Below are 72,089 nucleotides of genomic sequence, written 5' to 3' on the forward strand. Positions count from 1 at the left end.
TTTGGAAAATGAACCGCGCGTCGCAGGTTGCAGCCACCCGCAGGAGCGGATTTCCGCAGCATACAGATGGCGGACTCACTCAGGCCTTCCCAACTCGTGATTGGCATCAGGAGTGGGGCGAGACTGGAGGTCTCGGCGCAGAAGCAGGAAGAACCGTCGGACGCCAGCCCCAAACTCCACGGGCCTCCATTCCTTCCGTGCTGGCGGCTGCAGAGCCTTGCCTTGCGGCCCGATCCCAGCACCACGGCTCCTGGCAGGCCCTGCAGCAAGCTGGACACTGCTTCACTTCGAGAAGGATCGCTGGAAAGCTCCACCCTCGGGAGAACACCTCTCAACCCCAGCACACGTGGTCTGTGGGCCCTTTGGAGCATGACTGAAAAGCAGGCTTCCAGGTGCAAGACAAACGAGCCCCTGATGTTGAGAAAAATCGGTGAGCGAGATGCACAGTTGAGGAACTACTAGGAATCCACGTGGTTGTAAGGGAAGCCATGCTAAATCATTCCTGTTACCAGGGAAAGGGGGTGGGGCTGGGGCGGGGATCCCAAGAATCTAGGATCCAAAGCAATTAATGCCCAAACACACAAGATAATAGTTATCAAGGAACATGATGCTTTGTGAAAAGGCGGTTAAAAGTACACAATCATATCATGAAGACCCGGGGTCTGCTGGGTGCCTTTGAGCCCGCCCCGACTCCCCGGGGGCCCATGGGACAGGGCCCCTTGGCTGTGATCTTTGCAGCCCGTAATGCAGTAAAGATAAACGGCTGGGAGCTGCTGTCACCTGTACACAGCAGAAGGAACCACGGCCTGCTCGTGAGTCAGCCTCACAATCGCTGTTCCCCTTGAGCCCATCGTTGGGGCCACTGTGTCAGTGCATCCACTGAGGGTCTGCCTCGTTTCCCTGGCCTTCCACTCCACCACGCATGCAGTCCTTCTCAAGGCCGAGACTGCTCCCTTCTGACAATACGTCCAATGTATGTGAGGCGAAGTCTCACCGTCCTCGATTCCAAGGACCATTCATTCTGACTACACTTCTTCTGAGACAGATTTGTGGGTCCTTCTGGCATGCTATGATTCTCCCCCAACACCATGATTCAAACGTATCCATTTTCTCTGGTCTTCCTTATTCATTGTCCAAGTGTTCCGTGTTATTCTGGGTAGACTAGAGAAACAAATTCATGGATATTCATATGTGTATAAGAAAGAGCTTTATAGATGAAGGGGGAGGAGGAGAGAGTGGAGCACATCCTGGCCCACCAGGCCTTGAGGACGATATTCCCGATTAGAGCAGCCAGTCTACAGACAGGACCACATGGCCAGCCCCACTATGAGACATGACGCCCCTCACTGACCATGGCCCTGTGGGGGACAGCACCGGAGACACAGTGTGGGAATTGTGCCTAATCCAATCCTGTCACACAGAGGCAAAGCACTTGGGGAGTGCAGCGGAACAGCAAGGTAATGGAGCGGCAAGGTCCCCAGGGAATGCTGAAGGTGGACTTTGGGGCCAGGGCATGGTGCCCCAACAGACTGGACTGGAAAACACTCCTAAAGACCAACACATGATCCTTGAACTAACTACAAGCTTTTCTTTCTTGTTGTGTTTTGCTTTGTTCTTTGTCAGTGGTTTGTTGTTTTGTCAGATATTGTTGCTTGCTTTTGCTCTGCTTGTTTTTGTGCATGTTATTATCTCCCCAGGTCTGTCTAAATAAGATAGGCTGAATGAACACCTTGGAGGAGAAAACAATGGGACCAACATGGGCTAAGGGGAGGTGGGGGGAAAGGAAGTGGTGTTAACAAACCCAGGGACAAGGGAAACAACAAGGGATCCAAATTGGTGGTGAGGTGGGTATGACAGGCCTGGTAGGGCATGATCAAGGGTAATGTAACCAAGAGGAATTGCTGAAACCCAGGTGGGGACTGAGCATGATAGTGGGACGGGAGGAAAGTCAAGGGAAATAGAGGAAAGAGCTGGGAGGCAAAGGACATTTATAGAGGTCTAGATAAAGATATGTACATATGCAAATATATTTATATATGAGGATGGGGAAATAGATCTATATACCTATATTTATAGGTTTAGTATTAAGGTAGCAGAAGGACATTGAGCCTCCATCAAGTACTCCCTCAATGCAAGAATACTTTCTTCTATTAAATTGGCATTCTATGATGCTCACCCTCCTGACACAACCGCTGAAGACAAAGTGGGTGAATAAGCAAATGTGGTGAAGAAAGCTGATGGTGCCCGGCTATAAAAAGATATAATGCCTGGGGTCTTAAAAGCTTGAGGGTAAACAAGCAGCCATCTAGCTCAGAAGCAACAAAGCCCACATGGAAGAACACACCAGCCTGTGTGATCATGAAGGGATCAGTTATCAGGCATCAAAGAACAAAAAAATCTTATCATTGAGTGTACACCTCCATGATATGATCGCTGAAGACAAATTGGTGCATAAGCAAATGTGGTGAAGAAAGCTGATGGTGCCCGCCTATCAAAAGATATAGTGTCTGGGGTCTTAAAGGCTTGAAGGTAAATAAGCGGTCATCTAGCTCAGAAGCAACAAAGCCCACAAGGAAGAAGCACACCAGCCTGTGTGATCACAAGGTGTCAAAAGGATCAGGTATCAGGCATCATCAGAACAAAAAAAATCATATCAAAGTGAATGAGGTGAGGAGTGGAGAGTGGAGACCCAAAGCCCATTTGTAGGCCACTGGACATCCCCTTACAGAAGAGTCTCAGGGAGGAGACAAGCCAGTCAGAGTGCAATGTAGCAACGATGAAACATACAACTTTCCTCTAGCTCCTAAATGCTTCTTCCCCCTCTCCCCGACTATTATGGTCCCAATTCTAACTTGCAAGTCTGGCTAGTCCAGAGGATGTACACTGGTACAGATAGGAACTGGAAACACAGGGAATCCAGGGTGGATGATCCCTTCAGAACCAGTGGTGTGAGTGGCGATACTGGGAGGGTAGAGGGAGAGTGGGTTAGAAAGAGGGAACCGATTACAAGGATCTACATGTCACCTCCTCCCTGGGGGATGAACAACAGAGAAGTAGGTGAAGGGAGACATCTGACAGGGTAATATATGACAAAATAATAATTTATAAATTATCAAGGGTTCATGAGGGAGAGGGAAAAATGAGGAGCTGATGCTTAAGTGGAGCTTAAGTGGAGAGCAAATGTTTTGAGAATGATGAGGGCAATGAATGTACAGATGTGCTTTACACAATTGATATATGTATGGATTGTGATAAGAGTTGTATGAGCCCCTAATAAAATGATTAAAAAAGAAAGAAAGAAAGATCTTTATATACAGGAGCAGTTGAATATTGAGAAAACATCCCAGCCCAGTCCAGACCAAGTCCATAAGTCTGATATTAGCCCATATGTCCCATACCAATCTATTAAGTCCACTTCAGACTCATTAAACATATGCAGTGATGCTGAATACAGGAAGATCAGAGGCTAGTGGGTGGAAAGTCTTATGGATCCAGTGGTGGTGTAAGCATCTCAGCACTGGCAGGGTCTCCATGTAGCTTTTCTTGATGGAGAGGCCTGATTCCATCAGCCTCACCCATGTGTCTTCTCCACAAGGCTACCTTTCAGAGAGTGAGCATGTGTCCTGCCTCCAGCAAGCTATTTATCTTTTAGCACCTCCAAATGAGATCATCAAGCTACTACCTGACTGACAGGCTAGACTCCACCCCTTCACTCTGAATCCTGAGATTGACACCAGATTCTGTAACTACCACACACGGGTCACCTTGGTCCTCAAAAGGACATTGTGAACACTTTAAAGAGGTCTTTGGCCGCAGATTTTCCCAATGCATTAATGTTGTACAAATGCAGATTTATTCCCCATCCCCATTAACCAATAGCTTAGAAAAGGTTGGATATTGTTATGAAATTAGTTTATCTATAAACTACCTCTGACTCTACAGTTTTACAGTTGGAAATTATTTACAAAAATAAATTTTGAAAACCTACCTTTTTTAATTTAGTATTTTATATTTCTAAATATTCCATCATTCCTAAAACATAGGTGGTTTTTGTTTTTGTTTAAAATTAAACATCCATACATTGACATTGATGTGGATTCCACAAGATCACTGGAAACTCAAGATACGTTCTTCCTTATAGAGAAAATGCACTCTCCACAAGCAAAGCCATCATTAGGATGTGCTTCTCTGGACCATCCGCTGAGATGTATTTTTCTCTCCAGCCAGTGTCTGCAGAGGACTGATGGTAATTTATGGTTCACATTCAAAATGTTTCTCACTATTTGCACGGTTCTGGGATAGTGGCAATCACTACTGAACCAAAAACCTAACCCCATTGAGTCAACACCAACTCATGGAAACCCTGAAGGACAGGGTAGAACTGCCCCAGTGAGTTTCTGAGACTTGAACTCTTTCTAGGCTTAGAAAGCCCTGTCTTTCTGGCTGGTGGTTTCAAACTGCTGACCTTGCAGTTAGTTAGCATCCCTACACAAAACCACCACAACACAATGGCTCCTCTGACAATGGCTACCCCCCAAAAAAGAAAAAAAAGTTTCACCAATTGCCAGGAGTCCCATGATGCCTGGGGTAAGTCTTCTTGAAGACTCAGCCTTGCTAACTTGATGGCAAGTAGCATTTTCTTTTTTCTTTCTTTGGTTCGTTCTTTCTTTCCATCTGTCTTTTTTGCACTAGAAAGTAAATAATCCCAAGGAAAAAGGTGAGACTTTCAGTGTTTGGTCTGATGACTTCACAAGGCTGAAGAAACGTGTGAAGGGACTTTCTGATGATCCAGCTGAAAGTCCCCAGTGAGGTACGGAGCTCCTGAGTGTCCCTGCCAACAGAGAAACCAGGGAAGAAATGACATTCTTCCCGAATTGCTCTAGGAGCAGGTAGGGGGACTGGCTTCACACGTTACCAACACTGTTAACCAGGCAGGCCAGTCGGTCAGGTGAGCAATGCCGCACAGAAAAAGCTACATTGTGCCCAGTGGGGTGTGTCCTGCTGTGTGGGAACTGAAGCACTTACCTGGCTCTTTGTTATCAACGCCAACAGGAAAGAAGCCAAACAAAATCAGTACACATTTCAGTACTCCACACTTCACTGCTAAAAACATTTCTGACACTTGATATGAATGTCATAGTCAAGATTCCAAAAGGACCACATTTCTCACCTACGAGGGCGGGATGAGTTTATCCACCCTCCAGTCGTACACTTGTTTGGGTGAGGAAAAGAATGGAATGCTGTGAGCAGGAAGTGCAAAAAGAAAACTCTGGGTATGATTGTTTGGGCCAGGTCTGATCTGTGTGTTTGGGCTGGGCTGGGACTGGACCATGCAGCCCCTTCCCCCAGCCTTTCAAAAGGACAATGGCCTGCTGGACTTTGTAGCCCCTGATTCCAGCATTCCAAGGAGCTTACCTCTCGGTCAGGGTCCACACAGCCCCATCCCCCAGCCTCTCAAGGCCAGAGCTGGACTGTGCAGCCTCTTCCCCCACATTCCAAGAAGCTGGTCTGGGAAGGACTCAGACCGCTGCAGCTGCAGCACCAGGAAGCCTTCCTGCCTTCCTGCTCCTTACTGGGACAAGCACCAGCAGCTCTCTCCACCTCATTTGTATATTTCCCTGGCCCAAATTCTACAAATATCCCACTGCCCCACCGACTGGCGTGATTTCCCTGACCTAACTCGGGTCTCGGAACCCGCCTGGGAGCTCAAGATGCTTCTGTCCCTTTCTCTGCTCTCCCTGCCCTTCTGGGTGTTCTTTCCCTGCCTCGATAAAATCTTTCTCAACTTCACAGTCCTGACTCAATTCTATCTCCGTTCTATGCCTCCGTGTTCACCTGTCAACTATCAAGGTGGCTCCCTCATGTTTCCCAACTATTTTACATTCCTTTTGCCTTTGAGTGGCCTCTAAACTGAATGTGAGACAAAGAAGCTGCCCCTAAAGACTGGACAAGTTCAAGGTCTAGTTGGGCCTCTGCCGTCTGCTAGTTGTATGGTCTTTCAAAGGTGAAAGTTCCTGAGGCTTCTTTTTCCAGTTCATTTTCTAAATCTCTTGCTTGCCATAATAAGCCTAACAAAACAGGGGGGGGGAGTTAGGGCTTCATTGTGTGTGTGTATAAAGGGGGATGGCGGGCAGTGAAGAAGGCTCTTAAAGTTTTGTTTGTTTGCTTGCTTTAATAGTTTTCTTTGAAAGGGTCTTTTTAAAGAAAATCACTTATCCATGTTCAAAAAGAACTTCGGAAAGTAACTGAAAGATAAGACAATGAAATATAGACTGTTATCACCAGAAGCTAAAATATCCAAATGGAGGAAAATGTTTAATTCAGTCCATTAACTGGATATTTTTGCTACAATGAGATAAAACAAACAAACAAACAATGGTAGGTTCTTGGTAGGGTTTTGTGGTGGAGGTGGTGGTATTAGTATTATTTTTTTAACTCAAAAGATTTGTATCCCCTTTTAAAGAGGGGATTGGACTAAAAAGCTGCTATATAGTCCCTTTCAGCACAAAGAACTATCCCAAACCCATTTATGGGGCAATGGCGGCAACAAGTCAAGTGTGCCAGGTGGTCAGGAGCAAAGACAATTCCAATACTAACAAACAACCGGAGCACGGAGCTTGTGAGCTGCCCAGGCGCCCCAGACCATCCTGTGGGAGCAGAGACCATGTGGTCATTGGTCTCTCGTAGCAAAATGGCCCTTGATGCAAACAGACAGAAACAAATTAGCAGATTTCCACATGTGGGCTGCAGTCATTTGCATAATTTCGACATATCCAAGAACCAGAATTTGATGTTGAAACTAGTTATCCTATCTGCCTGAGGCTTTTGTTTCTAGAGAGTACGGTACGGTGCGGAGTAAGAAATGTCATTACCACCCCCCACCCCCCACCCCCCCACACAAAGGGGAGTTCCACACAAACTTGCCAGCCATGCGTGAAAGGCATCTAGGGAGATGACCTGATGTCCGTCCGTTTCATCTGCCTGCACAGTGACACATTTTTAAATCAGTCAAGGAATAAAATGACTAAGCATAATGCCAAAAAGACTTAGGAGGGACGACGTTTGTTAACTATGATAGCAAGATAAACTAGAGTTTAGAATTGGATGATTGAACCCAGCCACAATGATGTGCTAAGTCAAGTCACCTCCTCGCCCCACCCCCACCTCCACTCCCCACCCCCCTGCTTAGAAACAAAGAAAGAGGCAATGTTTTCTGGACTGAGACCCGAAAACAGCCCCCCTTAACATTTGGGCTCCTCGTTTCCCTGCCCTTCTTGGTGGCTTTAGGTCCTCGGGCGCCACTAAGCGGTCTTCCCAAGCACTGCTTCTGTGCACCGAAGCCGAACTCCACCAGCTGGTGTGACAAGTAGCAGAATGACGTCGCTGATCTCTCCCTGAGCCTTACAGCCTGCCTGCAGCTTTCATTCCATTCATAAGAAGCCCAGAACACAGGGAGCGGGTGGAGGGGGGCGCAGTAGTGTTAGTCCGGGTAGACTAGAGAAACAATTCCAGGGAGACTCATGTGTATGAGACAGTTTTTTCCCCAATCATTTTATTGGGGCTCATACAACTCTTATCACAATCCATACATCCATCCATTGTGTCAAGCACAGTTGTACATTTGTTGCCCTCTTCATTCTTAAGACATTTGCTCTCCACTTAAGCCCTTAGTATCAGCACCTCATTTTCCCCCTCCTTCCCCATTCCCCCTCCCTCATGAACCCTTGATAATTAATAAATTATTATTATTTTGTCATGTCTTACAATGTCTGACATCTCCCTTCACCCACTTTTCTGTTGTCCCTCCCCCAGAGAGGAGGTTATATGTAGATCCTTATAATCAGTTCCCCCTTTCCACCTCATCTTCCCTCTACCCTCCTACCGGAGTGCCACTCTCAGCACTGATCCTGAAAGGATCATCTGTCCTGGATTCCCTGTATTTCCAGTTACTATCTGTACCAGTGTACATCCTCTGGTCTAGCCAGATTTGTAAGGTAGAATTGGGATCATGATAGTTGGCGGCGGGGGGGAGTAAGCATTTAAGAATTAGAAGAAAGTTGTATGTTTTATTATTGCTATGCTGCATGCTGACTGGCTCATCTCCTCCCTGAGACCCTTCTGTAAGGGGGTGTCCTATTACCAACAGATTGGCTTTGGGTCTCCACTCTGCATTCCCCCTCATTTACAATGATATGATATTTTTGTTCTTTGATGTCATACCTGATCCCTTCGACACCTCGTGGTCACACAGGCTGGTGTGCTTCTTCCATGTGGGCTTTGTTGCTTCTCAGCTAGATGGCTGGTTGTTTACCTGTAAGCCTTAAAGATAGCCAGGCACCATCAGCTTTCTTCACCATATTTGTTTATGCACACATTTGTCTTCAGTGATCGTGTCAGAAAGGTGTGCATAATGGAATGCCAATTTAATAGAACAAGAGCAAATGAATATTGAGAAAGCATCCCAGCCCAGTGCAGATCAAATTCATAAGTCCGATATTAGCCCATATCCCCGATACAATCTATAAAGTCCTCCTGAGACTCATGAAACACACGCAATGAGGCTGAATGCAGGAAGGTCATGGGCCAGTGGATGGGAAATCATGTGGATCCAGTGTTGGTATAAGCATCTCAGCATTGGCAGACATGGCTCCTTCACCTCCAGGACTCTGGTGTAGCTCCATGTGTCTTGTCAGCTAGAATGTCTGGCAGGAAGTGAGCGAGTGTCCCACCTCCAGCAAGCTATTTAGTACCTCCAAATGAGTTCATCAAGCTGCGACCTGATTGACAGGCTAAACTCCACCCCTTCACTCTTAAGTCTCAAATTGACAACAGATTATGTAACTACCACAGGGGTAATATCCGTTTCACACAGGAGAAAAGAGAGAAGTTTCTTTGAGCTGAGCTGGGATGTGAACACTTACCCTGAGTCTCTGGCACAAGTCATCGTTACTGTGATTAAAGTAGCCCACATGCTTGCCACTGCATTTGCATACATTCTTCTGAACTGCTCAAGCTTACAAATAGCCAAGCCACACAGGCTGGAGTCGAGAGAGGGTGACTTGATTCCAACTAGTGAGTAGAAGTTCCCGCTCACCTTTCATTACACCTTGGACTTCAACGTGAAGTCCAACAGTTCCATCAATGTTGGGCTGTGACATCACCTTGCTCCCTTTTCCTGCCACTTCATCAACATCGCCAAAGCACAGAGTATAACATCCGCTTTCGCCCAGACACCATCACTGATCTCATGTTCACCACTGTCCTCATCTCCAAGGTCAACTGGCTGGGGCAGTTCTTCTGCACACCTTCCCCCGCTTCCCAGGCAGGCCATCCTGAGCGTCTGTCGGCCTTCACTCCAGCTGAAAGCAGATGAGGGCTCAGTAGTTTCTCTCAACGCTTGAGTCACTGATAGCAATTTGCAATAAAAATATGCTTTGCTTATTTGAAAAAAATATGCCATAATTTATATCCCCTTTAAAATAAATGTAAATGTCAAAAAAGTCCCTGATTTTGAAACTACTTTAAGGGCCAAACTATATTGCAGGTAATTCACAGACAGCATGATCAATGCACATAATTTTATAAAGTATGTTACACAGAGTCTACATTAAAATGATGTGTTAGTATAATAACTTCGTGCTGGAGAAGAATGTTCACAATGCTGATTCAGGATCATGAGACTGTCTTAAAGGGCAGTGCCACTTAGGTCGCAGTAACACAGGCATCAAAATTTATTGATGTAGCTCAGAAAAACATATATATATATATATATATATATATATATATATATATATATATATATATATATATATATATATATATATATATATATATATGCGCCATTGTCCTTGCCTGCCTCTGTGCCTTTAACTAAATGCTAGCGCTGCCCGTGAAGACCCGGCGTTAGTGGTCACTGGACAGGCAACATGAGCTCGAAACCCCTGTCTGTGTGGGTGCCTCGTGTGGCACTGGAAGAAAAAGACGTTTCCATCGGGGAAGAATCCTCACTTCAGGGTGTGTGCGAGTCACAGTATGGTCCTGTTAACCACGCTGGTCCCTCGGGAACAAAGATGAGACATTGGTCTGCTCACGGGAAGGTCAGCAGTGGGAAACCAGCCCCTCCCAGGGAGAGAGCAGAGGCTTTCTGCTCCCTCTCAGAAACCCGCCAGGACAGTTCTCGCTGGTCGATGGGGTTCCCTTGGGTTGGAAGCAACTTGATGGCAGGAAGTTTGGTTTGGGGATTTTTTCCCTTAGGAACAATGAGCCTGGAAGGACACATATTTACTGATGCAAACCACCCCCCACCGCTCACATAAAATATTGCTCTAATCAGTAAGCTAGCCTTTCTACTTTTTTCTGTTTACTAGCTTGCTATCACAAGGTGTGGTAGAGTTCTGCTCAAGGCATGCGAATACGGGAGACAATATTGCAGGCAGGTAGAGATGAGAGGAGCCTGCCCTGCCCGTCCGTAGCCCATCAATCCCTACGTGCATCTGAAGCCAACCATTTGATGAGTGGGAACAGAACATTTTCCTACTTCACTTTACTCACTTGTTTTGTTGAAAAATGGGTAATAAAAGATGGCTGACGCCCTCTAGTGGTGGCTTGCTCCTAGCCCCCAAACTTACTGAAATCAAAAGGCATGAGGAAACTTAGACTGAGGTTGTTCTGTGTTTTGGCTCCTTGTCGTTTTGTTTATTTACTTGCTTCCTGTCTGTGCTCTGTATGGTTTTATCTATAGCTTCTAGGATAGGTAGATCTATAAAGACAGTAACGGGATTGATCATTGCCTGGGAGCATGGCAGGGCAAGATGGGGGAAACGGGGAGCTAACCACCCTGAGCATATGCAGAAAATGCGCTGAAACCGGTTGTAGTGATGATCGCAAAATCGTCTTAATATGATCAAGTGATTACATCGTATGACAAGTGAAGTAGTTGCCAATAAAAGGATTTTTTTTAATGTAGGCCTTTTCAGAAGAACCCCTGGGGGCAGGTGGGTCGTGTGTTAGGCGGCTAACCCACCAGGGGCGCTGCAGGCTCTCTATCCCACCCACAGTACAGCCTCCCAACCCACGGGGGCAGTCTGCGCTGTCCTGCAGGGTGACGGTGAGTGGAACTGGACTCCAGGGCAGCGAGATCGGAGGACAGTTGTCCACACGCTGCTGTGTCCGGCTGGGAATGTACGAGCGCGGGGGCTCGCCAGGTGACCCTGCAGAGGTGCAGTCTGCGTGACACCGCGGAAGAGTCCAATGCGTTGGGCTCATGACCTCGAACCCACAAGAAAGCCAGTCTTGATTAATTGTTTGTGTGGCTACCTTACTGCCTAAATACCAACTCCTTTATCACTCTAAGTACTAGAGTCAAGGTTAAATCGGTGTCTAGTATTTGTCATTAAGTCGCTCCCAACTCAAAACCCTATAGGATCGAGTAGAACTGGCCCAGGGGCTCCCGGGCTGTTTCCTCTGTACAGGAGAGCATTACCAGGTCTTTTCTCCAGTGTCATGATGGGTGGACTTGAACTGCCAACCCTTCCGTTTCAGTTAGCTGCTGAGGAGGCCCACAGGGCACCTAAATTTCTATTTCCAACTACGTGTTAGTGAGAGTTACCGGAGAAAGATGGAACTCTCTTCTCCAGTGAACAGTAATAGTCTGGGAAACCCTACCCGGTCCTGTAGGGTTGCTATGTGTGTTAGTCTGGACGGACTGGAGAAACAAATCCAGGGAGACGCATATGTGTATAGGAAAGAGCTTTAGATACAAGAGCAATTGGACATTGAGAAAACATCCCAGCCCAGTCCACATCAAGTCCACAAGTCCTATATTAGCCCATATGTCCGATATCAATCCATAAAGTCCTCTCCAGACTCATAAAACACATGCAATGACACCAAATGCAGGAAGATCACAGGCCAGTGGGTGGGAAGTCTTGTGGATCCAGTGGCATTGTAAGCATGTCAGTGCTGACAGGGGTCTCCACTGTCATCAGCCTGTCTCCATGTGGCATGTCAACAAGAATGTCTCACAGAGCCTGAATGTGTGTCCTGCCTCCAACGAGCTATTCATTGCCTTAGCACCTCCAAATGAGGTCATCGAGCTGCAACCTGATTGACAGACCAAACTCCACCCCATCAGTGGTAAGTCTCGAATTGACAATAGATTATATAATTACCACATTAGGAGTCAGTATGAACTCGAAAGCAGTGAGTTTGTTTGGGGTTTGGTTCATGAGATTGGGCCCTGGTAGTGTGGTGGTTGAGCATCAGCATTCAGCTGTTAACACAAAGATCTGTGTTCAAACTCACCAGCCACTGTGTAGGAGAACGATGGGGAAGTCTGCTTCCAAAAAGCAGACTGTCCTTGGAAAGGTTAAGAGTTATCTCTCCTTCAGGGTCACTGAGTCCAAATCCATCCTACTGATAACATGGTTTTGTTTGTTTAGTTACTCAGAACTAATTTTAGAAAGTCAAATAGTTATACAAAACAAGAAAAAACTTTCCTATAACAATGTACTAGAAAAGCATGTTCTAATTTAGTTCCATTTAGAAAAATCTAGAACCTCAACTTATTTTGGTATCCACTTAGTAAGCATAATAGTAATGAATGTTTCTAGCATAGTGGCATACCCATTAAGCTGTTAACCACAAGGTCAGCAGTTCAAAACAACCAGCTGCTCCTTAGAAAAAATATGAGGCTTTCTACTCCTATAAAGAGTTACAGGTGCAGTCTGTGATATACTCGGAATCAACTCAGTGGCAGTGCTTTTTAGTGAGTTTGAGAGCTCCTAATCTTTCTATCAGGAGGATCTTGGCGCAAAGCGGAGGATACCAGAAAGATATTGACTGTGCCAAGGCATTCAACTGTGTGGATCATAATAAACTATAGATAACCTTTACAAGAATGGACATTCCAGAACACTTCATTGTGCTCAGGAGGAACTTGTACCTGGATCAAGAGACAGTTGTGCAAACAGAGCAAGGGACTACTGCATGGTTTAAAACAAGCAAAAGTGTGCTTCAAGGTTGCATCCTCTCACCATATTGTTCAATCTGCATACTGAGCAAATAATGCGAGAAGCTGGATAATTTGAAGCAATGCGGTATGAGCATTGGAGGAAGGCTTCTCAACAGCCTACGATATGCTGGTGACACAACCTTGCTTGCTGAACTTGAGGAAGACTTGAAGCACTTGCTGATGCAGATCAAGGATTGTAGCCTTCAATGTGGACTATGACTCAATGCAAAGATGACCAAAATCTCTACAACTGGACCAATGGAGAAAAGATTGAAGTCATAAGGATTTCGTCTTGCTTGGCTCCACAATCGATGCTCACAGACGCAGCAATGAAGAGGTCAAACGTTGTACTGCACTGGGTAATTCAGCGCTCAAGACCTCTTTAGAGTATTGAAAAGCAAGGATGTTACTTAGAGGACTAAGCTGTGCCTGACCGAAGCCACGGTATTCTCCATTGCCTCATCTGCATGTTGGACATGGAATAAGGAAGACCACAGAGAACAGATGCATTTGAATGGTGGTGCTGGAGAACATTGTAAGTACCATGGACTGCTAGAAGGACAAACTGATTGGTCTTGAAAGAAGCAGAGCCAGCGTGCTCCTAGGAGGCAAGGATGGCGAGGCTTTGTCTTACATACTTTGGACATATTGTGAGAAGAGACCCGTCCCTGGAGAAGGACATGCTGCTTGATCGAGTGGAGGAGCAGAGATAAAGAGGAAAGCCCTCAAGGAGCTGGGCTGGCACAGTGGCCGTGACCATGGGCTCAATGATAGGACAATTGTGCGGATGAGGAGGACTGAACAGGGTGTCGCTCTGTTGTGCACAGGGTAGTAACTGACGCCATGGCACCAAGCAACAACAACAACATTTCTATAATAAGACACAGTTACACCACACACATGTCATCCGCCCAGCTCCTGCTCTGGGGTTATCTGCTTTTAGAGATTCACTCCTCCTTCTAATCAGAAGAGAGCAAGGATGGGAAATGCCTGGCCCTCAGGCCAGATAAGGCCCGTGAAATCATCAGCCAGATAACATCACACGCCTCACCAGGAAAAGCAATTCTATCCATCACCTTAAGGGTCAGTTAATTAAATATGTGACCAAATATAGCAGGCTCACTTTTATGTTGATAATTTGTATGGCCCATGAATGATGCTCTAAATATTCAACTGGTCCTTGGCAGAAAAAAAAAGGCTCCTCCCACCCCGTACTAGAAGAAGATAAGATAGTTCATGGGGAATGCGACATGCAGCGTCTCCACTCGGAAGACCCTGTCTAATGTAACTTGGGTCTTGAGGTTTGTGAATTCTGGCAGGACTTCAACCTTGTGTACACCTCCAGTTTTCCAGCTCCAGTTTTCATCACTTCCCAAACTTATTTGGCCTACTGCACCCTTTTGAGAGAAAAAAAATCACTCAATACCCGCTGGACAATTAAACACTTTGGCCCATAATCCAGGACAAAATGTAGGAATCTGCATTTTCAGCTCCCCCTGGATCATTCCAGCATCCCCCCCAGGGAGAAGAATCACCCACTTTGGGAAATACTGCTTTAGAGTGTTTGTTGGTAAATATTTAATTCTCTATTGTGTTTTCATAACTATCGGGATAGTGTCAAGCTCTGGTCTCTGATATTTCATCTGAAAAACAAATAAAACAGATTTGTGCCCATTCTCAGAGCTTGGGGCTTCCTGTCCCAGGCAAAGCAGAAAACCCAGGAACCAAAGAAGCTCATTCCAACATTCACAACTCTGCTTAGTCATTCCCACTCAATCGCTCCTCCACAAAAGCCCCAGGCCCTGGGCTATCAAAGCCATAAAGAGGACAAGGCACTGCCTCTACATATAAGGGAGTCTCCCGTATTCTGCTTAGTTGAGTGAAGGGAAGGGAGCCGACCCAGGAAGACCGTGTGATCAGTGCCATGGGGTAGGTCACCACCAGGGAACAGGGCTCTAGAAGAGTGACCAGCAAAGGGTGTCGGAGGAACATGACTGTGGAAGACAAGGGGAAATAATTTACCACTGGTGATGACACCCCAGGTGTCAAATTGGCTCATTCATTGGTCATAGACTCCTCGCCCATAAGTTACCACCACTATGTTCTTTGTCTCAAAATAACAGGAGTCAACAAAACGACTCTCTGCAATGCCTGCCCTTCTAATCAGTTTCATTCTGGATTTTAAAAATCACCAACGTTCAGGTAGAAGCTAGTTCAAACAACATCCAAAGGTTGTCCAGATGGCAGAGAGATTTACAGAACCCACCACTCACATCGCTATGTGTGTGTACAAAATAACAGTTCTAGCAGACGGGAGGCTAGGGTTCATTGTGTGCCCACTCCTGCTGCTTGTTAAGTGTCCACTCGATCCTGCTAAACCACCCCCCAAATTCCAAACTCTGCCATCCAGTCAATTCTGACTCAGCAACCCCATAGGACAGGGTAGAGGTGCCCCCTGGGCGCGTCGGAGACAGGAATGCTGACAAGAGTAGCTGCCCTTTTAGTTGGCAGTCCAGCACACAGCCCAGGAACACACAAATACTCCTGAGAGTCAGGGTGGTGGAAGGCAAAGAACACATGCATGCAAATGAAACACTGGCCCTAACTGATATGTTACTTATCTAAAACCAAATCAACATGCCATAGCCTCACACGTTTTCACAAATCTATTTCTTTAATTAAAATTTCCATAAAATGTTTTCTCGTTGAAGGAGCCCTGGTGGTGCCCTGGGTCACGCATTGGGCTGCCCGTCACACTGCCAACGGGTTGAACACACCCTGGCACCCCTGGGAGAATGATGAGGCTTTCAGCTCCCCTGACAACTAACAGTCCCAGGAAACAAAAGGAGCTGTTTCTCCCTGTCCTATCGGGGCCCTGGGAGTCAGAATTGACTTCCACTAGGAGTCAAAATTGACTTGATGGTAGTGAATTTGGAGTTTTGTATCTAGTCTTGGAAAACCACGGGTAACAACTCTGCTCTGTCCTATAAGATCGCTATAAGTCGCAGTCGACTACAGGGCAATGAATCTGGTTTGGGTTTATTTCCTAGTGGATGCTTGTTTACCTTGGACAGGGGACTAGGCTGGGGTGTCATGGTTACAAGAAAGATGGGGCATTCTGCGCCTGTAAAGACTTACCGCTGTGGCAGCTACAGCAGTTCGGCTTTTCAGTTAGCAAACAAACACCCTAAGAGTTTGTCCCACTGCATCTAGGTACACATGTGTTTGATATAGTTGATGTTTGGATTGGCTTAAGAGCTATAAGAGTCCCCAATTAAATGATTAGAAACAAACAAACAAAAGAGTTTTCACCCCACCCCCCACCCCCGCCCCAGGGGAGGATGTTAAAGACGGAGTTCCCAGAGAGTCTCCCAACACTGAAAGATTCAACAGGGCATGTAGTCTTCAACCCAAGGTCCAATCACAGGAAGCTTGGCTGAAAACCACACTTAGGGGTCAGGAAATGAGGCAAAATGCAGGTCTACTCCCAGGTCACCGGAAGAGACCTTGACACAGTATCATTAACAAATTTAGCATCCAATAACAGAAAAGTAGGTGGAGGGAGACATCAGCCAGTGTAAGACATGAAAAAATAATAATTTATAAATTATCAAGGGTTCATGAGGGAGGGAGGGGGGAAATGAGCAGCTAATACCAAAGGCTCAAGTAGAAAGAAAATGTTTTGAAAATGATGATGGCAATAAATGTAAAAATGTGCTTGACACAATGGATGGATGGATGGATTGGGATAAGAGTTGTACAAGCCCCCAATAAAATTATTTTAAAATTTTAGCATCCAAAACAAAAAGAACTCCCACCTCGACCCTGAGGCTATAGGGCCAACAGGGACACTTCTGCGCCAGGATTTTCGTTTCTCCAAGTCCTAGTTTTTAATGTGATCATGATAGGGGAGAGGAACAGCATGAGGGGAGCTAAGCTCATGGGAAAATCCCATCATCTTTTCCTTCGCTTTTTGCCCTCATATTTTGAAGCGCACTCATATTTGCTTCCCCACTGGCTCTGCCTGCTCCAGAACCAGTTTTAAGTCAAGATATGAACCATTTACATTCCGAGTGGCTTTCCATGCAATTTCCCGTTGGGTGGTTGTTTTTTCTTATGAAAAAAGAGCCCTGGTAGCGCTGCCGGGAGGGTGTTGGTTTGCTAACTTCAAGGCCAGCAGTTCAAACCCACCTCCTTGGGAGACGTCTGTTCCCATGAAGCCGTCTGTTCCAATGAAGACGGCGAGCTTCAGAAACCCTCTAAAACGATGGTTCTCTACCTGTGGGTTGCGACCCCTTTGGGGGGTCAAACGACCCTTTCACAGGGGTTGCCTATGATCATAGGAAAACATATATTTATGTTAGTCTTAGGAATCGAGACGCTGTTCCTCTATGGTCTCCAGGCAGGCCCGCCCACATGCATATACGCCCACATATTGTTACCCATGCTATACTGTGCTTCAAGACAAAATTTCATTTATTTGTTATTAGGAATAAATATTTCACAGTATATAATTACCTATTATTGTAGTGATTCATCACTATCCTTTAATTATGTTCAATTTGTAACAATGAAAAGACATCCTGCACATCTGATGATTCACACAGTAGCAAAATTACAGTTATGAAATAGCAACTCAGGAGAAAGGACCAGGTGACCTGCTCCGGTTCTCCGCGGTTCTGGCGGATTGCTCCATTGACCACTATGAGTTAGGATCCCTTTGCCAGCAGACAACAGCAGCAGCGACCACTAAAGGATCCGGCATCCAGTTCACTTGTCCACATTCACAGGACGTCAAACTGGAATTTGAATCCATGCCGTCTGACCCCAACGTGTGTTCTTAAATTCTGTGCAACCCACCTTCGACCTTTGCCTCCTCTGCTCTGCACCAGCCTCGTTGGGGAAAGGACATTTTAGCATTACTCAAATGCACATTACACAGTGATAGCCGTAAGCTGTCCCCATTGGCTCTCTTTCCCTGTCATTCATTATCTCCACAGCCTTCAAAGGATCACCGGTATGGCCAAGTGAGCAGCCTCCCAGGCCCACTCTGCCCCAAGCCTGCATGCTCCTTATTATTTCCTCTGGACTGTCCAGCACCCCACCCACAGTGCACCCCCAGTCCCTTCTCACGCGGCGCTCCTCTCCAAACCCACAACAATCACCAGCATGTGTGACGTTTCCTGAAACTACTGCACTGAGGACACACCTCTGGCAACACCCCACCAGTCAAAATGATTGATTGACATATATGTCTGATTACTCCCCCAAGAGCCCAGGGGACTGCTGGGCACAAGGCGGCCACTCGAAAGCCCCAGCCGCTCTGAGGAAGAATGAGGAGGCCTTCTGCTCCTGGTGAGTTACACCAACCAACCAAACCAAACTCTACCGTCGAGTCTGTGCCGACTCATAAACCATCTGTAGAACAGGATAGAACTGTCTCCTGTGAGTTCCTGAGACTAAAACTCTTAACAGGGGTAGCAAACCTGTCTTTCTCCCGAGAATGGACTGGTGGTTTCAAATTGCCAACTTGGCGATCAAACAAGTAACCATCACCCTGTCCTACAAGGTCGCTGTGAGTTGATATAGACTTTCTGGCAGTGAATTTGGTTGGAGTTTTGCTACCACTACCCGGGGAGCTTTTGAAGAAACTAGCTGTGACTTACTCATTTTTAAATTCTTAGTTCTTATGCCAAACTGATTAAATAGGTACTTTTGATAAATGTCTTAAATCATTGTTGTTGTGATGGGTTGCCAAAGAGTCCTTTGGTTTATGGGAAGCCCGGTGAGCAGAGCAGCACGGGGCTGTTGGGCTCTCGGGATTGTCTGTGCCCTTTCAGAAGCAGATCGCCAGGCACCCCTGTCTTCATAGGCACCCCTGGGTGCATACAAACCACCCACCTTGCAGCTAGTAGCTCAGCAGTTAATCGTTGTACCATCCACATCACTAGCTGTATCAGACTAAGAAGAAAAGGTTAGATTTGCCGATTCTAACAATGTGCAGAGCCCCTCAAAGCCATTTTCTTAGATAATTTTTAAAACAATCCTAGGAGATCCCCTCACCCACTCCCTACCCAAATTATTATTAGGCCAGAAATGACCGCAGGTTACAGGTTTTCCCCGGCACACCCCACAATCAGTGGTGGCAGACGCTCCAGCCAACACCATCATTCGCAAGAAGGAACTTCCGGGACCATCCAGTTTTCCTGGCTAGAGTCACCCATTCCACGGGTACTTTCTGGAGTTCTTCAAACTCCCAATGTCCCAGCCCTTCCCAAACCAATGGCTCTGGAAGTGGGACCTAGGTCACAGATCTGGTGACGCTCCACAAGCAACTCCGTTGTGCAGCCAATGCTGAGAAGCCCCGCTCCTTCCAACCCACGCACTACCCGGCAGAACTGCAGTTAATTTGTCTCGTGAACCTCTGGATGCACCACCTGCCAGGGCTTGGTCATCTCAGCACCTCTCCGATGGCAAGCACCACCTGCCTCTCTGCCTTGAACAGTGGAAAGAACCTGGCCCTAGGAGCACATGGCCAACTGCACCCTGGTGCAGGTTCCCCCGCTGACCATGTGGGCACATGGACAATTCTCCTGCCTGCTTCTCACATTTGTTGTTTCAGCCACATTTTTGTGTGGCTCAAAGGACCCTAGGTACAAAAAGGACTTTTGGAACTGGAAAGAACCATATGTCTTCTAAAGCTATGAAGACTTGCCAATTTAATTGCTTCTACAGAGGATAAAATAATATATAACAAAATATAATATACCTACTTCTCACTTACCAACTAGCTCATTCTCTGACATTTCACATGTATGACTATAGTTTAAAAATCTTCAATCTGATTAATTTGCATAGAGACCGTGTATATTTGGCAGTAATGAAAAACAAGGTGTAAGGTGTGAGGTGAGAATTGCACTCACCTGGCCATGAAGGCTGTGTATCAACTTGGCTGGGCCATGATTCTCAGCATCTAGGCAATTATGGGATGATTTGGCAATTATATAGTGATGTAGTCATCCTCCATTTTGTGATCAGCATCCATTTGCACATAATAACAATTTTCACCTAACTACTTGGTCTTTGGGATCTAACCTTGTTGATAAGTGAAGTGTGGTTGTAATATAAATGGACCATTACAGTCAATTCCCCCTTTCCTCACATTTTCAGCTTTCCATATACACTAAAAGCAGACAAATAAATACCAGAAGAGTGCTCACACAGAATTGTAGACTAGATACACGAGAGCACACAGAGTACATATTAGAAATAAGTTTTAAAAACAACTCACTCTTTTACAAGAAACCAAAATCATATACAGAAAATAAGAGTATATCTCATGACAATTTGTTCCCAGAAACTATTTTTCAAATGCTTTCCAGTAAACAAGGGCCAGTACTTCCTGTCAGAAACTCCTTTCTATTAACCTTTGATGTTCTGTGTGACTTAAAATTAAACTTATGTTTGTTTGTTTAATTCTTTTGAAGTTAACATTATTTGGAGAAGTCAATAAAATTTCAAGGCATTTTTAACCGATTACAAGGAACTATATATAACCTCCTCCCTGGGGGACGGACAACAGAAAAGTGGGTGAAGGGAGAAGTCAGACAGTACAAGATATGACAAAATAATAATTTGTAAATTATCAAGGGTTCATGAGGGAGGGGGAAGTGTGGAGGGAGGGGTAAAAATGAGAAGCTGATGCCAGGGCCTTAAGTGGAGAGCAAATGTTTTGAGAATGATGAGGGCAATGAATGTACAAATATGCTTTACACAATTGGTGTATGTATGGATTGTGATAAGAGTTGTATGAGCCCCTAATAAAGTGATTTTTTAAAAAAAACCTCTCTTAAAGGAGGAAAAATGTGCATCGTGTACTTTTGCGGCAGTTACAGACTAATTCCGAAATTCAACAGCTCCTATATAGTGACATACAAGTTTAGCAAAACAATTGCTTTAGTCTATAAAGAGGAATAAAAATAAGAATGAGATGTATCATTTGAAATCTTCAAATCACTACATCTAAGAGATACGAGAGGGCTTCAAATAGTTCCTCGGAAAATAGAATGAAAAAATCATGGAATTTTTCACAGACATTTTGGAGTTCCCTTGTATATATCCTTGCTGCTAATTTAAGTTGGATTTTAAAATGCATTCCCTCTGGGGTGATTTTAGCTTGTTTTCCTCATCAGCCTGTATTTCTTCCTATTCTCCAATACCTTCTGGCAATCAGAAGGCTTGTCAATCTTCATGAATCTCTTAGAAGAGGACGTTAGAGACTTGGCAATATCTGAGAGTTTAAAAGATGCTTTGGTATTGAAATCCCACGATGACAACTTTGACAACCCTAACAATCCAAGCAGAGCAAGTGCCGCATAGAATCACCTGCATCCCCTACGAAAGGGCTCTCTCCTGGGTCAGCATTTCAGGCTGCTGGTCTCTCTACAAAAGCACCACAGTCTAAAGCAAAACGCCCACTCCGACAACGTTCAACCACGTGCTCAGTTAGTGGACCAGCTGCTGTCCTGTTGATTCCAACTCTTGGTGAGCCTGCATGTGTGTCACGTGAGAACATCTCCGTGAGATTTTCAGTGACTGACTTTCCAGCATTAGATGGCCAGGCCTTTCTTCCAAGGCACCCTTAGCTGAGCCCCTTCACCACTTACACTTCCCAAGGACCCCACTATATCTGCGGAGTCCCGGGATGGCTCAAATAACTAACGCACTTGATTGCTACCCAGACGTTTGAAAGGTCCACCTATGAGCATCTCAGAAGAAAAGATCGACTTCTGAAAACTCAGCCACTGAAAACCCTGTGGGGCATGGCTCTGCTCTGCCATGCTTGGGGCCCCCATAAACCGGGGATAACTTCCAGCAACTGGCATGGTATGTGTTAGACATTTATACTAAGAATGCCCCTTTCATAGGAAGAGCATGCAATTATTGCACCCTACCCAGTCCTTTTCCACTCGGCATTTATTCTTAGATAGGTTTTATTTAGACTCATTTTTCTATTCACAACTATGCCTTTGAGTCAGACCTAGAGAGAACACTAACTTTCTCTGTATTGTTTAAGTATCACAAAGATGTCACTGCCACCGCGGGCCCACACTCACTTGGTGAAGCGGGTAGAGAATGAACTTCAAACTTCGATTTCTGGAAAGGGACTCTCTTCCTACATAGCAAACACCAGCCCAAGAAGAAAGGCATGAAAACACCAGCCAGACAGGACTTCTGTCTTCCCCTTGTCGTTCCTCTATTGTTCCCATCCAGCCTATTAATTAATTTTGCTCCCTTTTCTTTTTTCCCTCCTTTATAAATTAATCGAGCTTTCTAAAATTATTTTAGGGCCAGTTTTATATTATAGAATATCTGAGCAAACAAGCACCAAGAATTTCCTTATCCACCCTCCACTCCCGCCAAACGCAGTTCCCCTTGCGTTGCCAGGATACATTTGTCAAATCTGGAGAACCAAAATTAATTAACCAAATTACATTGTTTACAGCAGGAGTCACTCTTTGTATTGAAAGTTATAAAGGTTTTGACAAATACCTTTTCTAAATATCAGTCTCACTAAGCAATAGTACTTATTCCAAATCTATGATAAGTATACTTTAGACCAAATTATTTTATGTGATTTTTGAAGACAGGACTTTCCAACTGAAAGTATTCTCTCTAATGAACACTTAGAGGAAGCCTATTTTACCATATTAGAAGCCCTAAAAATGTTGTTTAATTTTAAATCTTAAAATATTTTACAAAGTATAGTCAGTATAGCTCATATTTATTTATGAAGGATCATTTTATTGGGAGGGTCTTACAGCTCTTATAACAATCCACACATCAATTGTACCAAGCAGAGTTGTTCATATGTGCCATCATCATTTCCTAACCATTTACATTCTATTTGAGCCCTTGGTATCAGCTCCTCTTTTTACCCTCCCTGCCCGCCTCCCACCCTCCTGACCCTTGATAAATTATAAATTATTATTCATTTCATATCTTACACAGACCACTGTCTGCCTTCACCCTAGCTATCTTCCCCCTTGCTCTTCCTACCTTTCCCCTACTCCCCATCTTCCTCCTACCCCCCTGGTATTGCTACTCCCATTTCTGTTCCTTCGGGACTTATCTGACCTGGATTCTTTGTGTCCTGAGCTCTTATCTGTACCTGTGTACCTGCTCCACCCTAGTCCTCAGTGAAAGGCAGGATTGGGGTCATGATAGTGGGGGAGGCGGGGGTGGGGTGGGGTAAGGAAGTCTCAGGGAAATAGAGGAATGTTGTGTGTTTCATTGGTGCTATACTGTGCCCTGGTTGACTCATCCCTTCCCTGTGACCCTTCTGTGAGGTGATGTCCCATTGTCTACAGATGGGTTTTGAGTCTTTGCTCCTACCCGCCTCATACTCAGCAATAGTTTTTTGTTTGCTTGTTTTGGGTCTTCTGATGCGTTTTACCTGATCCCCTCAACACCTCATGATCGCACAGGCTGGTGTGCTTCTTCTGTGTGGGCTTGTTGCTTCTCTGCTAGATTGCTGCTTGCTTAACTTCAAGCCTTTAAGACCCCACATATATATTTTCATAGCTGAACACCTTCCTCTTTCTTCACATTTGCTTATGCACCCATTGTCTTCTGTGATTGTACCACTTCCTCAATGTATTGCCATGTAAATTTAATTTCCTATGCCAATGCCTCTATTTTTATGAATTAATATATTTATATAAGTGCACAAATATGTTTTACCTCTATCCATAACTCTGCTTCATAGATCTTTCCTCTGTTTCCTTTTACCTTCCTCCTTTCCCACCATCACACTCCCCTCATTCTGTCTCTTAGTAATCCCTCTCAGCTAGATTGTTGTTGCTCCAACACCCCCAAGATCTCTATGCCCTCCTCATTATTGATTTTAACTCCCTAGTTGTTCCCCTCTCTATGGCATTGTTTGCTCACCGCTCTCTTCCCCTGCCTCCTTCTCTCCTAAGTCCCTCCCGAACATTCACTCCTGTTGCTTTCTCCTCAGGCTTGCTTCCCATGCCTATCTTATATAGGTAGGCAAACCAACAAAAATGTAGACAATACAAAAACTGAATAAAAATAGGGAAAAAAGAAATAGAAAAATGCATATAAAGAAAAATAATAATAACTAGCCAAAAAAAAACCCAAAAGCATAGCTACTTCCAGGTCTGTCCACCGATCTTTGTGATTATCTCCCTCACTGGTCCTGGGAGGTTCTGTGAACTGTCCCTCCTAGACTGAAGTCAATTTTGGGGGCTCCTCAAGGGCTTTGTGGCTTGGCTTGACTCCTGTTGCTGATCTGTTATGTTCCCTTCTGGTTCACCCACTGCGGGGGTTCAGACTGGACTCAATTCCTGCCATGTGTCCCCAGTATGCTCCAACGAGGGGTCATCGGGTCTGGAGCTATTGGCCATACAGTTCTCTCTGTGCCTTAGCAGCTCCATGCAGGGATGTCATCCTTAGGGCTTGGTGTACAGATATGGGGTCTAGAGCCTCACTCTCTCTTTTTCCTTCTTGGTTTGCTTTGTGGGTGCATGGCAGGTCAGCCTCTCTCCCCAACCTGCAGGTTTAGGGCTGTCCTTGTGGCACATACTTCTAGGGAGGGGGTCCATTTGACTCTTATTAGTGCCGGCCCTGTAGTCCACTCTTCACGCATTGCTCCGTGTAGTTACGTTGCCCTCAAGGTTTGGTGCGCCCTGGATAGCTTGTTTTTAAAGCAATGGAAATCTAAAACCTAAGAATGTTGAGGGTATATACATGCTTGGTTATAAGTACTGAAACCCAAATTCTAACTCATCAGTTAGTGCAAATGATGGCAGGTCTAATTTTTAAAAACACTTAAGTCAAAGCATCATTTCAAATCTAAAAATGTAACTTTTAATTGCTATTGTTCTATTGACATTTCAGTTCTCCACGCACCTCCACATCCATTACAATTGTGAGTAAAGGTATGGAAGGAGCTTCAATAAAAACGATTCAACCTTACGTAGTGTGTGAAAGTGTTGTACTTTTAAATATGGGTTCAATATCGTGGCTTCAGCCAAGTGTCTGAAAAGCTGGTTCCATTATGAATGTCCAAACCACTTCCCCTCAGTAAGTGCTTCTTCTTTTTTAAATATTTAAATCATTTTATTGGGGACTTGTACAACTCTTGTCACAATCCACACATATATCCATTGTGTCAAGCACTTTTGTACATTTGTTTCCCTCGTCATTCTCAAAACATTTGCTTTCTACTTGAGCCCTTGCTATCAGCTCCTCATTTTCCCTTCCTCCCGTTCCCCCTCCCCCATAAACCCTTGGTAAATTATAAATTATTATTATTTTGTGATATCTTACACCATCTGATTTCTCCCTTCACCCACTTCTCCACTGTCAGTTCCCCAGGGATGAGGTTATATGTAGATCCTTGTAATCGGTTCCCCCTTTCCATCCCACACTGACTCCACCCTCCCAGTATCACCACTCACACGACTGGTCCTGAAGGGTTCATCCGTCCTGGATTCCCTGTGTTTCCAATTCCTATCCGTACCAGTGTACATCCTCTGGTCCAGCCGGATTTGCTTCTTAAACATTTTCTGCTCTAAAACCTGGAACGTTGAACCATGAGCTCTGGGTTCATTTTTACCCCTAATAAATTGGGCTGAAGTGAGTCACTTGAGAAGTCCACCGTTGCTGCGAAGTCAAACCAAGGAAAGGCCTCAAGTCAGCCTACCCTTGACCAAGACTTCCGGGGTTTCTGGAGGTGCACTTCTCAAACACGGTTGTGCATACATGTCACCCAGGAGTCCCGTCTAGCTCAGATCTTGATTCTGTATGTCTAGGATGCGTCTAGAATTTGGCCTATTAACAAGCTCCCAGGTGATGCCAAGTGGCTGGCCCCAGGAACCATTTTGAGTAAAAGATTGCTGAAAGCTATGGGCTAGGCTATATACCAGGCAACCTCTCCCAACCAGGCCTCCTTGCCTGAACCACCCCAGTTCTGGCAGCTGCTCCTCTATTATCTTCCTGACGCTGTTGACCTACATAAACAACCTGCCCCAGGGTTCTGAGACTCAGCACCTGCCCAGGCACTCACTTCACAGCCTTCTCAGATCCATTCCAAAGTAGCCTCCAGGGAAGCAGGCGGAGAAGTCTTACCTCAATAGAGATAGGGCCCGCCTAAATGTGGAGTTGTTTTTGAACACAGTATTCAACATTCAGTACCCATCTCATTGACCTTGCCTCGATGAAGGACTCCTCCCTGGTTGCTATGTACGTGGGAAAAGACAAGGATGAATTATGGCCAATGAATCACAGCCTCGCTTTGAAAAGCGGTCCTACAGGGAGGCAGATTGCTCACCATGCGGGGTACGGTGGCCCCAGGGCTTCTCACATGTAGGACTTCGAAGGCCATATTGGCAATGATAATAACTGATACAGGTGTGATAGGAGTGTGGGGTGGGAGTAGGTTGGTAGGGAAGGAGGGGAGTTCGGGAATAATTTGTGATGGTGGGAGCAGGGCAGGAGCACTGGAGCGGATGGTGACTGCACAGCTCATTCTGGGTGCGATTCAGCCATGGAGGGAGGGATGCTCTCGGATGGATGTGGTGGTGATTGTACAGTTCCCTCTTGAGATGATTAAATTATTGAACTATTCAATTATACTATATGTAAATTGTGTGTCAACACAATTATTTGAAAAAGAATTTCAAAAACCATATTCACAAAACCTCAATTGAAAATAACAACATGAAGGTAAATCAGTGTGTCTGGCTTCATACAAGCCACGCTTTATTTTCTCACACGTGCGCACACACGCACATTTATGGATATGGATTAAACTTGCCGCAAGCAAGCACTCAGGACCCAGGCAGAGGGGATGTGCCAACAGAACGGAGGTAAGAGATCACATTTAACCTTAAACCAGGGTCCACTGACAATCCAGGACTTGACAGGATTGATGTATTTGCTCCAGGATAAAACTGGACACTTGATGTCAGCCTTTCGATTCACCTCAAGCATCAGCGCAGTTTCTGCTGGCAACCCCCGTGTCTGTCTGCACCGGACAGACAAGAGCCCTGGCCCATGTAACGGGGTCTCTCCTGCTGGGCTGAGAGGGGGCTTCTTATCTCATTGAGGTCTTCCCTTCAGACGCACTAAGAGGACACGGGAAGATTTTGAAAGAGCATCATCATTAAGGAAAACCATCCAGGTCATGACACAAGATGTGTGGAATTAGTTGTGCTGGGTTACTGGCTCTCTTCCTTGGGGTTATTCTGATGTAGACATGAAATAACTGATGGTCCTAGTTCGACCTCACAAATCCTGTTAGACTGGCCTATGAACACTGGTACAGTTAAGAGCTTTCGACACAAGGAATCCAGGATAGGTGAACCACTCAGAAGCAGTAATGGGAATAATGATTCCATGAGGGTAGGGGAAGGGGAGGAGAGGATGGGGGATTAATAATAGAACTGTGGGTGAAGGGATACATCAGATGGTGAGGTAGTTAGTTTATTGTGCCAACCTGGCCTATAAATACATTTGGGGTTAATTGAAGGCCCGAGGGATAAATGGCTCAGTGAGCCTCGTCTTTCTAGTTCTTGGGTCTCTTGCTTTCTGATGGTTGGACCAGGGTGCAGCTGCCTTAACCAGTTCCCTGCTTTAGCTGGCAAGGCTCACTTCCTGCAAGACATCCCAGACCACATGGACCTACCCCGATGCAGGCCTAAGTTCTGGAGCAGCCGTGTGGAGACCCCTGTCAGCGCTGAGATGCTCATACACTCACTGACTTGGCTTTCCTCCTGCAATTGGCATCATTGTGTCTGTTTTGTGAGATGGAGAAGGACTTTGTGGATTGGTGTCAGACATATGGGTTAATGGGTTAATGTTGGACTTGTGGGCTTGGGCAGCACTGGGTTGGGATGTTTTCTTGATACACACTTAACCTTTATATAAAACTCTCTCTTATATATGAGTTTCTGTGAATTTGTCTCTCTAAAGACTAACACAGATGGTATAAGATATGAAATAATAATAAAAATATAACTTATTAAGTGTTCATGAGGGTAGTAGGTTGAGGGAGGGAGGGAATAAAAATGAGCTGATATCAAGGGACTCATGTATAAAGATAATGTTTTGAAAATGATGATCGCAGCATCATTATTAGTTCATTTGATGTAATTGATATATGGATTGTTACAATATCTGTAAGAGCCCCCAATAAAATAATCAATAAAAAGAAATAACTGATGGTATTACCTTTTCTGTTTTGACAATTATTTGCAAAACCCAATGCCAGGAAAGGTGTCCAGGCCCAGGGATCGTGTTTATTTTGTTTCTGGGTGGGAAATAAGTACAGTAAGTAGCTTACATATGTCATGTGTAAGCATTGTTGTTTTCTCAGATAAAGCAAAGTTAAACAGTAGAGGGAACGTTTTACTCGTATAAATGTCGTCGGCATGCCTAGTTTTGGAAATTCAAAAGGTGCAAGCTCCCCAGCAACATTTGCAAATGGTTATTGTATCTGAATTAAGATGAGTGCTGGGCCACGCTTCCTCCTCTGAGTTTTCGGCAGTAAAAGAGAGCATTGCGCATGTATCAGTGTAGTAATCCACTGTGCATGTTGGTCTAACCAGGGAGGAAATCACGGCTCCTGGAAGCCACTGCCTCTCGCTTCTGCACAACCAGCTGCCCCGTTAACCATGTGCTTAAACATCCCAGCGAACCGATTCCCCGGCGAATTAGTGAGTTTGCAAGTCTGGAGTGAAAATTAGTTTGACTTTGATGCTCAAGATTTTAAATACACTCCAGCAGGGCATTTAAGATTTTAGCAGGTCTTTTTCACATGGGACAGCCAATAGTCATGCTTCTGTGCATTTTCCTTCTCTGTCCTTTCCTCCCAGTCGTCCTGCACACTGACCCTCAGGTCCTGCTCTCGAGCCAGCAGCACGAGGGATCTAGGTGAACCGCAGCAAGAGAACACACGAGGTTAGCTCTGGAGCTGAGTTCAAGAGGATGTCTCCTCTGTGGAAGAGTCTCCTAGCTCTCCGGATGTGGGATGTGGAGACAACCAAGGGGAATTGGCTCAGGGGTCAAAAACAAGCTCTTTATGAGAGTCACTCATGACGCAGGCCAGCGCCTCACCTGGGAGCTGTAACTCCCATTGAAGAGACATCTGCTGGCACCAGGAGACTCAACCAAGCCGAGTCTCATTACCCAAGATGCCGCTGCATGCTGGGCATCAGCGCTCCAGGCTATTGTGGAAGGAGGGATTGGCTTGGAAATAAAAATAAGAAGAAAAAAAAATCAACACCTGATTTCAGATAGATTTAAAATGAAACTGCTTCCCTGAGGTCATCTGATTCCACCAGGTCATCTGGTTCTAGGGAGAAAGATGCAGCAGTCCACTCTAATAAAGATTTAAAGTCTCAGAAACCCAAGGGGAGCGATTCTACCCTGTCCTGTTACAGAGTAGCTTGGAGTCAGAATCAACTCAATAGCAGGAGTTGTTTGTTTGTTTGGGTGTTTGTTTTTTTTAAGAAGAGCCTCTAATTGACCACATCGACGTTTTTCAAAGGCATTCCCTAAAAAAGCTTCTCTCACTCCCATCGAGTTGAAGTCAACTAAAAGTGACACTAAAGGACAAAGCAGAACTTCCCCTGTGAGTTTCTTGTCCTGTGGACAATTGACCTGAGCCTCCAGGCCCATCCTAGGCCTCACTGTCTCCAAACGCCCTCCACAGGGGTCACCTGCCCTGGCCAGACCCTGCCCCAAGCCAAGAAGTCCTGCCTCTGAACTCTGTCCCAGGGGAAATTTATCCAGTAACTACGGTGTTCCAAAACACTCACTGCCAAGCCAACTCACAGCCATGGAATCAATGTTGACTCATAGCGATCCTAAAGGACATGGCAGAATGGCCCTATGAATGCCCAAGGCTAGAGAAAGCCCCGTCTTCCTCCTGAGGAGCTGTTGGTAGTTTCAAACTGCTGACCTGGTAGGTAACAGCCCACTGCTTAACCATATGCCACCAGGGTTCCGGGGACCATCCAAAGCCTGATCACAATCCACAGCTTTCTATTTTACTTCTGTCTTCATCCTGTGGCTGCACGGTCAAGTCCAGTGGGTCGCTCATTCGATCTCCCCCCTTCCCCAGGGAGAAACCATAAAAGCAGAACTGTGCACATAAGCTCATGGTATCACATGCAGACAAAACACACTCCTCTTCCAAATGTTAGACATTTCCAACTGTTTGACTACATTTTACATTGAAAAAAAAGAAAAGAAAATGAACGAGCAACTTGCAATTTGCAAATCCCAAAGTCTTGCTTTTACTTTTCACCAAAGAAATGAATCAAATTCAGAGGATGAACGTACTCATTTGTCTTTCGCATATGTAATTGCAATTCATAATTAAAGACAGACACCACATACACACACACACATTACTTACCAGATGAACATTCAGTGCTGCTCGGAGAGGGGCTATCTTCTCCTAAATATCACATTGCTCAGAGATACGCAATGAATACGAAGGAAGACTACCTCTGTCAAAAATCATTCATATTTTAAAAATCATTTCAAAGTCAACTAATTCCTTCTTTTAATCACTTCTTGAGTTCAAAAGCAGTCTGGCATATATATATATATATATATATATATATATATATGCCTGGGGTGAGGTCCGGGTAGGATGTCAGGGGCCAAACCCAATCCAGGGATACATATGGTAGCCAACTAAAAATGGGGGGGGGGGGAGACATGGGTAGTGGGGAAACAGGACACTAACCCACCCAAGGGGAGGGTGTTGTTTTATATATCCACAGGAGAGGGAGAGAAGGACCAGCCCCAGTGTGCCAAGACATGAATGTAACCTACCGGCATGAAGCAGGGAATCAATAGAGAGGTCTGAGGGGCCGGTCCCCAATCCTAACTATGTGAACACCCTCCCTTCCCCCAGTAGAATTCACTTCAGAGGACAGCACTAAAGCTAGAGCTCAGGGAGAGGGGCGAGTCTGATCAGAGCACACAGGAGCAAACAAAGAGGGAAGGAGAGATTGTAGAACACATCCTGGCCCACCAAGGCCAAAGGCAACATTCCTGCTCAGAGCAGCCAGTGCACAGAGAGGACCATAGGGCTGGCCCCATCACAAGATATAACATCCCTCACTGACCCATAGCACTTCTGAGGGACAACACTGGAGGCACAGTGCAGGAATTGTGCCCGATCTGACCCCACCACTCCAGGCAAAATGCTAAGGGCATGCAACAGAGCAGCAAAGCAATGAAGTCCTCAGAGAATACCAAAAATTGACTTTGGGGCCAGGGCATGCCACCCCATCAGACTTGACTGGAAAACACTCTGAAAGGTGAACAAACAGACCTGGAACCATTGATAGGCTTTTCTTCTTCTTCTTTTTTTTTTTTTGGTTGTTGTTGTTTTGATGTTTTGTTTTCTTTTGTTGTTTTACTTTGCTCTGTCTTGTTTTTGTACTTATTTTTGTCTCTGCATGTCTATCTAGATAAGATAGGCAGGATAAACAATCTGGGAGAGAAAAGAAATGGGACCAATGCTTCAGGGGGACACAGGAGAGAGAGGGGCAGGGGAAAGGAAAGAGGGTGTCAACAAATCCAGGGACAAGGGAACACCTAGTGATCTAAAATCGACGCTGAGGAGGCAGGGTGTAGGGTGACTGGTGGGGCTTGATCAAGGACAATGTAGCCAAGAGGAATTACTGAAAATCTAATGAAGGCTGAACATGATAGTGGGACAAGAGGAAAGTAAAAGGAAATAGAGGAGTCGTATGAGCCCCCAATAATATGATTTTTAAAAGAAATATAGTAAAGAACTAGGAAGCAAAGGACATTATAGAGGTCTACATACAGCCATGTACATATGTAAATATATTTTATATAATGATAGAGAATTAGATCTATGTGCATATACTTATATCTTAAATATTAAGGCAGCAGGTGGACATTGGGTCTGTACTCAAGTCCTCCCTCAATCCAAGAACACTTTGTTCTAATAACCTGGCATTCTGTGATGCTCACCTTCCCAACATAATCAATAAAGACAAAATGGGTGCATAAGCAAATGTGGTGAAGAAAGCTGATAGTTCCAAGCTATCAAAAGATATAGTGTTTGGGCTCTTAAGGCTTTAAGACAAACAAGCAGCCATCTAGCTGAGAAGCAACAAAGCTCATATGGAAGAAGCACACCAGCCTGTAAGATCATAAGGTGTCAATGGGATCAGGGATCAGGCATCAACGACCGAGAACAAAAAAATCATATCAATGTGAATGAGAGGGAGCATGGAGTGGAGATCCAGAGAATGTACCTGGTATAGATAAGAGCTTGCAACACAGGAAATCCAGACAGATCAACCCCTCAGGACCAATAATGAGAGTAGCTATATCAGGAGGGTAGAGGGAAGGTGGGGGGAGAAAGGAGAACTGATTAAAACAATCAATATATAATATCCCCTCCAAGGGGGATGGACAACAGAAAAGGGAGTGAAAGGAGACAGTGGACAGTGCAAGATATGAAAATAATAATTTATAATTTACCAAGGGTTCATGAGAGGGATGGAGGAAGGGAGGGAGGGGAAGGGAGGGGGACAAAATGAGGCAATGATACCAAGGGCTCAAGTAGAAAGAAAATATTTTGTGGGGGGAGCGGGGAGGGAGGGAGAGGGGAAAAAGGAAAATGAGGAGCTGATTTCAGGAACCCAAGTGGAAAGCGAATTCTGAGAATGATGAGGGCAATGAATGTACAAGTGTGCTTTACCCAATTGATGTATGTGTGGATTGTGATAAGAGTTGTATGAGCCCCAATAAAATGATTTTTTAAAAAGAAAATATTTTGAAATTGATGATGGCAACATATGTACAAAAGTGCATGACACAATGGGTGTATGTATGCATTGTGATAAGAGGTGTAAGAGCCCCCAATAAAATGATTTTTTTTCGGGGAGAGCGTGAACGTAGTCCCCCACTACCACAAATTATGCAGTCAAGTTTCCCACATTTGGGGAAATCGCAGGGGTCAGCACATCCGGAGTGCAATGGATAAGCCTCGCCCTGGGAACACCACCTCGTGATCATGGTATCTCAGCCCTGGTGATATGATGGCTATGTCCTCGGTTGCTAACTGAAAGGCTGGTGATTCAAGCCCACTGGTGTCTCTGGGGAGAAAAGACCCAGTGATCTGCTCCCATACAGACTTAGTCTGAGCCCATCTATACACAGGTGAGCACCCTCTCACACAAGGGTGCAGCATAGCACTGACGGAACACATATCATTCCTCTAGTTCCTGTAGACTTTTCCCCCGCCCCACCATGACCCCAGTTCTACCTTACAAACCTGGTTGGACCAGAGCATGTACACTGGTACAGATGAGAGCTTTTGACACACGGAATTCAGGACAGATAAGACTCTCAGTAACAGTAGTGGGAGTAATGATTTCGTGAGGGTAGGGGGACGGTGAGGGTGAGGATGAATGGGGAGAAAAGGGGAAACCATCACAAGGTTGGATATATACCCCACCCCCAGGGGAACAAATAACAGAAATGTTGGTGAAGGGATACAACAGACAATGTAAGATACAGAATAACACAAATAATACATAATTGACCAAGGATTCACGAGGGTGGGAGGGTGGGGTAGCAAGGGAGGCAAAAAAAGGGAGCCGATACTCAAGGGCTCAAGGAGAAAGAAAATGTCTTGGAAATGTTGATGGCAACATATATACAAGTGTGCTTAATAGAGTTGAATGATGGATTGTCATAAGATTTATATGAGCCCCCCAATAAAATGATTAATAAAATGAAAAATTAGAAAAAGATATGCTGAGCATATTCTTCCTTTTTGATTTTCTAATTCTAGGTCTTTGCACATTTCATTATAACATTTCACTTTGTCCTCCGGAGCTTCATTTAGAAACTTTCTGTTCAGTCCTTCTATTCGCCATTTCTTTGCTTTAGCGACTCTGAGATCAAGAACAAGTTCAGAGTCTCTTCTAACACTCACTTTGATCTTTTCTTTCACTCGTTTCCTTTTAATGGCCTTTTGCTTTCTTTGTGGAAGCACTTCCGTTCTGTAGTTGTTAATGTTCAGTGCATCAAATCTTTTTGAGAAATGCTCTGAATTCAGGTGGGATATAATCAAGGTCGTGTTTGGGCTTTCGTGAACTTGTTTGCATTTCCTTCAACTTCAGCCTGAACCTACATATAAGCCATTGATGGTCTGTTTCACAGTCAGCCCCTGGCCTGACTTTAGCTGTTGATGTTGAGCTTCTCCACTGCCTCATTGCATTTGGTTTCTGTGTATTCCATCTGGAGAAGGCCACGTGTTTAGTCACTGGTTGTGTTGTTGAAATAAAGGTGTTTGCAATGGAGCAGTTGATGGTCTTGAAGCATTCTGTCACATCTCCAGCTTATTTTCTATCACCAAGGCCATATTTTCCACTACTGTTCCTTTCTCTTTCTTTCCAACCTTTGCATTCCAATTGCCAATAATCATCAATGCATTTTGATTGTATGTTCGATCAATTTCAGATGGAAGTTGTTGGGAGAATTCTTCAATTTCTGCATCACGAACTTTAGTGATTAGTGCATAAATCTGGATAATAGTGGTATTGACTGGATTTTCTTGTGTGCAGAAACATCCTATCACAGCAGCATTACAGTTCAAGATAAATCTTGAAATGTCCTTTTTGATAATCCAATGCCATTCCTCTTAAATCTGTCATTTAAAGAACCCACAGAACTTGGAAATAAAGCTACTGCTGGAGGCTGCCTTTTAGCCAATAAAAGATTGGTTTATAAACAATCTCTCTTAAACAATCAGCCATATGATAGTAAATGGTCAACATTTACCCAATGTTTCATGCTTTATGACAGTGGTAAGAAAATCTACTATCCAACTACATTGAACATTGTGTAACATAATCTCTTGTCAACTTGCAAAGAGGTGGAATGTAGCCTGTCACTCATGTCATACTCAATGAGGCCTCCATGTGGGCATGGCCTTCTCCTGAGGATTCTGGGAACTCCTTTTCTTCCTCCCTGGAGGCGGGAGACTCTCTCCGTTTCATCTTCCTGCTGACAAGCCACATGGAGCTACACTGATGCAGCCAGAGCCCTGGAGCTGGAACTGGAGGAGCCACGTGGAGACCCATGCCAGCTGAGATGCTTCTCCCACCACTGGATCCACAAGACTTTCCACCCACTAGCCTGTGATCTTCCTGCATCACTGCATGGCTGCGTGAGTCTTAAGAGGAATTTATGGACTAGTATCGACATATGGGGTACTATCGAATTTAGGGACTTGATCTGGATTGAGCTGGGATGTTTTCTTAATGTACAATTGCTCTTTGGTACAAAGTTCTCTCTTACACATATGAGTGTCTCTGGATCTGTTTCTCTAGTCTACATAGACCGTATACAGCAAATAGCAATAAGTCACATACATTGACCACATACGGCAAATAGCAATAAGCCCTCAGGTGCGAGGCGAGAGTAACACTGGCTGTGCTGGCTATCGGGTCAACTTGGCTGGGCCGTGACTCTCAGTGGCCATTCCCCATCTTCACGTAATGACCTGATCTCTGGAACTTGATGTCAATAAGTGAGGAGCAAGTGTCCTTAGTAACAAGGACGGCACGTCAAAAAGAGTATTCTCCTTCTCCTTAGTCACCACACTAACCCAGGCCAAGTTTATTCATTAAAAAAAAAGCTTTCTTTCACTTGCCCCAGTTTTAGGAATAGAATTATTGGTATCATTATTATTATTATTAAATATAAGTCAAAACTGTTGCCACTAGGGTCCCAGTACAGGATAAGTCAAAAACTGTTGTCACTACAGTCCCAGCCTAGACATGCACAGGTTTATTGCAAACAAAGCCCGTCGAAGCATGCCGTGGGGGTCACTGGAAGGCTGCAGAGACCTTCTCTCCCTCACATACGTGTTCCAGTGTCATCAGTGCTGCAAAGATGATCCGATTTTTAGAATCCAAATAGGGTCATCTTGATAGATTCTCCTAAAAGACACAAGATGATCACAGGAGCTTATTATGAGGAAGTTTTAAGAAAATGGAAAACCACATAGGTGATAAAAAGGCCAGGATCTTTTTATTTTCCTGACAGCAATGTACTGCTCATTCCTCAAAGGTAGCAAGGGCTGCCTTATGAGAATCCCTTTGGGGAACCTTAACCCTTCGACCCTACAGCTCTGATATTGCCCACTTCAGACTTCTTTTTGGTCCCCAACTCAAAGAACACTGAAAAGGAACACAATTTGAGTCACTTGAGGGGGGCCAAACTGCCATCTTGACACAGTGCGAGTTGAAGAGTGGAGACTTCTTCAAGGAAGGATTTGAGAGATGGGAGCACCACCATCAGAAGGCCTAGAGCGACCTCTTTGGGGGTTGATCGACCCATTCACAGGGGTCACCTAAGACCATCGGAAAACACATATTTCTGCTTCTCTACCCATCACCAGGTGGGTCCTCCCACATGCAGATATGCTGATCTGGTGAGAAAGAAGCTATCTCAACCTTCCAACTAACTTTGGCTTTTTACACATAGTGTCGCAAAATGTAGCAATGTAGTTTACCGTCGTTATATTAAGACTTTGACCCGTGCCACACCATGCTTTGAGATAAAACTTCATTTATTTGTAATTAGAAATAAATATTTCACAATATATAATTACATATTGTCTTGTGATTAATCACTATGCTTTCATTATGTTCAATTTATAACAATGAAAAGACATCCTGCATATCAGATATTTACATTATGGTTCATAACACTAGCAAAATTACAGTCATAAAGTAGCAAAGAAAATAATTTATGGTTGGGGTCACCACAACATGAGGAGTTGTATTAAAGGGTCACGGCATTAGGAAAGTTGAGAACCACTGGCCTAGATGAAAGATACACTGAGAAACAATAGCTTTACATTTTGGTGTCTTCTTAAATATTATATCTATTCTTTTGTAGCAATACTTTATGACTTAGCCATGTATATACAATTAATGATGATTGCTTAAATATTTAAAAAATCGAGAACTATTGTAGAAAAAAAGCACAGAATTCTAATGTACAGAATGCTAATACATTCTCTCTCCTGTTGGCTTACTGGATTTAAAATAAGGTAAAATTGTAGAGACCATGAAGTGATCTGTGGATGTCAGGGGCGAGGGGAAAGGGGAAGGGATGAAGGAATGAAGCACAGGGCATCTTTAGGGCAGCAAACCTATTCTGCAGGATAGGATAATGGTGAATGTGTGGCATTAAGAATTCATCAAAGGCCACAGGATTGAACACATAAACCATAAGCCACAATGTAAATGACAATTTTAGTTGCTAATAACATATCAGTATTGGTTCATCAGCTTAACAAATATCTCACAGAAATGCACGATGCAGAGAAAAGGGGGCCTATGAGAACACCCAATCGGGGGCACAATTTTTATGTAAAGCTAAAACTACTATCAAAAAAGTCTATTTTAATGCTAAAAATAAAAATCAGACTAAGTTTAAAAGTAATGAGACATAAAAATATTTATTTTCAGGCTGTAAAAAGCTAATCTCCAAAACCAGTCCCACTACCATCAATCCGGTTCCTGCAGGATGAGACTCAAACGGCCTCAGAGGGGTCCCAGGCTTGTTTTCCTCAAAGCCACAAAGGCCCCGAATGCTTCACATTCACTCTATTGAAGATCGGCTGGAAAATAACGTTGAAGAAAACTGAAGAAACAGAGAGCCCAATTACCCCTCATCTTAACCTAAGCACTGCTGTAATTCATGGCTATTTTTATAATTCTGTGTATGCATGATGCCACAAAGCAACTGCTGTCAATAAATTCTATCCAGTTACTAAAGGGATCACTTTTCAGAATGCATATGCTCTCTGCATTAACGGTGCTGCGGGACTCCACATTTTCTTAATGGCCGTGCCTCTTTCTTCGCTAGAATGTTTGTTAATGTCATAAATGGGTTTTTGCTTTTCATAAAATGATCATGGAAATTTTCAAAATCATTGCAGCAACTTTTTTTCCAGAAGTTTTTAAGGTTTAAGAACTCTCCCCACAAAAGTGAAACTCAAAACATTCAATATCATAAAAGAAACCAGGCTCACTGGCTGGGTAGAGAGTGAGAGTACAGAGACTGCAGCCCTCAATCGCCCTCTGGGTGTGGAAGTGAAGGCACCCCTGTGGCAGAATCATCAGCCATTTAGGCCCAAAGGGTAGCATTTACCCAAGGACAAGTTCAGAGGGTTAGGAAAGGACAGGAACGGAAACCAGAAACACAGGGAGGAAGTGGGACATTGAGGAAACTGCAAGGGAGGATTTGAAAAAGGAACTCCTTTCTGTCCCTCTCACTTCCCACCTATGCCCTGACTTCCAATCACATAAGTAAATAGGGCTTATCAGGTAGGACCACTGGCCATCTGTCACTTTTACCCACAGTGATGGTTTGCTAGAAGCTATGCCATCTGTATTTCAAATATCAGCAGGGTCACCCATGATGAGCAGATGTCCAGATCAAGACAGACTAGGAAAACAGATTAGGAAGAAAGTTCTAGAAAGGTCTACTTTCAGAAATTGTTGTTGTTGTTAGGTGCCATCTTGTCAGTTCCGATCCAGAGCCACCCTTGGCATAAACAGAACACAACATTGCACAGTCCTGCACAATCCTCACAATTATTCCTTTGTCTGAGTTCATTGTCAACCCCCTCCTTGAGGGCCTTCCTCTTTTTCGCTCCCCCTCCCCTTACCAAGCATGCTATTCTCCCAGGACTGGTCTCTACTGATAAGGTATCCAAAGCATGTAAGAAAAAGCCTTGCTCTCTTTGCCTCTAAGGAGCACTCTGGTCTTAACTTCTTCTGAGACAGATTGGTCTTTTTAGCAGCCCATGGTACTTTCAATATTCTTCTCCAGCACCACAATTACAATGCATTGGTTCTTCCAAAAATTAGGCAGTGAAAACACAGCAAAATAGTGTCCTAGTGGTTTGCTTTAGACAAGTCATCCAAGCCAAGCTCACTGCCATTGAGCTAACTCCAACTCACAGTGACCCTGTAAGACAAAAAAGACTGCCCCCCCCACCCCACCAGCATTTCTGAGACTGTACATCTTTACGATAGCAGTCAGCCTCATCTTTCTCCCTAAGAGCATCGGTGGTTTTGAACTGTTGACTTTGTAGTTAGCAGCCCAACTAGTAAACACCATTCCCCTAGAGGAAGACATCATGTTTGGGGAAGCAGAGGGCCGGCAAGGGCGAGGAAGAGCCTCAGGTAGATGGATTACCACAGTGGCTGGACGAGGAATTGAATGCAGCAGCAATCATAAAGACAAGACGGGGCCAGGCAGCATCCCATTCTCATGTCCATAATGTACCCCAGGCATTGGGAGTCAACTCAGTGCCATCTAGGTTTCTATCGTCACCAAGTATGAACATGAGCTCTTTCTTGTCCACCCTCCAGACTCACACTACTGTCATTTCTGTTGACATTCAGCCTTCTTCCTTCTCTCTGTTGTGTCTCCCATGAAATCCTCATGCCCACTTCTGTGCTGACTCTCTCTCTCTGAGAGGCATTCCGACAATCCCCTCCTTCTCACAGGCCTCTCAGGATGCTTCCCTCTGATAGCTGCATAACATACCCAATTGATGAACGCTCGAAGGGTTATCATTTCACCAAAGGGCCCCTCTCTCTCCCTTCTATTCCATCCTCACCACCCCTGGAATGCCTCTCTTCCCTTCTCATGAAGGTCTCTAAAGAGCACCCCATCTCCTCTTTCTGGCTCCTAATTTCCTCCTCGACACAAAGTCACCTTGCTTCGGCCCGCAAAGCCGCTCCAGAATCTTGAGAAAGTTGACAATGCGTCCTACAGACCCTCTGTGGTCCTCACTGCCCTGACCATTCTGTCTTTCCAAGAAGCGCAGGGCAGGCCTCTCCCTTGCCCCCAACCTGGCCTCTCCTCTCTCAGCCACTCCTTCTGCTCCGGTGGGCTTCACATCACTTCCTGCTCCTCACACTGCTTTGGGGCTGTCCCTGTGCTAAGCCTTCAGATCCTAAATCTTGACCCCTCTCCACACCTCTCCTCTGAGTTCCAGGTGCCTGGCAACCAGAACCTGGGTTTCTCACCGATTTCCAGGCAAACCTGCGCCTGCTAACCTGCATTTTCAAGATCGCCTAAAGAACCTCCCAATTGCCAACAACTCCTCCTTCCTCTTCCTCATGATGCATCTCTCAATTCCACTTCAACTCAACAGATGCTATTTCGATTGAGTTTGCTCCCACTGACTCTCACCTGTTTGGTTTATTATAATTCTGTCCTCATTACTGTACCTGCCTACAGACTCACCCTCTTGACTCCTTCTTTACATGGCCATCAGTGGGCTCAGACCACCTCTTTGCTTTTTTGCTTTGGTGGCTTCTCACTGTTTCTAGGATAGAACCTAAACTCTTTGGCATGGCCCACAGGGCCTCCAAGCGTGGTTCCCTATATCCTGTGCACTCTCACCATGTGTATTTCCCTGGAGTGGAGGATCTCCAGTGTCCAGAACACACACACATGCACACCATCCATTGCTGAAATGCCCCATTAACCTTCCCCAACCACAGGGTGCACCACGGCCATGCACGACAGCGTGAGTGCGCTCCCTGGAGTTGCGCGTATCTGATCCCCAAACTATCAATGGCAGCCCTGCCCTCCCTCTTGTTTACCCAAGTTCCTATTCACCCTTCAAGAACTGAGCTTCTCTAGGTGTTGTCTGAGGACCACCCGAGTTAGAAGTACCTGGAGTATCTGCTGAGAACACAGTAATTTCTGGACCCACTGAATGAGAATCTTTGATAAATGACTAAAAGGGCAGAGAAAAAACAACGAGGTTGTCTGTACTAATGGGTGCTTAATATCTTCATTTCCCCATCCATCTTTCTAACAAGTCTATGAAGGCCATTTTACAAATGAGACCGAAGTTCAGAAAGCTTCATTAACCTGCTCAAAGCTCTATAGCTGGCAAATAGGAATGGAGGATTTGGCCCCAGGGCATCAAAATTCCAAGCTCAAGTGCCTGTCTGGTACCAAGAATTGCCTCAATTCCCACTACTCCAGGTACAAGCCTCCCCCATGAACAGCACACTGAGGAAGAGCAGTAACCCCACCCTGCCTCCAGTCAACTCCGTGACCTTTTCCTTCTGGGAAAGAAGAGTCTCCCAGGGAATTTTCAACCCACTCCACAGAAGATTCTGACAGTGTCAACTGCCCCAGGCATTTGGTAGGTCTCCGTGCCCGGCTTCCAGGAAAGCCTGCACTCCCATTATCTGACCTAAACCCTCTTGACTTTTCATCTTAAATTCCTACTCAAGGTTCATCTGAGACAGGGAAATGCGTGGAGAAACTAGGGAAGGCCGCAGTATGGTTCTCAACGGAATCCCTGAAAGATTACTCCAGAGATTAATCTTTACTATCTATGCTTGTACCTCTTATAATTCAGTCATTACCTCTTTTAATGTTAGAATAACTCTGAGCATGTATTAGGCACATTTATTGTGCAAAGTATCTGTGTGAGCCCACCCACCCCGGATACGTGATGACAAATGGCATTTGTTTTTCTCTTAACTAGCACATTCCCGTGCCCCCTTCCCACGCTCTTGATCTCTTCTTCCAGACACGCACACAACATCTGCTTAGACGTGTGTTGGAACTTCTGCTAATCCCCAGAAAACCTGGTGTAAAACCTTTATCTTTTTCAGGAAGAGCGTGAAAGTGAGCGGCGTCAAGAGAAGAGATTAAAAAGGCAGGGGAACCGGACAGCCATGTCTGCAGAGCAACGCCAACAACGGGGAGGGAGGATTTAGACCTGCGAAGGAGAGGCCCACCCACATTCCACCACAGAGCGGTCCAGTGACGGAAACAGACGCTAGCCGACCCACAGAGCCCCTGCGTGAACACTAGCAGCCCACAGTCTCTCCGTTTCTGCTTTTCTGAGTGTGTTGCTATTATGCAAAACACAGAGTAGCTCTCATTACAAATGCTACCAGTGTAGTTTGCCGGCTGAAGACCAGGAGAGAGGAGGGACCTGGGCATTTATTTAACATCAACAACAACAAAAAAATTCCTCAAAACCCACTGCCATCAAGTCGATGCCAACTCACAGGGTAGAACCGCCCCTGTGGGTTTTGGAGACTGTAACTCGTTACAGGAGTAGACAGCCTCATTGTGCTCATGATAGTGGTTTCGAACTGCTGACCTTGCCTATTAGTAGGCCAACATGTAACCACTACACCATGAGGGCTCCTAGTTACTAGATAATGGAACTCAATGATTATCACTCGATATAACTTTATTGCTGTTCTAACTTCAGCATCAAACAAAAATGACACTTCCTATCTATCAGCTTCAAAGACCCACCATACTACAACCTTGGGGGATAGCTGTATTCTTAGCACAGTAAAATCTGATTAACACATCAGGCTTAAGGTTTCAGAGGGATAATGTTAAATGAGGACTCTTCCTGCATATTTGTGAGGGGGGCAGGAAGTGGTGTGGATTATATTAAAATAGGTGAAAATAAGTAAGATCGATGAGCACTGGGGTTAAACCATGGCTGCAGTGAAGTGAAAACCTTCGTGTAAGGGAACCGGCAGCCAGGGTCTCCTGGACACTAAGCCAGTTAGAGCTAAGAGGTGGAAGCAGTCCCAAACCCCCGCATGGTGCGCAACTGCAAAGACTTCAAATCGCTTTCCAAGCTGTGATTGTGTAGGCGCCTTCCTGTAAACCTGCCAGGAACACAGGGCAAGAATAAAACCATGCCCACCTGCGGATGAGAGGATTGTGGCTCAAAGGTGTGAGGCCATGTGGCCAAACGCGGCCACGGAAAGGGTGAAGCTGAAAGCAGAATTCGGAAATTCTAACCTCGAATGCAGACTATCACCATTCGTCTCTCAGTTTGTCATAGAGTGACTTGCATGTAGTTCGGTTACTGGAGCTGAGACCACAAGTATTTCTAATGCCCTCAGGATGACTCCTGGTAGACAGGTATCAGAGGACCTGTGAGACCATAAAGAAGGAAGAGGCTGTCCCGAAATCGTTGTCAGTGCTGTTGAGTCCCTTCCGATGCATCGCAACCCTACATACAACCGAAGGAAACACCGCTCTCTCCTGCACCAGCCCCACAGTTCCTGGGCTCAAGCCCATGGTTGCAGCCACTGTCAAGGGCCTTCCCCTTGATCATTGCCCACCTGCTTTACCTAGTATGATGTCCCCCTCCAGAGATGGGTCTCTCCTGGAAATGTGGCCCAAGAACATCTCTCCAAACTCAAAATTTTGAAAATTCTTTCAACCACTTTCAAAATTCTTTCGAAATTCTTCACATTGTAATTCAAACATATGGATTCTTCTCCTGTCTTTCCTTATTCAATGTCCACTTTCACATGCACATGAGGTGATTGAGAATACCATGGCTTGAGTCAGGCACACTTTGGTTCTCTAAGGTAACATCCTTGCTTTTCAACTCTTTAAAGCAGGGGTCCTTAAACAATGGCCCGCGGGTCCCATGCGGCCCACTGAGAGCATTTATCCAGTCCACCAGGTGTTTTTCCCCATTTGTTTTTACTTCAAAATAAGATATGTACAGTGTGCATAGGAATTTGTTCATAGTTTTGGGGTTTTTGTTAACTATAGTCCAGCCCTCCAATGGGTCTGAGGGACAGGGAATTTGGCCCCTGTTTTAAAAGTTTAAGGACTTCTGTCTTAAAGAGATCTTGCGCAGATTGATCCAGTGTAATGTATCATTTGATCTCCTGACTGCTGCTTCCATGAGCATTGATAATACATCCAATAAGACAAAATCCTTGACAACTTTAAACTTTTTTCCATTTATCATAATGTTACTCATCGGTCCAGTTGTGGGGACTTTGCTTTCCTTTGTAACGAGTTGTAATCTACACTGAAGACTGCAATCCTCAATACTCAGCGGCAAGAGCTTCAAGTTCCCCTCACTTCCAGCAGGCAAAATCTTATCATCTGAATATCACAGGTGGTTAATAAGCCTTCCTCTAACCCTGATGCCACAATCTTCTCCATGTTATCCATCTTCTATGATGATTTTCTCAGCATACAGATTGACTAATAGTATGATGAGAGGATACTACCCTGGCACACACCTTTCCTGATTTTAAATGATTCAGTTTTCTCTTGTTCCGTTCACATAACTGCCTCTTGATCCATGCACAGGTTCCACATGAGCACATATAGTGTTCTGGAATTCCCATTCTTCTCAAGGCTATCCATAATTTGTTATGATCTACACAACTGAATGCCTTGGAATAGTCAATAAAACGCATGTAAACATCTTTCTGGTATTCTCTGCTTTCAGCCAAGAACCATCTGACATTAGCAATGATATATCCCTTGTTCCATGTCCTCCTCTGAGTACAGCCTGAGTCTCTGGCAGTTCCCCATCAATGTACTGCAGCAACCGTTGTTGGATGACCGTCAGCAAAATCTTACTTCCATGTGATATCAATGATGTTGTCTATAATTTGAGCATTTTATTGGGTCACCTTTCTTTGGAATGGGGACAAATATGGATCTCATCCAGTCAGGTGGCCAAGTAACTCTCTTCCAAATTTCCTAGCATAGAGGAATAAACACTTTCAATGTTTTATCAGCTGGTTGAAACATTTCCATTGGTAGTCCATCAATTCCAAGAGCCCTGTTTATAGATAATGCTTTCAGTGCAGCTTGGACCTCTTCTTTCATTACCATTGGTTCTTGATCATATGCTACCTCTTAAAATGGGTGAGTGTCTACTGGTCCTTTTTGGTACAGTGACTGCATATTCTTTCCATCTCCTTTTAATGCTTCCGGCATCATTCAATATTTTGTCCATTGAATCTTTCAATATTGTAACTCAAAGCTTGAGTTCTTTCAGTTTAAGATATGCTGAGTGTATCCTTCCATTTTGGTTTTCTGAGTCTAAGACTGGGAACATTTCATTATAACTTTTGACTTTGTCTTCTGGAGCTGTCTTTTGAAATAGTCTGTTCAACTCTTTGACTTCATCATTTCTTCCACAGGCCTTAGCTACTCCACAAGTAAGAGCAAGTTTCAGAGTCTCTTCTGAAATTTACTTTGATCTTTCCTTTCTTTCCTGTCTTTTTAATGACCTTTTGCTTTCTTCTTCCACCTCAACCTGAACTTACATAAGAGCAACTGACAGTCTGTTTCACAGTTGGTCCCTGACCTGGTTTTAGCTACTGATATTGAGCTTCTCCATTGCCTCTTCCCACAGATATAGTCAATTTGATTTCTGTGTATTCCATTTGGGAATTCCATTTCTATAGTTGCCTTTTGTGTTATTGAAAAAAGGTATTTACTATGAAGAAGTCCTTAATCAATGTACAGATGTACTTTATACAATTGATGTATGTATATGTGTGGATTGTGATAAGAGTTGTATGAGCCCCTAATAAAATGTTTTTTTAAAAAGTCCTTAATCTTTCAAAATTCTGTCATGAGATCTCCAGCTTCACCTCTATCATCACAGCTGTATTTTCCAACCACTATTGCTTTCTCTTTGTTTCCAGCTTTTACTTTCCAATCACCAATCATTATGAACTCATCTTGATAGCATGTTTGACCAATTTCAAGCTGAAAATGTTAGTAGAAGTCTTCAATTTCTTCATCATTAGTTGTGTTGTCTCAATATCTTTGTATGTGGACAGATATTATCACAGACAGCACTGTACTTCAAGGGAGATCTTGAAATATCCTTTGTGTTAGTCTGGGTAGACTAGAGAAACAAATTCATAGACGCTCATATGTGTGTAAGAAAGAGCTTTATATACAAGAACAATTGAATATTGAGAAAACATCCCACTCAGTCCAAATCAAGACCATAAGTCCAATATTAGTCCATATGTCCAATACCAATCTATGAATTCCTCTTCAGACTCATGCAGCACATGTAATGACGCCGAATGCAGGAAGATCACAGGCCAGTGAGTGAAAAGTCTTATGGATCCAGTGGCATTGTAAGCATCTCAGTGCTGGCAGGCGTCTCCATGTGGCTCCTTCAGCTCCAGGGCTCTAGCATAGCTGCATGTGTCTTCTCAACAGGAATGTCTCACAAGGAGTGAGTCTGTGTGTGTCTGGCCTCCAGTAAACTATTTATCCCCTTCATGCTTCCAAATGAGGTCACCAAGCTGCCATCTGATTGACAGGCTAGACTCCACCCCTTCACTCTTAAGTCTCAAATTGGCAACAGATTATGTAACTACCACACCCTTTTGACAAATTAATATGATGCCATTCTTCTTAAACATGTCATTCCTGGCATGAGAAATCATATGATTTTCTGATTCAAAATGGCCAATACCATTTCAGTTCACCAACAGCTAGAATATCAGTCTTTATGCATTCCATTTCATTTTCCATGCATTTTCAATCTTCCTAGGTTAATACTTCACATATTCCACATTCTGATTATCAGTTGATATTTTCAGTTATTTCTTCTCATTTTGAGTCATGCCCCATTAGCAAATGAAGGTCCCGAAAGCTTTACTCCCAAAGACCTTAGTCTATCCATGTCATTATGGTCGACTCTTGGAGAAAGCATCTCTTCCTCAGTCAGATTGTGAATACTTATCTTCTGGCACCATCTCTGGCAAAGTTCTGCTTCTATTCACTAGATTTTCAGTATTTGACAATGGTTCAATGCTATCCATCAAGTTTTCAGTGATTAATTCCTCTGAAGTGGACAGTCCATTCCTTCTTCCTAGTCTCTTTTTAGTCTAGAATCTCTGCTGAAACTTTTTCACTTTGGAGGAACCTGCTTGTGTTTGAACTACCAGAAACATGCCAGCACCACAGTACCATACAAGCCACCATAGTATGGCAAAGTGACAGAAAGTGGTCACTCAGCGAAATTGGGCACTGAAAACCTTATAAATAGCAGTTGAAAATTGTCTGATATAGTTCCCAAAAACGAACCCCTCATGTTGGAAGGAGATCAACATATAACCGGGCAAGGGTTGCCTTTTCAGAGTCTCCCTTAATGATATGGATGGAGCAATGCTTTGGGGGCTTTCTCTTGCTGATTAGGGCATGACTCAAAATAAGAAGAAACACCGTCATACATCTATTAATATGTGAAAAGTATGAATCTAGGAAAATTAGAAGTCAGCAGAAAGGAAATGGAATGAATGCATATCAGTATCCTAGGCATTAGTGAGCTGAAATGTGCTGGTATTGCTCATTTGGAATCTGGCAATCATATAATATACTCTTCTGGAATGACAAATTCAAGAATGGTGATACAGTCACCATCAAAAAGAACATTTCAAGATCTATCTTGTAGTACAATGCTGTCTGTGGTAGGCTGATATCCATATGCCTAAAAGAAAGGCCAATCAGTACAACTATTAGTCAAATTTATGCACTAATCTATAAAGTCAGTGATGACTTTTATATATAATGATGAAGAAATTGAAGAATTCTACCAATCACTTCACTTGGCAATTGATCACACATACAATCAGGACGCATGGATAAATGTTGATGTTTGGCATGTGAGCATTGGAAACAAAGAAGGATATTTGGAAAATATGGTCGTAGTGATAGAACCAAAGCTGGAGATTTCATGGTAGATTTTTGCCAGATCTGTGGCACTTCTTCATTGCTAATACCTTTTTCTCAATTATGAAAATAGGGACTGTACACATGGGCCTCGCCAAATGAGTTACACAGGAACCGAATCGACTACATCTATGGAAAGAGATGATGGAAACATTCGTTATCATCTGTCAAAACAAGACTAACTGTGAACCATTAATTACAAATATGCAAGTTCACAGAGAAGCTGAAGACAATTAAAACAAGTCCAGGAAAGCCAAAATATGATCTTCAGTACATCCTACCTCAATTTAAAGGTCATCTTCAGAATAGATTAGACACACTGAACGCTAATGATACCAGATCTCTTGTGACATCAAGAACATCAATAAATAAGGAAAACAAACCATCATTTAAAAGACAGGAAAGAAAAAGCCAAAGTATATGTCACAAGAGCTCTAAAATTTGCTGTTGATAAAGAGGAGCGAAAACAAATGGAAGCAATGATGAAATAGAAGAGTTGCTCAGAAAATTTCAAAAGGCAGCTAGAGAAGACAAAGTAAAGTATTACAATGAGATGTGCAAAAACCTGGAGTCAGAAAACCAAAAGGGGAGAATATATTCTGTAGATCTTAAGTTGAAAGACCTGTAAAGAAGAAAGTCAAGAAAGAGTAGAGGATTCCTTAAGCAAAATACTGAACAATACAAGATGTATCAAAAGAAAATCATCAAGGAACAAAAAAATCATATGATTGTGTGCTCACCTCTCTGATACGATTGCTGAAGACAAATGGGTGCATAAACAAATGTGGCAAAGAAAGCTGATGGTGCCCAGCTATCAAAAGATATTGTGTCTGGGGTCTTAAAGGCTTAAAGGTAAACAAGCGGCCATCTAGCTCAGAAGCAACAAAGTCCACATGGAAGAAGCACACCAGCCTGTATGACCACGAGGTGTCAAAGAGATCAGGCATCATCAGAACAAAAAATCATATCATAGTGGATTAGGTGGGAGAGGAGTGCGGAGTGGAGACCCAAAGCCCATTTGTAGGCTACTGGACATCCCCTTACAGAAGAGTCTCAGGGAGGAGACAAGCCAGTCAGGATGTGATGTAGCAATGATGAAACATACAACTTTCCTCTAGTTCCTAAATGTTTTCTCTCCCCGCACCCCCTATCATGATCCCAATTCTAACTTGCAAGTCTGGCTAGATCAGAGGATGCATACTGGTACAGATAGGAACTGGAAACACAGGGAATACAGGGTGGATGATCCCTTCAGGACCAGTGGTATGAGTGGTCACACTGGGAGTGTAGAGGGAGGTGGGTTGGAAAGGGGGAACTGATTACAAGGATCTACATGTGACCTACTCCCTGGGGGATGGAAAATAGAAAAGTGGGTGAAGGGAGACGTCGGACAGGGCAAGATATGACAAAATAATAATTTATAAATTATCAAGGGTTCACGAGGGAGGGGACAGTGGGGAGGGAGGGGTAAAATGAGGAGCTGATTCCAGGGGCTTAGGTGGAGAGCAAATATTTTGAGAATGATGAGGGCAATGAATGTACAAATGTGCTTTACACAATTGATGTATATATGGATTGTGATAAGAGTTGTATGAGCCCCTAATAAAACGGTTATTTTTAAAAAAGAAAGAAAGTCAAAGGAAAACACAGTTATTCTATCATAAAAACCTTGGTAGAGGTTCAGCATTTCAGGAAGTAGCATATGATCAAGAATCAATGATGTTGGAGGAAGAAGTACTACCTGCACTGAAGGAAGTGTTGCACTTAGCAAATCTGCTGCACATGATCTCTTTAAAGCAGTGACGAGCAAGGACGTTGATGACTAGGGTACACCTGACCCAAGCCATGGTATTTTTCAATGTCATCATAGACAATGGTGGTGTATCCAGTCACCATACTTCCTCAAGCTGCATGCTGAGCAAATAGTTGGATAAGCTGGACTCTGTGAAGAAGAATTCAGCATCAGAATTAGAAGAAGGCTTATTAACAAACTGCAATATGCAAATGACATAACCTTGTTTGCCCAAACGTGAGGGGGACTTTAAGGCACTGGCTGATGAAGATCAAGCCTTCAGTGTAGATTCAAACCCAATGTAAAGAAAAGCAAAATCCTCACAACTGAACCAACAGACAACATCATTATAAACAGATAAAAGAGTGAAGTTGGCAAGGATTTCATTTTGCTGGGATCCAGTGCTCATGGAAGCAACAGTCAAAAAAAAAAAATCAAAGGACGTATTGCATTGAGGAACTCTGCTGTACAAGACCTCTCTAAAGTGGCGAAGAGCACGGACGTTGAAGATAAGGTGCATCTGACCCAAGCCCTGATGTTTTCAATTGTATCGTATGCATATGAGCCTGGGCAAGGAGTAAGGAAGACTGAAGAAGAAGTAATGCATTTGAATCATGGTGTTGGCAAAGAATACTGAAAACACCATGAACTGCCAGAAGAACAAACAAACGTTTCTTGGAAGAAGTACAGTCAGAATGCTCTTGGGGGAGACTTTGTCTCACATATTTTAGACATGTTCTCAGGAGAAGCCAGTCCCTGGAAAAAGACATCCTGCCTGGTAGAAGGTCAATAAAAAAAGAGGAAGCCCAGCAAGGAAATGGGTTGACATGTGGCTGAAACAACTGGCTCAAGCACAATAGTGAGTGGGAGGATGGCACAGGCCTGGGCAGTGTTTCATTCTATTGTGGCAAAATTGGTACTGACTAGACGGGACCTCACAACAACAACATTCATCTATGAATCTGAGACAGGAAGTGTGATGAGAGACCACAGACTGAGGTCTTGGGGACAACATCCTGTGGAAGTGACATCCAAATGGAAACATAAAGGGCACACAGGAATAGTGACTCCAATGGAAAGAAGAGGGCATTCAAGGGTGTCATCCGTATGGTACCGGGAAAATAACATGTGTGGTCAGAGGCAGGAGAGGAAGAACAGGGAAGTAGAGAAACCCTAGCCTCATACCCTCAATCATGGTAACCACCAGGATACTGGTCTTCACTGCTTCCTAAGTGCTAGCAAAGATGAGAAATCCACATGGCAACCTCACTAGACTGGCACATTTTACCCAATCCTATGCTTCCCTTATTTTCTTATGCCAGTAGAGAAAAAAAATTTTCCCCAAATGGTAGATCTTTAGGTATCAAAAGGCCAAAGACTCGTCAAAGCATTATCTAACAGGCGAAAGTGAGACTACCACCATGCTGAGCAAGAGTAGAATGCGTACATGAACTGTGATAGTCAACAATGAAATGCTTTAAGTGATGAGAATAAAAGGATACCTGCTGGGTATGGAAATGTGTAGGAACAGAACTTTTGTTATGCTTTCAAATTGGTATCAATTCAAACTAGACTAGTGGGAATTTAGGATAAGCGTAACCCCGATGAAAATACCTAAAACATTTACACTAAATGAAAAGAGAAGGGAACCACATAGCTCTTTTCCCCCCTTCGTCCCCCACCCCTCCCCCCACAAAAACACAATCAAACACAAAAAGGCAGTATTAGGAAATGGTAGATTTACCAAAAAGGATAAGAAACACATAAAACAAATAGCAAAATGGCCAAATAAGTCCATCCTTACCAGTCATTATTTTAAATATAAATTATCCAGTCAAAAGGCAGAGAATGGCAAAATACATAGTATATTTATATATATGCAAACTATATGCTGTCTATAAGGCACTCGTTTTAGATCCAAAGACATAAATAGGCTTAAAGTAAAGGGGTGGAAAAATATATCCCATGGAAAGAGTAGTCAAAAGAGAGAGGAAGAGGCTATATTAAGAGCAGACAAAACAGACTGTCAAAAATTGTTACAAGAGACAGGGATGTTATATAGTGAGAAGAGGCTCAATCACTCAAGAAGGTACAATAATTGCACATACACCTAACAACAGAGATTCAAAATATATGAAGCAAACATTGACAATATTTAAATGAGAAAGTCCTTGAATAATAGTTGGAGATTTCCATACACAACTTTCAATAATAGATAGAACATGTAAACTAAAGATCAATCAGGAACTAGAGGACGTGAATAATATATCCCACCTAGACGCAAGGGCATTTAGTAGAATTCACATTCTTCTCCGGTGTACATGGGTCAGTCTCTAAAATAGACCATCTCTTAGGAGGCATACACAAATAACTTAATACATTTTGAAAAACTGTTAGATTAAAATACAAATGATCACCTATAAAAACCCCAACTAATTACATGCAACTACATGGATGAATCACACAAGCACAATGTTGTACCGAAGAAACCAGAGGAAAGACCATATGCCGCATGATTCTGTTTTATAAAGTTTTAAAGCAGGTGAACTGAATCTCTGATATGAGAGGCGTCATTGGCAGGGCAAAAGCAAATGTGAAGAGGGGGCGCATGAAGGCGATTCTGGGCTGCAATGTTCTCCCTGACCTGGGTGGTAGATACTTTGTAATATCAAGTGGTTCAATTAATAGGCTGTCTTTTCTGCCTGTCTGTGCATTCTCTCACACAAAGGAAGCGTTGTTGTTGTTTTTTTTTTTTCACATGCCAGGAAAGGAATCCTAAAGTACCTTTACCTTTACAGGACAGCACTGGGAAAGGAGAATGGGTCCCCTTGTGGTGCAGGAGCAGAGAAAAGGTGCAGGTTTGAAGGGGACAGGGCCTGCTAAAGGGCGCTGGAGGGTCGTAGGAGTTATGAGTAACCATTTCAAGAGATATAACCTTCTTCCTTCTTGTAATTGCCAATGAAGTCCCTGAGCTGTCAACGCCAAAGAGGGTGGAGTCTAGAGAAAGAAAAGGCAAGAGCACAGCTAGCAGGAAAGAGGGAGGTGGCTAGTTTTTCATGGAAATGAGGATATTTGTAAGTGGCCAGAGTGGGCTAGGAGGACAGCACCCCAGGTGGATAGATGGAGGGTGGGTAAAGGATTCCTACCAGTTAGCCCAGAAAAAGGGACTCCTTTTTTGTTTTTAATTTTATTTTATTGGGGGCTCTTACAGCTCTTACCACAATCCATACCCCAGTCGCCTGAGCCAAAGTCTGGTACACATCACTGCACTGCTCTGCTAGGCTTCTTAGATGCATACGTCTGTCTCCCTTGAAACTAAAGGAGGAGGAGGAGGAAGAGGAGGAGGGTGGTGTGTGTGTGTGTGTGTGTGTGTAAAATCTAGGACAAACTTTTTTTTCCCTTAAGAGAGACAGAGACCAGAGAGAGAGAGAGAGAAAGACTCAGAATTGATGGGTTCACTTACAAAATTGCTGGAGTTTTGGTATTTACTGGGTGCTTAAGAAGTTACAATAAAGCAAAATGCTAATCAAAGGAGCAGTAAAGAATAAAGGGGAAATAATTTGGTTATTTTTTTATTATGAATTTAGGCCAACTTAAATATATGGCAGTGATTTAGATTGGCAGGATTAGGCATCCTTGACACCAGTCCCTGTGGCAGATGTGGCTCTGGAGGGTCCTTTGAAGACCAATCTAGTGCAGACTTTTTAAGATCAAAGAACATTAGGTAAATGATATGGACATTGATGAGGTTTAGAATAAGAAAAATTCTATCTTAACACAGTTAGTGAGGAGGCAGAGTGATTACCTGTTGGGCTGTTAACTGCAAGGTCAGCAATTCAAAATCACTAGCCACCTGGTGGGAGAACGATGAGGCTCCCTACTCCCATACGGACTGTTCTACCCTGTGCTGTAGCATCACGGGTCATAATTAACTTGATGGCAGCGAGGGATTCCAGTTGTCAGCAACAGGGCGGTTCCCCTTCATAAAAAACCATAAACAAGTTCTATGATAGAAGAATTTCAAAAAGCCGAAAGACAGAAATCACAGTGAGACACACCTAGATGAAACGGTAGACAATTTATTTGAAAACCCAGTCAATAAAATCTAAGGTCAGATTAATAAAACTACACAAAATGGTAAAAATTTGAATGACAATATAAATGATTTAATTGAACTTTATTTCAATAGTAATTATGTATTGTGATACATAGGCTTAAAATAATTTCCATGAGTTTTAGGTAATTTACTGAAGTTAAATCGAATTAATATTCATTATTATCATTTAGGATGATAAACTTTTGGGGGTTTTGCCCCACCCCAACACACACACACACACACACAAAAATTTGGATCTGCCAATGACTGTATTCACTCTGCCACTAAAAGGGCTATCCTATAAGAGATATGCAACAAAGTTTAAAACATTTGTTGCAAAGAGAACTTATTCGATACTGTCACTATTTTTATGTCGTGGCTAAGTGTTTGATGGATTCTGTTTTGAGTTTGGGTATCAAATAGTATTTAAAACAAAGAATTGGATCTGTTGCAGTTAAAATAAATACATAAAATTTTCTTGAATTACTGATTTTAAGAATTGATTTATCCTTTCTATCATCTGCCCTGGAAGGAGGACATGGTATCTCGTTAGAGTAAATCAAGCTACAGGCCTTTGCAAAAGCTAAGCGTTTTACCTTTAAGTATCTTTATTTACTGGTTGACTATTTTCAAGTATGTTTTCTTGGTGATGGACTCCTGACCACTTGGAGACTTTGTGGAAAGCCACAAAAGAACTTTTTCCTACTTTATAAAGAAAAAGAAAGACTAAAAGGCAAAGGGTTTCTTCTCTGTATCAGGTGCCAGTGCTCCGCCCCCCCCTCCGGCCTTTGCCTGAAATCAGACAGCGAGCCTTCACTATGAGCATGACATCGGTAATTAATTCCCATCACATCTTTCCCTCTTAAGAATTAGTATCATAAGTTAATGATAATGGCCTTACTAAGTTTTGTAAGCTGCAGATAAATGTTTACTTTGCTGATTCACTGAAAGAAGTTGACCAAAACACTTCAACAAAACATGGACTAGGCCGGTCTTAAGAAGACTGTGGTAAAAATAAATTTTAAAAAATTTTTTTAAAAGAAGAAGACTGTGGTATTTTGAATGTGGATAATGAATCAAGATTAAACTGAATCAAGATTTCTAGAATTCCTGTTGGAAGTTCATGGGTTTACTGACTGCTGCTGATCCAGAATTGCTTAGGATCATAATTCACTACATAGAACTGAATATACCGAAATCTTACTATGGGTCTAATGTAGGACTATTGCTGAGGTTTTAATGTTTTATTTTCTGTATATACCAAACCATTTTTCTTTTCCTAAATTATCTAACTACTGAGTTTAGTTCCTGCCACCTGCCGTTTCACCTGTTTCTTGTTGTGTTGTCCCTATACATTTATACCTTCAATTAACCAAAAGGAAAAATAATAACTATGGGGGGAAATAAGCCAATAACAGAATGAAAAAAATTAAAGATTAAAAGAAGAACCAAGAGATGCGAAACCCCTCACCAAAAGACGTTCTACAACGGCGCTTTGGTGGAAGCAAGAAGTCCTGCTGGTTTGGGGACATTTGTGGCTTCTGGCCCTGGGCCCCGCATTGGGCTGGCCTTCCGATTTGGGACTGAACAGCACCCAGCACCAGGTGAGCCATTTCCTCAGTTTTGTGAGTCTCTGAGGGGGCAATATCAGAACCCAGGCTTGAGAGGGAATATACTCACCGGAGGTGGGGCCGGGGCCGGGCGGGGCTGAGGGCCGGAGTAGAAAAACAGCTGGAAGATTTGAACACATTTGGAACATCTATAATCTCCAATTCCTTGGGACAAGTCGGGTATGAATTCTTCTAAAAGAAATCAGTACCACACGGAGCTCATGGAATTTGAGGGGACCTACTCCGGCCATCTGCTGGTCGGGGACCTTTTGAACCACGCAGAAGCTGCTTCTCTGGAGTCGCTTTTAGGGCGAGCAACACCGTGGTTCGCGGTGGAGAGCATCGTGACTTAGGCACTGGCTTCTTTTGGAAAATAGCCATGTGCTGCCAGAGTCCGAGAAGCAGGAACGCCGGAGTCTGACTTGAGACTGTTTTAGGACATCGGTCCCTACTACAGTTTCTGTAATCTGCCCTGCACTTGAGGAATGAACATTAACAAGGAGCTGTTTCAGTGGTTTCGCTGCCCCATTTTTGAAACACCTTTCGAACGTATTCAAAGGACACTGCCCTAGATCAGCCCTATTGGAATCATCACCACTCACAATAAGTATGATCCATTACACTAAAAAAAGAAAGAAAATAGAGAAGAAATTTTGATGCAGAACTCTCTGATGATCGTTAAGTCTTGATTCGGTTCTCATAAAAGGGCTGTGGTTTTATTCGTGTAATCAACGACTCATTGAAAATCTGCCCTTTGAAAACCTGCAGAGACCCCTCAGATGAAATCTTGTAATCTGTTTCCAAAGGGTCACAGGCTTGAAAAATCTAGGGAATTGTTCGGTAGCAGAATAGGGACAGAGAGGGTTATCCCTCCCCATGCCTGCACGAGGCCCCTACAGGAGGTTGGGAAGAAAACTCAGGCAAGCCTTAGCCACCCATAAAGACTTTAACTGGCTCCAATTTAACTAGCTCCAATTTAGACCCCCAAGCCAGGTGGGCTCGATTCAGCCAATGGGGTCAACCAATACCTTTGACTGTGCCTCCCCAGCCAGAGGTTTAAGGACTTTGGCAGCAGGACTGCTAGCCCTCCAGCCTCTGCCCTTCTCTCCTTGACCCTGCTCCTACGCCCACTTGGCTCACCCGTGGGTGCGCAGTCCCAGGAGGTTGCCCTTGTTCAGCTGTGAGTCTCAGCGCGGCTTATGCGCAGTTGGCCCGCTACCCTGAAGTAGCTCTTTTGAGACTGTAAAAACCTGAAACTTCTCCTGTCCTTTATAAACCTCGCTTAGATCACAAACCAGGCTTCAGCGTGAATTATTTCTCACGGGAAGCCAAGAACCCGAGTTATTTCGCACTCCAGAAACCTAACGAAATGCGAGGCTGTTCATTTGGGTCACCAGAAGTTGGAAATGACTATGTGACCACTGTGCTTGGGTTCTGGATTTTGTTTGGGGTATTTTTTCTTTTTTAACAGAAAAATCCGTGACAAAGGCTATCTACTACAGACATTTCTAAACTTGCGTCCTCTTGACTGAGAGCATTATTTTTTAAAAAACAAACCTACCGGAGGGGAAGCAGTGTCTCGCGTTTATTATCAATACACACAAACCTGAAGTCGTAGACACACTAAACGTGGGCATTCTCTTCTTCCGCTAGTTGTTGAACTTCACTTTGTGTTGAGGCGATTACTGTCCCAAAGGTAAACTCTCTGTATCTTTGAGGAGTATTTCTGTCGTACTTGGGGTGTGCTACCTGCAAAGTAGGCGTTTACTGCTGTCATTTGGCAAAACGCTCCTCACAGAGCTGGGACTGAAATACTACGCTCCCATGCTAAGACACTTCTATTTGCAGTCGACAGTGGAACCTCTGGGCCAGGAGCTCAAAGAGCATCCTCAAGTCAGTTCTTAATAAGGATCCCGCTGGCAGGAGGTGGAGGTGGGAGTGGGGGATGGGCCACCGGCCGAAGACCAACAACTACCTTGACATTGGTAGCGTCCATCCCTCAGGCAATATTGATGTGGCGCTGTCTGTGAGAGACACTGCAATCGCTGCCCACTGGGAGGGAGAAGGCCAGCAGGGCGACCCCAGTCTGAGGTTTAAGGACAGTAGCGCCGCCCTTGGCTCTGACACTCAGGAAGCTTCAAGGTCAAGGCGCAGACAAACCTGCAGAAATCGGGAGGTGAGCCAACAGGCGAGGAAGTGCGCTGGGGTCTCGGGAGAAGGGGGAAGGGCAGCGAGGGGGGTTTGAAGGCCTAGAGCGAAATCGAGATTGGGTTCCCTGAGGAGTGTCGATGCCGCCGGCTTTCTGGGAAGGGAGTGGAGAGCAACTAGTGGAGAGGAGGGGGACACGGCAGCAGCTTAGTCTCCCCTCCTTCCCATCCTCAGCCGTCCGGGCACCCACAGCCTGGAAGACTTAACAAGTGGTGCCATCACTCCTGGGTGCTTCCCCAGTCCCCAGTGGGGGCGGCATATGCAGGAATTCCGGGGGTAGCGCCCTGGTCGCCCCTCTGGCAGGGCAAGATCCCAGCCCGGGGTAAAAGTCCTAAAGCGCCCAAAGCCTCATGCCTGCCCCGGTATGTGGGGTCTGGCTGGCCCCCCGCCCCCACCGCCCCTGTACCTCGTCCCAGGCCCAGGCTGCACTCATCTACTCCGCCTTGATTCCCTGGCCGCTGCTCTTGGCCACTGGGAAGCGGGTGCCCGCGCACCCGGACTCCGCGCGAATGTCCATAGCAGGAGGGCACATGGCGAGCAAGCTCCACCGCGGCTGGACTTGTAGGAACGGGGGACAGTGGCAGAGGCTGGCTGGCCTCTGGGAACAGAAACACGCTCGCCTGCGAGCACACGCAGACGGAGCCCGGCTTGGAAACATCTGCACCCCGACTTCAAGGCCTGTGCTGAAACTATTCCATAGGGATCTCGTGAAACTGAGCGAGGTTGCGTACACCGAGATCTAGAGATCCGTCCCCCAACAGCCCCGAGGACCATGAGATTCTCAAGTAATTCCAAACAGGCTTTCTGCTACCAGTGACCTCCCTGAAGTCCCATGGAGCGACTGCATCCAAGAGCCAGTGCCTGGGGTGGGCCACCCGCCTTCTCATCGGTTTTTAAATCCGCATAACCCTCTTGCCACCCACATCATGGGCCCCAATTTAGTGTATATTAAAAACCATCCAGTGAACTTTTGAATACCCCATGCCCAGACAAGATCAATTAAAATCTAGAGGTGGGAGCCAGCCAGCAATATAGAGAGCTCCAGGTGATATTACCTCCGCTCCCTGGTGGGGGCCCTCGCGGCAGGGTTTGGCTCCTTTTACCCTGTTTTTCAGCGTGTTCATTTGCTTGACTCTTTTTTTCTTGAAGGCACTGGTGTCTCTGTTGGAGACAGTCCACGATATGCAGAGAAAATAATGAATTCTGCCTGCCCTGTCTATGAGAACACCAAGCCCAGAACACTAGTGAGCGCTTGCTCACTGCATGCTTTAGGTGAGAGCAGAGCCTAACTTGAGGCCCCTAGCCAAGCACAGCAGACAAAGTGGGAACTAGCTCTGGTAACACGTGAAGTTCCTTAAGGTCTGGGGAGTATCTTTTTTCTTTTTTTCAATTCCATTTCTTTAAAAACTTCCTCCCAACCCCACCAAAGGCCCAGACCCCAGAATGTTGTCTTTTGAATTCCCTGTCTCTCTCAGTGTAACTTATTTTGGGGAAGGGGGAAAGACAGCCCAACTTCAAATGCAGAGACCCACTGATTAAGTCTTATGACAAAGCCAAACCATCCAGATGAGAGACCGTCGACAGAAAGCATAATGGTGTCCCAGGAGTCACATTCGCTCAGTTACTTAAACAGGACGTGGGACACAGAGAAAACGGTGACAAACTCCTGATCGGCAGCAGATCAGTTCATCACAGTTTCAGGTGAACTGCTGAAACAGGAAAGGGACCAGGGTCGAGATACACACACTATTGCAGATTAGAAAATCCAAATATGACGCAGGGGAAAGTATCAGAGCTTAAATTTGAATACCCAATTTGTAGAAGTCTATGAAGGACAGTGGGAGCCCAACACCCATCTGCAGAGTATCCAGTCAGATTAAGCCTCTGGCAGATCCACCCTGGCCACAGGCAAGCGTCTCAAACAGCTTTATTGTCAGATAAAGATGATTGCAAATTTGATTATAGTGGATCGAACTTGATACGTGGTCAGTTGACCTCCCTCTTGACCCAACCTGAAATTGTTCTAGGGTCAAGTATTTCTTGCTTGATCCATGATGAAAACTTTTTCCCTGGCTTTTTAAACATTGATGGTGGTCTTTTCCCCCCTTACATTTGTATTGTTATCTTTATATTATTATGATTATTTGATCCTTACCCAAAAGTAGTACAGGATTGATTCAGGACCCTCTGAGCAAAGTTGTCTGTAGGTGCAGGTATTTCTTTCTTAATCTAGGGCCCTAGTACCCTCGTTTCCCTCAAAGCATGCCTGGGAACCCCTGAGGGTGAGACCGCCCCTCCCTCAGCTGGCTAGGCGGGGTTGGAGGTACCATAGCAAGTACACTCTGCCAGCAGATGCGCTCTGTACATTGTTGGTCTAAGGTCAGAAAGAACTCAATGGAGACTGAATCTACATGGAAACTCAAAATAAGAGTTCAGGTACATGTTGTCAACCTAGTGCGCAGAATTTGAACTCTAATATAGACTTAAATGCCTAGCCCTGGCAGTATGGGCAAATACGGTAAAAGCTAAAGCCCCTATGGATCGAACACCCGTGCATCCAGCAGTATGCTCACAAAAACACACTCACTGTCATCGGGTTGTTCCAACTCATAAAAACCCTATAGGATAGAATTGACCTGAGACTGTGAGCTTCCTAAACTGTAATTCTTTACAGGAGTAGAAAGCCTCATCTTTCTCCTAGCACTGCGTATTGTTAGGTATGTTGTTAGGTGTCATTAAGTCAGTTCTGACCCATAGCGACCCTATGTTCAACAGAACCAAACCCTGGATAGTCCTCACAATTATTCCTATACCGAGCCCATTGTTACAGCCACAGTGTCGATCATCTTGACAGCCTTCTTTTTCGCTGCTCGCCCCTGTACTTCAGCACGTATGAGGTCCTTCTCTAGTAACTGGCCTCTCCTTACAATATGTCTGAAGTATGTAAGACCGAGTCCTGCCATCCTTGCCTCTAAGAAGCATGCTGGCATTACTTCTTCCAAGACAGATTGGTTTGTCCTTTTAGCAATCCCTAGTACTTTCATGCAGTATTCCCCGTTTCTGTTCACACAGCTGCCTTTTAATTCATGGAGAAGCTCTGCAGGAACACATAGAGGGTTCTGGAATTCCCATTCTTCTCAAGGTTATCCAGAGGTTGTTATGATCGCACAGTATAATACCTTAGCATAGTCCATACAACACAAGTAGACACCTTTCTGGGATCTTTGAGCCAAATGTCCTGAGTCTGGCCTGAATCTCCAGAAGCCCCCTGTCAACATGATTCTGCCACCATTGTTGGATGATCTCAAGCAAAAAAATTTTTTTTCTCTTACCAGTGGGCTATCGAGAGCGGGCTGTAGACGGCGAGGGCCGGGGCGGGGCGCAAAACCTGGATGCGGAGACTACCCGCAGGCCGGGGGCGGGACCTGAGCTTCGGGGCAGGGCTGCAGTGAGGGCGGAGCTGGAGTCCAGGATTAGCAGCATTCTGGGGGCGGGGCCTGGTTGCCAGGACCCACCGGCTATGCGGGCGGAACCAGGGCGGAGGCGGGACCTGGATTCTAGGACTAGCGATTTGGAGGCGGGGCTTTGCACTCCTGGGCGGGGCCTAAAGTGAGGGCGGGACCTGGAGTCTAGGATTAGCGGTCTGCAGACTGTGTAGTGGTTGTGCATTGGGCTGCTAACTACAAGATCAGCAATTCGAAGCCAGCACCGGGAGAAAAATGAGGCTGTCAGCTCCCGTAGGATAATCGTCTTGGAAGCCCATGGCGGCAGTTCTATTCTGTCGTATCCAAAAAACAAACTCATAGACTCGATAGTCAGAATTGCTCAAGCAAAATTTTATTTGCATGTGATATATTGTTCTGTAATTTGAATTTTCTGTTGGGTCACCTTTCTTTGAAATGGGTACAAATATGGATGTCATCCAGGTAGTTGGCCATGTAGCTGTCTGCCAAATTTCCTGGCATAGACGAGTGAGTGCTTCCAGTGCTTCAACAGCTGTTGAAACATTTCAATTGGTATTCCATCAGTTCCTGAGCCTTGTTTTTGGCTAACGCTTTCAGTGCATTAGATAATAACTATTAAGATACGCATAGAATCACCTCAACTTTCTGACATACAATTTAAGCCCAAATCCTACTTCCTTAAAAGCCAAACACATGGCTTGACATCAAGTTGATCCCGACTCATAGCAATCCTCTAAGACAGAGCAGAAGTGGCCGAGGCTGTAACCGTTACAATAGCATGCTCCCTGCCGTTCTCGTGTGGATTGGCTGGAGGGTTCTCTGAAAGACCTCTCTGAGCCACAGTCACGTGGTATAACTAAAATGACTGACACAAATCTGGGCACACACACACACCCCCGTTTTGTCTTAACCATCCAACCCCGTCCCCCCTTCCCGCTTCTGCATGCAAAGTATAAACATTCCTTGCAGGTAAACAAATTTTGTTTTGCAAATAAATCTGGTTCTCTAGTCTTCTGTGAAATATGTGTGTAGATTGCTCTCTGAACAAATTGCTTCCTCACCTGCAAATAACCTCATCTGGATTATTAGTGGTGTGAGCTGGAGAGTTGTCTCCACCTCATGGCAGCATTATGTGTAAGAGAACAGAGCACCGCCCGGCCCAGTGCCATCCTCACGATTCCTGATGCGTTTGAGTCCAAGGTGTCCCGGCTGTCTCATTGAAAGTTGCCCTTGTTTTCACTGAATGTTTGCTTTGTCACACGCGCTGTCCTTTCCCACTGATGGGTCTCATTGGTCTTCCCTGGTGGTGATTGTTCTGGTGGTAGTTCTACTACGACTGATGTGTTCATTTTTCTGGTAGCCTATAGTTACACAGTAGTCTTAGTCAACACCACAATTTGAAAGAATCAATTCTTCATCTGTCTTCCATTTTTATTACCCATCTTTTGCACTCACATGAGACAACTGAAAATGTCATGACCTAGAAATAGTATAAACCAAAAACCAAATTCATTGTTGTGGAGTCAATGCCGACTCATAGCAACCTAAAAGGACAGGGCAGAACTACCCTATGGGTATCTGGGACTTTAACTCACTCTTTAAGGAAGTTGAAAGCACCATTGTTCTCCCACAGAGCAGCTGGTGGTTTCAAACTGCTGACCTTGAAGACCACAGCCCAATGCATAACCACTATACCACCAGGGCAACTAGAAATGGTGTAGCATATTATTAGTGTTAAGGGCTGAGCAACCTGTCTGTGTTAGTCTGGATACTTTAGAGAAACAAATCCACAGAAACTCATGTATAAGAGAGAGTTTTATATAAAGGTTAAGTGCACATCAAGAAAACATCCCAACCCAGTGCTGCTCAAGCCCACAAGTCCAACATTAACCCATATGTCCAACACCAATCCACAAAGTCCTCCTCCATCTCACAAAACACATGCAATGACGCCAACTGCAGGAGGAAAGCTGAATCAGTGACTGGCAGGGTCTCCACACGGCTTCTCTAGCCCCCAGGGCTGTATCAGGGTAGGTCCATGCGGGTTCTCCTTGGGGATGTCTTGCAGAAAGTGAGCCTTGCCAGCTGAAGCAGGGAACTGGCTAAGGCAGCTGCACCCTGGTCTGACCATCACAAAGCAAGCAACCCAAGAACTAGAAAGATGAGGCTCGCCAAGCCATTTATCTCTCTGTCCTTTCATTAACCTCAATGTGTTTATCGGCCAGGTTGGCACAATAAACATTAACTATCTCGCTGTCCTAGTCTAAAATCCTTTCTCTGCTACTTCCTACTCTGTAAACTTGGGCAAATAACCATTCCAGTGTGTTTTCCCTCATTTGTCATAAAGGGATGAAATAAACTTTACCTAAAATCAAGTGAAAAGGCACCTGAAACCAGGTGCAATTATCACTGGTCAGCATCCATGTTCACAGCCTTTGGAAGTGCCATTTTTGTCTTTTTATGAGCTGCCAGTTTACTGCAAGGAGGGTGATGGCTCGAGGACCCCCCACCTCCTTCCCAATCACACTGTGACCTCTTCTGTCCTCGGGTGGCGGCCTCTGAAGCCACAGCCAGGTTCTCTGAGCAAAGAGTGAAGGCAAGGGGTGAAGGCCAACACGGTGGTGGCTTTTGAAAGAGCAGAAGATGTTACCAGGCTCTGCCAGTGAAGACAAGTACTGCGATCCCTCTCATAGAAAGGCCATCGGAAAACTTCTTGGATTCTCCCGATAGTCACCTCCATTTTGAATCAAAGGTCCCGAAATCTTTGAAGAAGATTTCCTGACAAGAATACTGGTGGGTAAAGTGACCCTTATTACCTTAGGACATGAACTTCAAATTCAGCCCAGCTGGAATGACCAGCAGACTCCATTTGCCTGCTGACTTCCTGACTTAGCAACACCTAGCAGCACCTAGCAACAACTCCCCAGTTTTAACACTAAAACCCCACATTCTGGAGAATTCTGCCTGCCAGCCTCAGATCAATAAGGATGGCCTCCCTACTCAAGCAGAGGGAAAATTGTGGGCCCTTACTACTCTGGAGTCTCTTCTAGTGAAAGTGGATATACCTGCCCACTGCCACCAAGTTCATTGTGATTCCTAGTGGCCCAATAGAGGGTTTCCAAGGCTGTACATGTTTACAGGAGCCGACAGCCTCCTCACAGCACTGCGTGGGGTCAGGCATTATTACTGACCATGTCTTCTTCCGGGTCCCCTTGCTTCCTGCAAGATGGCTTTGAGTTCTCTACCCCTTGGAGGTAGGTAATGCTCTGGGGCTTGTTCTGTCCAAGAAACCCTGAATGGAAAGATACAGGTGACTTCTGGAAACATGGAGAAGCCAATAAGTGATTCTGAATGAACCTGGCAATAAAGACCAACCACCACCACCATATGCTTCTGCAAGCTTCTGGGCACGCACAAGCAGGTTTGTGTGACCATAAACCTAAAGTCCGGCAGCTTGAACCCCGACAGAAGCGCCGTGGGAAAAGGCCTAGCAGTCTGCTTGGAAAATGCTTCAGCCAAGGAAACCGTACAGATGTGTTGTCGCCGTGAGTTGGACTTGTTTGAGAGTACAGTTCACTTTATCGCCGGAAGCCACTGGCTACGGAGCTCATTTGTTAACACAGCACAACCAGCTCTATCTTGACTGATCCAGGAAATGAGCACAAAAACCTGGGTTGGGGTCTGTCGTAGAAATGGGGTTCCTGGGAGCAGAGTGGGTATGGGTGGCTAACCCCAAGGTCAGCAGTTGGAAACCACCAGTTGCTCTGTGGGAGAAAAACAAGGCTTTCGAGTCCCAGAAAGAAGACGGTCTCAGTAGTCCACAGGGGTGGGAATTCCAGAAGGCTAGCTATGCAGCAGAGTTGGGGAACAGCCAGGTCTGATTTGATTAAGTTAGAAAGTGCTAGTAACTTTTTCTCCAATATAACATTTCCAAGAAGATAAAACTTATAAAGAACTTGAGGTACTTGAAGAATTTGTACAACTATAGGAGATTGGGGGTGAATTAGTAATAGGTACTTTCAAAATAAAACAGGTGAAAAAGTCAAGGCGATACTCAACTCTAGAGGAAACAAAAAGTAAACAATAGAGAAAATAATCACATTATGTTGCCATGCTTAGCTGTGAATCCTTTTACATCATAGTCAAGCGGGTAAATGCACCCCCAATTTAGATAGGTAGGTAGATAGATGATAGGTAGATAGGTAGGTGGGTGGGTGGGTGGGTGGGTGGATGGATGGATGGATAGATAGATAGATAGATATGAAGAATGGAAAACTGCATTGTGGTGAGGCAAATGAAGGATGGCCATATCCTCAGCTCTCAGAATGGGAAGTCAATAAGCAATGCCAAACATTGGCGAAAACAACAGAAGAATGAAACTGCTCAAGAGGTGACCTTCAAAGTGGTATGCTCATTGGAGATCCGGCAAATACCAAACTAACAGCTCAAAGGACTGGACGTTGTTGTATCTAAGGAGTGATAAATGGGTGGAATAATGTGGAGGTGGAGGATTGCTATTTCTCAGAATAAATTGCAAAACCATGCCTATGTCCTGAAACTATACACATGCTTTAACTGTTTTTAACTTTTAATTTTAAAATCAAGTGTAAATTATATATTTTTTTAATGAAGGAATGAACTACTATCCTGTCCATCAGCAGGAATAGAATTCTTCTCTAAGTGAGAGTTTAGTGTTTGATGAGTTTGAGAGATGAATTCTCCTTTCTTTGGGGTGTGTTTACACTTGGGAAAGGAGCGCCTGGCCCTGGTTCTTGAGATCCACTCTCTGCATGGCTCACTTTTGGAGAGCAGCCGGCAGCCATCAGATAAATGGAAATAAAGGCAAAATGAGGTACCACTTCACACCCACTAGGATGTATGCAAACAAACAAAAAAGCCAATTACAAGTGTTGACAAGAAAAGGGTGAAATTGGAATGTTTATGTACTGCTAGAGGGAATGGAAAACAAAATTGTTTTAACTATCTGACATTTACACAGAAAGCTGAACTTAGAGTTATCATGTGATTTAACAATTCTACTCCTAGTTATATATGTATAAAAATATGTCCACACAAACACTTATACCACATCCAGAACAGATCAATGTACAGGGACAGAAAGCAGATAACGGATTGCCTTGGGTGAGTCAGTAGGTGTTGAAGAAGTTGGAAGGTATACAGCACCTTTCTGGGCTGATGACAAGTTCAAGAGTGAATGGTTAGGGTGCGCACCACTCTAAACCAGTGAGCCGCATGCCTGTGGATCCCACCTCCACAAAGCTGCCCAAGGGAGAGCAGCCGATTCTGAGCAGTTGTTTACATCTAGCACTGTTTGATGTCATTTCTCTGGCACTCTGATTCTTGATTTCTGTTTAGCTTTTGATGTCTGAAGTTTACTGCAGTGTTTAGATTCTCCTGTTTGTATCATGGAGCCCAGGCCCTCTCTCCCCCCACCCTGCCACCCCCACCCCACCCCCCAGCTTTGCTTGGTCTCTGCTGTTATTAGGCGCTGTTGGGTAAGTTCTGACTAATATCATGCCTGTATGCAACAAATAAGAGGCAGCAAACTGGTGGCAGAGTGGGTTGTGCATTAGGCTGCTAAACCCAAAGTCCGCAGACCAAGCCCACCACAAGCCCAATTGACAACACATATTTCGGGGTAGGGAACACAATTTCATCTATAACACTCCCCTCAAGACCCACTACCACCCACACCATCTAACATGACTTCTATCTCCTCTCCCAGCTCACCTGACTCCCAGTTAACCTTGAAGGCTCAGTTCTCTGGGCAGGCCTTCCTGGTGACACATAATCTCCGGAGAGAGTTCTGCCTTCAGCTGGTGGTACACACAGTGTTTAAATGGAGGTCACCTTGAGATGAGCAACCATCCCTTGCCACACTCAGAAAAACTGCCATGGAGTCAATGCCAACTCATAGAGACCCTACAAGACAGTGAAGAACTGCGCCTGTGGAGTTGTTAGACTACACTCCTTTACAGGAGCAGAAAGCCTCCTCTTTCTCCCACAGAGCAGCAAGTGGTCTTGAACCATTGGTCTTACACTTAGCAACCCAAAGTGTACCCACTATGCTGTCAGGGCTCATAAAAAGGTAAGTAAATTATCCTTGGGGCCCAAAGAGGTACAGAACAGAGATAGGCAAAGTCGCCTGAAAGAGACAGACTGGCAAGGTCCTAAGATGGCCCAGATTTTTGGGCAGACTACTGACCTGAAGCTTGGCAATTTGGACACACCAAGGGATGGCACCGGAGAAAAGCCTGGAGGCCTGCTTCCAAGAGGATTGGGGCAAAGAGCGTTAGAGGACCTTACAGATGGCCCAGCCACTGGTGACTTGCTCAAAGGTATTATATAATCTAAAGAAAATGGTATTCTGCAAAAGTAGATTGATATTTCATGGAAATTAGAGGGGGGAAATATCACTGGTGCCTATTCCAAAACCACCCAGGAAAGGGACATCCCAGAGAGCCAGCGGACACAAGTCTCCACAAAGAGGGTTCCATATCCCCCCAAATCACCTGGGGTCAAGCCCTCGTTCAAATAGCCACCTCCCCTGGCTTTGCTGGTCTACTGACCAAAGAACTGCCGGCTGGGTTGCCTTCCCTGCCTGGGGGAGCGAGTGGGCCACTCCAGCGCACATGCCACTCGGACTCTCTTACTGGCACCGTTTCTCAGGGAAATGAACCCATCACCATGTGGTTTTATAAGCTGGTCTCTTGTGACCATGAGTTAAACCCATGACCCTCTCAAGGGTCAGATCCTTACACGTGTCAGAACCACTAGGTCCACGGCAGGCTCCTGGACTGAGGTGAATTGCCAAGAAAAATGGCCTCATCTGGGGCTGAGTGGTGGCATAGCCACCCTCAAACTTGACAAGCAACTAACTGGCTGGGTTTTAGTAGACCAGATTTTTCTTGCAAAAGGCCTAAGAATGTGTACTATTTTCATTATTGATGTTTCATTAAGACCAGATTGCCAATGATATGATATTTGGCAGGAGCCCTGATGGGTCCACCCACTGCTCCATGGGAGAAAGAGGAGACTTTACTCCCATTAAAATTTTTTTTTAAAAACCATCCTATACATCATCCCCTTCCAGAAATGTCACGGGGAGGAGACGAGCCAGTCAGGGTGCAGTGTAGTAATGATGAAACATACAACTTTCCTCTAGTTCCTAAATGCTAACCCCCCCCCCGACTATCATGATCCCAATTCTACCTTACAAATCCAGCTAGAGTCTCAGAGAATGTACACTGGTACAGATAGGAACTGGAAACACAGGGAATCCAGGGCAGATGATCCCTTCAGGACCAGTGGTGAGAGTGGCGATACTGGGAGGGTGGAGGGAAGGTGGGGTAGAAAAGGGGAACCGATTACAGGGATCTACATGTAACCTCCTCTCTGGGGGACGGACAACAGAAAAGTGGGTGAAGGGATACGTCAAACAGTGTAAGATATGACAAAATAATAATTTATAAATTATCAAGGGTTCATGGGGAGGGGAGAGCGGGGAGGGAGGGGGGAAATGAGGAGCTGATAGCAAGGGCTTAAGTAGAAAGCAAATGTTTTGAGAATGATGATGGCAACAAATGTACAAATGTGCTTGACACAATGGATGTATGTATGGATTGTGATAAGAGTTGTATGAGTCCCAATGAAATGATCAAATAAAAAACATACAAACAAACAAAAGCCGCTGTGAGTTGAAAGTGACTCCGTGACAGGGAGTCGGTTTTTGGCTTTTGCTTTGTTTGATTTGGTTTACGATGTTTGACCAGTAAAACCTGGCGAGATGATCATTTGAATTAAAGTGAATTTTCAGGACTAATGATGGTTGTGCAACATGCTGGACATGGTTCATGTCACTGAAGAATGCATATGAAGACTGTCGAAATGGCAAATGTTTTGTTAGCTCTAGATGACCTCAGTTTAACATTTGTTAAAACCCAGTTGACCATCACAATTGATGAATGATTTCTTGACTTAGTACTAGACGCTACGTTTAAAAGGTGACCTTCCTGACTCCATTGGAAGGCTCTGACGCTTGGCACGTCAGCAGAACTATACACAGAAGCAGACGGTCCGCTGGAAATTACTTCTCCGGTATCCTACTCTTGAGTGCAGGGATAAAGGCACCCTGGAGGCCTGCTGGGTAACAGATTGGACTAACCACAAAATCAGCAGTTCAATTCCATTTCAAGGGAGAAAGATGAGGCTACTTCTTCCTGAAAAGATTACAGACTCAGCAGCCCTCAGGAGAGCCTCCATTCTGTTCTATGATGTTGCTTTGAGTCGGCAGCTGCTGGGCTAGCTACTACTGGGACACAATGAAGCTGGTTTGTTTTGTTAATTTTGGGAGGTAGGACTTATCTTCATTTCATTACTTCTTTAATCTTGTGTGTTTTATAGAAGTTCATTTAGAGCCTAAAACTTTACTTATTGGGATAAAAACTTTTACTCTAGAGAGACAGGCATAGGTCCCCTTGAACAATAAGTTGGCCTTTTGATGATAGAGTTTGTGCGATGCAGAAAGGAATATTCTTACGGGAAGGGGCTAAAGATAAATAATGAGTTGCTTGTGTTAAAATCTGCATTTGGTAGGCACAGACAAAAATGGAAAGCACTGTAAATATCAAAGGAAACTCTAGAACTTTCTATAATATCTACTTATTCGAGGAGGGAAAGAAATAGCATCCGGCTGAGGTAAATTGGCTTAATTCTGTTATCCAGAATGTGTTCACCTGCAGACTCTTCCTTTTGTTTGTGGACTAATTGAATACAAATCCCATTACAGGACCTCAGATTCACTTTTCATTTCAGAAACAGGGCTCAGGTTCCAGGGAGAGCTGGGCTGCTGAGCATGTCTACCACACCGCTCACAGGGCTCTGAATTTGAAACTGGTTTCCCACGGGACACCAAGTCCCCTGTGGTAGACACACACCACAATGGGTTAATGTAAAAACACTTACATTAGAAAGAAAACAGCTGTCAAGCCCTTGTGATTAGCTTATTGTGAATTCCAACCCCCCTCATCAGTTAAGTCTCCTTCCAGAGCTTCCTTCCCCACCCCAGCCCCAGCACATGGTGGAGACCTATGGAGGCAATGCTAAGCAAATAAATAGTTGGAGACAGTGGTTCTCAACCTTCCTCATGCCGCTGCCCTTTATACAGTTCCTCATGTGGTGCTGACCCCCAACCCTAAAATTATTTTTCTTGCTACTTCATAACTGCAATTTTGCTCCTGTTATGAATCATAATGTAAATATGTGATATGCAGGATGTATTTTCATTGTTACAAATTGAACATAATTAAAGCATAGTGATGAATCACAAAACAATATGTAATTACATATTGTGAAATATGTGTTTTCTGATGGTCTTAAGTGACCCCTGTGAAAGGGTCATTCAACCCCCAAAGAGGCCACCAGGGGTTGAGAACCACTGGTAAGAGGTGATGATTTGATTTCAAACAGCTGTAGATTTTTAACAAAATAAAAGGGAGGCAACTAAAAAATATACCGTAGCCTAGAAACGGGAAGATTGGAGTTTTGATTGGAAGGATATTTGAATAGCAGATGTTCATTATCACCATTGGTAGATTTCTGTTCTAATCTGAAATGAAATGTTTAAGGAATTACACTGTCACTTGCCACTTTGTATATGTAATCTTCTGCTCTTATGCAAGGTTTTTGCTAAGGCAAGCACGGACAGAGGAATAAAAGAGGGAAGACGGGAAGGAAGCAAGCAAGAAAGAAATGAGGAAGAGAGGGAAGAAAGGAAGACAGTTCTTTCAGTCTATCATGATAAATAACTGTGTGTGTAAAATTTCTGTCACAAAAAATGTCTCAGTCCCAAAAATAGACTTTGGGGGAAGGATTTGACACTGGATCAGATTCAATTGGAAAGCATTCATAAAGGTCAACAGACAGATCTGGAACTATTTATAGGCTTTTTCCCCTTCATGTCTATCTATATAGCATAGGCAGGATAAATAATCCTAAGGAGAAAACAATGGGACCGACCGTTCCAGGGGGACAAGAGAGAGGGGGAGGTGGGGGGAAAGGAGGGAGGTAGCCAACAAACCCAGGGACAAGGGAACAACAAATGATCTAAAAATTAATGGTGAGGAAGGTATAGAATGACTGGTGAGGTTTGATCAAGCGCAATGTAGCTGAGAGGAATTACTGAAAGCCAAATGAAGGTCGAACAGTATAGTAGGACAGGAAGAAAGTAAAAGGAAATAGAGGAAAGAACTAGGAGGTAGAAGACATTTATAGAGATATAGTACAGGCCCTTACATATGTAAATATATTAAATATAACTAGGGATATAGGCCTACATACATATATTTATGTTAGGTATTAAGATAGCAGACAGGCATTGGACCTCTGCTCAAGTACTCCCTCAATGCAAGAACACTTTGTTCTAATAACCTTGCATTCGATGATGCTCACCTTCCCGACATGATCACTGAAGACAAAATGGGTGCATAAGCAAATGTAGTGAAGAAAACTGATGGTGCCTGGCTATTAAAAGATATAGCATCTGAGATCTTAAGGGCTTGAAGGTAAACAAGCAGCCATCTAGCTGGGAAACAGAAAAGCCCGCATGGAAGAAGCACACCAGCCTGTGTGATCATGAGATGTTGAGGGGATTAGGTATTAGGCATCAGAAGACCCAAAACAAACATTCATATTGGCGTGAACGAGGGGGTCCAAAGTGGAGACCCGAAGCACATCTGTAGACAATTAGACATCCCCTCACAGAAGGGTCACAAGGAAGGGACAAGCCAGCCAGAGTGCATATAGCACCGACGAAACATTTAAGGTAAAGATAAGGCTGACCTCAATGTGATGGTCCTAAAGGCAACCCAGCTAGCTTCCTGACTTCATAAGGGGGATTTATCTTGGAGTTTATAGGCAGTACCGGTCATGGGAACTATTGGAAAAACTAAATCAATTGGCCCTAAGCTCTTTGTGATTGGTCATAGAGAGGTGTGGGGTATATCATTTCATTCTAGCTGTTCCTGCAGAGTCTTTCTCCCCTAAGAGAAAACTCCTCTGATTCTAGATCTCCACTCACACTTGAACCCATGTTTGAAGGGTCCCTTCTGCACCCCAATGCCATCAGGGACACAAGCAGGTCATCTAGCACCATTCGATTGTGACACCTCGCCAACCACTTCTCATCTCACTGAACAGGCACATTGGTTTCATGCTAGGCTTGATAGCCTTC

The 72,089-nt window shown here is 44.5% G+C and overlaps 1 non-coding gene across 1 annotated transcript; it reads right to left on the reverse strand.

The window, feature by feature from the left end:
* Positions 1 to 32,977: 32,977 nt before the first annotated feature.
* On the reverse strand, positions 32,978 to 33,137 carry LOC142447355 (U1 spliceosomal RNA). The gene has a single exon (XR_012784094.1). It is a non-coding gene; the product is annotated as a U1 spliceosomal RNA (small nuclear RNA).
* Positions 33,138 to 72,089: the final 38,952 nt, after the last annotated feature.

Source organism: Tenrec ecaudatus, chromosome 4 (genome assembly GCF_050624435.1).
Source record: "Tenrec ecaudatus isolate mTenEca1 chromosome 4, mTenEca1.hap1, whole genome shotgun sequence".
NCBI classification, from domain to species: Eukaryota; Metazoa; Chordata; class Mammalia; order Afrosoricida; family Tenrecidae; genus Tenrec; species Tenrec ecaudatus.